Source organism: Panicum virgatum, chromosome 2K (genome assembly GCF_016808335.1).
Source record: "Panicum virgatum strain AP13 chromosome 2K, P.virgatum_v5, whole genome shotgun sequence".
Taxonomy (NCBI): Eukaryota; Viridiplantae; Streptophyta; class Magnoliopsida; order Poales; family Poaceae; genus Panicum; species Panicum virgatum.
The window spans coordinates 12,266,313-12,337,099 of NC_053137.1; the positions used below are offsets into that span (position 1 = coordinate 12,266,313).

General features: G+C 45.9%; 5 protein-coding genes and 1 long non-coding RNA gene across 9 annotated transcripts in view; 4 read left to right on the forward strand and 2 right to left on the reverse strand.

Moving 5' to 3' along the window:
* LOC120667020 overlaps positions 1-1,593 on the forward strand; it is a 4,388-nt gene extending 2,795 nt beyond the window's left edge. For 3 of the 4 annotated variants that reach the window (XR_005672049.1, XR_005672048.1, XR_005672050.1), the window contains 4 exons: positions 1-14; positions 103-216; positions 899-1,011; positions 1,085-1,593. The exon at positions 1-14 is cut by the window's left edge and continues 120 nt beyond it. This is a non-coding gene — a long non-coding RNA (uncharacterized LOC120667020). The remainder of the gene's footprint in view (positions 15-102; positions 217-898; positions 1,012-1,084) is intronic. The other variant, XR_005672047.1, reaches the window with a different exon arrangement.
* Positions 1,594-5,919: 4,326 nt separating this feature from the next.
* LOC120695103 lies at positions 5,920-6,888 on the reverse strand. The gene has a single exon (XM_039978416.1). It carries the CDS (start codon positions 6,886-6,888, stop codon positions 5,920-5,922), a length of 969 nt encoding a protein of 322 aa, XP_039834350.1.
* Positions 6,889-22,513: 15,625 nt separating this feature from the next.
* LOC120667054 (glycerol-3-phosphate dehydrogenase [NAD(+)], chloroplastic-like) lies at positions 22,514-26,600 on the forward strand. Its single transcript, XM_039947068.1, has 9 exons — positions 22,514-22,824; positions 22,906-23,042; positions 23,629-23,734; positions 23,813-24,014; positions 24,473-24,560; positions 25,131-25,278; positions 25,371-25,520; positions 25,605-25,754; positions 26,272-26,600. Exons 1-9 carry the CDS (start codon positions 22,540-22,542, stop codon positions 26,284-26,286), a joined length of 1,281 nt encoding a protein of 426 aa, XP_039803002.1. The 5' UTR covers positions 22,514-22,539; the 3' UTR covers positions 26,287-26,600.
* A 3,140-nt stretch (positions 26,601-29,740) lies between these two features.
* Positions 29,741-35,317, forward strand: LOC120667048 (uncharacterized aarF domain-containing protein kinase At5g05200, chloroplastic-like). The gene is made up of 11 exons (XM_039947060.1): positions 29,741-29,849; positions 30,025-30,169; positions 30,534-30,676; positions 31,170-31,283; positions 31,679-31,867; positions 31,942-32,097; positions 32,969-33,234; positions 33,362-33,459; positions 33,679-33,857; positions 34,259-34,369; positions 34,834-35,317. Exons 1-11 carry the CDS (start codon positions 29,778-29,780, stop codon positions 35,011-35,013), a joined length of 1,653 nt encoding a protein of 550 aa, XP_039802994.1. The 5' UTR covers positions 29,741-29,777; the 3' UTR covers positions 35,014-35,317.
* Positions 35,318-40,351: 5,034 nt separating this feature from the next.
* Positions 40,352-41,804, forward strand: LOC120667063 (formin-like protein 5). The gene has a single exon (XM_039947077.1). It carries the CDS (start codon positions 40,540-40,542, stop codon positions 41,530-41,532), a length of 993 nt encoding a protein of 330 aa, XP_039803011.1. The 5' UTR covers positions 40,352-40,539; the 3' UTR covers positions 41,533-41,804.
* Positions 41,805-46,734: 4,930 nt separating this feature from the next.
* On the reverse strand, positions 46,735-52,778 carry LOC120667070 (KH domain-containing protein SPIN1-like). Its single transcript, XM_039947089.1, has 7 exons — positions 52,585-52,778; positions 52,367-52,455; positions 50,338-50,489; positions 49,972-50,091; positions 49,768-49,884; positions 48,498-48,641; positions 46,735-47,303 (listed from the first exon to the last, which is right to left on the reverse strand). The coding sequence occupies exons 1-7, from the start codon at positions 52,662-52,664 to the stop codon at positions 47,160-47,162; spliced, it is 846 nt and encodes a 281-aa protein (XP_039803023.1). The 5' UTR covers positions 52,665-52,778; the 3' UTR covers positions 46,735-47,159.
* Positions 52,779-70,787: the final 18,009 nt, after the last annotated feature.

Below are 70,787 nucleotides of genomic sequence, written 5' to 3' on the forward strand. Positions count from 1 at the left end.
TTCAGCTTGACTTGGTATTCAACTTGGTGTCCAATTTAATTAATCTTTGTAATAGCCCTTTCCTATCTTCTTTTTTTCATTTCCTATCTTCTTTTTTATCAGGCAAACATCAAGGATACAAGGAGACAATGAAGGTATTAACAGATTAGGACATTGATGCGTTGGTGTGTTTTTGGCAAAGCAACAAAGAAAGTGATGGATACCTTCCACCTTTAAGTAAGATCCACCTCTGCTTTGCCTTTCCTCTCTCATGTGATTTAATTACCTGGTAATTATCATTGATTTGGTTCAAGTTTTGCGCATTTTGATGATCTGGAAACATAAGGAAATTAGGCTGATCTATTTAAATCGTAGTAAAAGAAATCTGAATCCGAGGCCTCTTGGTTTATGACATTAAATGGGATCCTAAGTTGATATATCATCTCATTTTTATGTCTGTGCAAATATAGGATGATATATATTTTTTTCCTGCAAGAAGGCATTAACTTTGGACTATTCCTGGATCATGACATATGGCACTGAATTACCAGTGCAAAATGACAAACTTTTTTTTTGCTTTAGTTCTCTGCTTGCTACTTTGGAAGAGAGAATGACGCCTCAGTTATTCTAATTACTCAAAAATTGGTAGGCTGGTAGCTCAATTGCAACCATGCATCACGCTGTTGGTTGAAATCTGTATGAGCAGCTATTTCCATGAAACCCATGATCACACGACTTAAAAATATCCTATCTCTTTGGTAATTGCTATGAAGCTGCATTATTCAACATCTAATAGAAAAGTATTTGATCCTTGTTCATGCGTGTGTTGCAGTTTATGTGCTATTTGAGTTTTGTGTGATGGGTTATTAAATTATTGTGATTTTCTATTTATGGGATATCTGAATAGAACTTCATAAAGTACATGTAGGTTGAACTCTGTGTTAAAGAAAACAGAGCTTAATAGTAAGAGGAGGAAAGCCTGCCATTAGAAAAATGCCAAGTGCAGTTCTAACAACAATATCAAACCACCAGGTACCTTGTCCTTCCAATAAATTCTCAAATATGTCAGATTATGAAGCTGCTGACTCAAATGTCTTTATTGTAGGTGTGACATCCTTGCTGAACCAAACAAATACAGAAAATGACGCCACAGGACAATGAGATTGTGAGCAATGGAAAACCAACGGATGATTTTGATGATAGTTGACTGCGTTGTAACAATCTTTTTGAAAGGGCACAAATAGTAGTTTGATATAATCTAATCACTTTTAAATAATTTGACTTCAAACACGTGCCTGTGTCACGTGCTAATATGGAGGTGGAGAGTCTACTCAGGGATTCAGGGATGGAAGGCAGTGGGAGAAAGGAGTGAGGGAGGGTCTGGTGCTCTCTGCCATAGTGCTATGCAGATGTTCATAAGAGCTATTCATTTATTTTTCGAGTCTTGGCAATTTTTTGGTGATATTGCAAAATACCAGTGAAATAATTGTATAGGCAGTTATCACTGTTTTAGTAACTGAAATTTGTTCTCCTGTAGATACATATATGTAAATATACATCGGCAATTAATTGTCAATTTCACAATTTATTTTGTGATCAAGATGTTTAATTTTATCCATGTATTCTATTTGTTTCTATGAAGGTTGCCTTTCCATGCCCCGTGTATATCTTTGCTATATAATCCGTATACACCTTTGCTACAAAAATAGAACTATCATTTATTTATAAAATTTTGTTTTCAAAATTTTCTTAGAACTTTTGCTGCGCGTTCACTCTACTATGATTATAAATAAAGATTGTTCTATTATATCAAAAATGTTGTTATTATTATTATCATAATCAAGATATAGCACGCGTGTGTCGTGCGGGCATCCATACTAGTTAGTGAAATAAGCTCAGAGAAACAATAGACCAGCAAGGACCATAATGGTGGCCCGCCTCATAGAGCCGCAATACGACAAAACATGTCCCCCACACCACCGTCTCCTCTCCTCGCCAAAACCTTAGCAGCAGCTCAGGCCTCCCTCCCCTCCCACCAGGTGGCGGCGCGCTCCTATCACTTCTTCCTCCCATTCCATCTATCTCGCTAATCACCACCAGGTGAACGCATGCTTTTGTGCTGCGTAGCAGGTTAAATTATGTTTGAACTTTGTTCCGGAGAATGGAGGTTGGAGACAGCAGGGGGAAACAATTAACGTTGTAAAAAGTTTGATCAGCTGCACAGCCAATTCAGGTGATCTGATGAAGTGGTTACAATCCGCCGGATCAAGGAAAGTTTGTGTAACAAAATTGGTACATGTCAAATGTTCCTTTCAGAATTTAAACCACTTGAACATGTATTTCTATCCACCGCTGACGCACAGCCAAGCAAAATCAAATCAGAATTACTGTAAACAGAGAACTAAATAAAAAATTCACCGAAACAAACGCGGCTTAATAAAGCTGAATACTAGCTCTAATTCGAAGCACAACCTTCCTAGCACCAGAGCATCTCCAAGAGCTCTTGTATATTTGATGAATTGGCTAAAAGAAAAAAAATCATCAAAACTCAGATCCGACAAATTTTGTATTTTATTTGGCTAGATCTTGTTTTCTATTTCCTATCGTCGGCAGGGGAAAAAAAAGACCAGTACCGCTAGCCATTTTCCGTAACCCGCTCCCCCGCGCAACTCCCGCGGCCTGCTCCCCCGTGCATACCCCGCGCCGCCCCCGCCGTCGAGCGCCGCCTCCGCCTTCTCGGGCCACCCCCAAGCGCCGCCCCGCCCCGCCGTCCCGGGCCGCCGGCGAGCGCCGCCCCGCCATCCCGGCCGCTGCTCCTCCCCTTCGGCGCGGCCTCCCCCATCTCGCGTATCCCCTGCCGGTGCGGCCCGCCGCCACGGCTCCTGTGCTCCGGCGCGACCTCCCTTCCGGTGAGGCATCCCTTCACCGGCGCCGCGTCCATCCACCACCGGGCCTCCACCGCCGGGGCCGCGTTCTGGAGAGCGGCGGGACACCTCGCCGGCAACGCGGCGTACGAGCTCCCCATGGAGACGGCCACCTTCACGGCCGCTGCCGTCGCCGTCTACGGTGGTGGCACCCAGGCCCCGCGCGAGGAGGAGGCCGCGGGGGACCCTGGCGCGGCTACGCCTGCTTCATCACCAGGACGAGACGAGGAGGCGGGGCAAGAAGCTGCTCAGGGATGACTCGCTCGCCATCTGTTGCGACGTCGGCGTCGAGCAGGTGCAGGCCATAGCCGTCACGCCCCAGCAGATAAGCGACGCCGTGGAGCCGAGGACGAGGGCCGGCGCAGCCAGCCGCCGCCTCCGGATGTCAATCCCAAAAAGAGAAACCACCAAAGATGCCGGCCGTGTTCTGGAGGGCGGGAGCAACAAGAACTCGATTGACTCGAAGATGCTTAGTGATGCTCGCCGGCGGTTTCGGGAATAGGTTCCTCTCACGGCGAAGATGCACACTGGTCTCTTCTCCCTCGCCGGTGGCGAGGAATCGGCGGGTCAAACTGCCGGCCGGCCGATTTTGACCTTGCCGCTGGGAGGCAGGGGAGGAAGATGAGTTGTGCTCGCAGTTGAATTTAGAGAACCTGTTGAATTTCATCACTGTTTTGCTAGCTATTTTATTTTACATAATAATTAAATTAGAATTTTAACTAATCATGAATACAAGAGCTTTTGGAGATGTTTTCATGAGGTAGAAAATACTCATATAATTTTGCAAATAAAAAGGACAAGAAAATGCTCATGTAATGTAATAAGGAAAGAGTAAATTTCACTGGCGGTCCCCAAACTTGTCCCGAGATTTCAAGTAGGTCCCGGTACTTTGAAAATGCACAAGCGCAACACTAAACTTGGTTTATTGTGTCAATCCAGTCCAAAGTTGATTCGTGAGCGCTAGAACGCCGATGTGGCATGTCCAGCTGGACTAGGCGTTACTGTAGCCACGTTCCCCCTCCTTAGGCGTTACTGTAGCCACGTTCCCCCCTCCTGGTCCCTTGGAAATATGCAGAAAACCCCCTCCTCTTCCCACTCTTGTTCACTCATTTTCTTACCGTCTCCTCTTGCTGGCTTTCTCTCAAATGTTACACAAAATTGACATGAAAATGTATTCACATAATTTCATAGATAATTTCATAGACAAAGATGTCATCTAGTAGACTAATATTACGACATAATGCAATCACAGTAGCTGAAACTGCATTTGAGACACTAGCAGCCATACAGTTTTTTGGGCTACACATATCTTACATCATTTAGTGAGGTGCTGAGCTGATTTCTAGTTCTGCCTACAGCTCAAAGCACAAAAGATGTATGCATCCATATTGTTTTTGGTGCAAATTACATCACAAAAGTTGCCTTTCTATCATTCACAAAAGAGGTCAGGCAGATCTTAAATTCACAAAAGTGGTCAGCCTACATCCAAAAGCTTCCTTTCACATCATCCATCAAGTCACTGTTTGTTCCCAGATGCCTTGGTCTTCTTTAATGTTTGTTCCTTGCTGTTCCTTGCAGCTGGTGTACGCTTGGCAGTAGCCTTGCCCTTCTTAGTTGCAGTTGTGAGAGGAGCAGGTCTTGGTACAGGTTGGTTGCTTGCAATGAAGGAGCAGTCAGGTAAAGGTCCATGATTGGTGTCACAAGGAGTACTAGCAATTGATGCCTACATGTTGGTGTTACAATTATTATTAAACACATAAACACATGTAAAAGAAATTGTTGATGCTATTAAATTGAGTTAAACATAAGTCACCTCATCAAGCATTTGTGACCACATAAGGTCCCCAAAATCTTCAGCCTGCATGCCTTCTGCTGCACCATGTTCCTGCATGACTATCCATTAGTAAATTGTAATACAAGACATAGTTTGCTTGTATTAGTGAAGATGGGATTCCACCTGGGTAATCACAGGTTCTTGTACTGGGCTATCATCGACATTGTAGACTTAAACAGGTGGAGCTGGATTGGTTCTGATACTTGGCCTCAAACCGAGCTTCCTAAATGGACAGCCTGCCCTATTGTGATTCTCACCCTTGCACCAACTGCAAGTGATTATGGTACCATGTCTGGAGAGTTTGGGCCCATGTTTCCCTTGCACTTCCTGAGGTTGCTTCCTCCTAGACTTAGGTGGCCTGCCAACCTTCTTCTCATAAATAGGTGGCAAAACAGTTGGCCCATTGGTCTTCTCCCACAAAGATTTGTCTTTGCAAGGCATAATATTGAAGCCATACACTTTGCTATATGTCTCAGCTGAATAGCATGATGGAAGCATTTCTTCAGCAGGTATTCTCTCATGCCTAAGACAAGCAACAGTATGGTTGCAAGGGATTCCAGTCAAGTCCCATTTCCTACAGTCACATGACTTAGTCAATATGTTGACTATATAATTCTTCTCACCAGATTGGACTTGGAAAACCCCCTTGCCAGCTGGAAGAACAAAGCACATATTGGAGAAATCTGAATTTTTCAATAGTTTTTTCCTGATTTTGGGGCACACATGACTTGTCCACTTCTCACTCAACTCCTTCTGCTTGCTGTAAAACCTAACCATCAACTGTCCCTTGATTTTGTCAACCATGCTCGGTATAGGTAGCTCTCTTGCTTCACGAATGTAATTGTTGAATACTTCACAGCTATTATTGAGTAGGATGTCACATTTTGGGAAACAACTAAAGTATGCTTTAACCCAAGTATTGGGTGGCATCTGCTCTAGCCATGCATGAGCTTTGGAGTCAAGTGTCTTCATCTTCTCCATGTTGGTGTTGAACTGAGTCACAGTAGTGGACCTAGCACAAGCCCATAACTGGTTCTTTAAATTTTCACCCTTGAAAATGCCACTGAAGTTCTGGTACAAGTGCCTAACACAAAACCTGTGTTCTGAGTCAAGGAACACTTCTTGTACAGCAGGTATCAAGCCCTTTTGCTTGTCAGTCATTATAGTCCAGGGATATGTGTTCTAGATGTTCAAGTCTTGTTTCAAAGTTTCTAAAAACCATTTCCAAGTAGCCTTGGACTCCACTTCAACAGCTGCATATGCTATTGGAAATATGCAATCATTTGGGTCAACACCTACAGCAGTTAGTAGTTGGCCTCCAAACTTGGTTTTTATGTGACATCCATCCAAGCATATCACATGTCTGCATCCAGTTAGGAACCCTCTCTTGCAAGCATCTAGAGAAATATAGAGATGGCTGAAATGTCCATCACCTAAACCAAGGTAGAATGTGCTGCCTGGATTTGATCTCCTTACCTCTTGTCCGTAGTCCCAGAGATGATTGTACTGGGCCACTTCATCACCATATATTTGTCGCAGTGCCACGCTTCTTGCCCTGCAAAGCTTGCTCCTAGATGGTATTAGATTCCACTCTTTCTGCACAATTCTACCAAAATTCCCTAATGTCATCTTTGGGTCAGCTCTGAAACTGTCCAAGTACTTCTGACCAAGCCAAGCTACAGTGCATCTCCTCAGAGCCCGCTCTCTCCTGCAATTATGTTCTGGAACATATCTCTTCACTACGAAATTCTTTGTTCTGCTGTCCTTTGAGACATAGAGATTCCAAGGGCATCCTTCTGCACAATGAGCACCAATCCTTCTCTGGTCATTCCTTGGCATTTTCAGATCCACCATATGTCTCAGGTTGCATTCTGTCACAGCATTCCTCACTATCTCAGCTGAAGGAAAAGTCATACCAAGCTTGAATATTGGATTGTTGAGATCTTCAGGCATAAAGCTCTTAAAATTTAGTCTAACTCCACCTTCTGCATCACTATCAGCAGGCAGTTCCAACTCTTCTTCTTCAACTGTATCAGCTTCTACTTCCTCAGGGGCATCATTCACCACTACCATGGAATTCTTTAACCTACTTCCTGCTGCCTTCTTGCTCTTCTTCACTATCCTAATAGCTGGCTCAACCACATTGTCCATGAACAGATCATCATCACCATCTTCTACCTCATTACCACTGTCCACAAAGTCTGGATCTTCTTCACTATCATCAGATCCACTGCCCCAGTAAAATTCTACTTCGGAGCCACCATCATCCAAATCCACTTCACATATTTTATCTGCCTTTGGAAGGTCGTTATAAATATCTGGGAGCCTCTCACCAGGAATCTTGTCCACATGCTGCACTTTCATTGGGCTTAAGACCTTCGGCAAATCAGACACTGGGTTCATAACTATGTCTTCAGGTGGCAGACCTTGATAGTGATGATCAATATACAAAACGAAGTTCTTCATCTTGCCAGCAAATTGCCTCATTACTTCTGTGTCCCCATCATTGGATATAATCTTTAAACCATCCCAAATATTCTTGCCAGGCAACAGCCAGTGCACTCTCAGGTTGGGAGAAGACACCTCATAGCCAAGTTTAGAAACAAAGTCCACAATCCAAAAGTAACACCATAAATCGACATCCATATGGTCAAACCAATCCACTTTCTCATTGACATATGTATGGTTGACTCCAATTCCACAAAAAAAACCCACCATGATGAATCTCTACTGAAATGTGACCACTGTCAGAACCTACAGATTGCCAAATCACCAACATCAAACCCTACCAACACATAAATTGCAGGTAAAACAGCAGAGCAACACTACTAATTCAATCTTGGAAGTAACCCTAAATACCAAATCACCTATATCAATATCTTGCAAAATAGTTGGGATCCCTAACCCTAACAGTATGTAGAGGGGAGGAACTCACCGTAATCGGGCAGGGGATCCCCTTCCTGTCGACGCCGTGGAGCCATTAGGGAGTAGGACGGGAAGAATCGCCACCCTGGTCCTCTTCTCCACCGTCGCCTCACTGGTCTGCCTCGCCGCCGTCGCCTCCCTGGTCTCTCGCCGCCGCCGTGGACTCGCGGACGGGAGTCGCGACGGGAGTACCCTGGTCCGCTTCGTCGTTGTCGCCTCACCGGTCCACCTCTCCGCCATCCCCTCGTTGGTCCGCCGCCCTCGCCTCGCGGCCTCGCGGACGGGAAGGAGGCGTGCGCGGACTCACGAATGCGAGTTCGCGACGGGAGTCTGTGCGAAGGGGCACAGAAGGGGGATATCAGGCGGGTCAGCTTCCTTGGGGTTTTTGTAGCAGCACCGTCCAAATTAAACCGGCTTAAATGCACTAACCATCATCTTAATACTTAATCAAGTTACTGTGCACTTAAAACGGTGTAACCTGACAGGCTGTCGGGTAAAATCTCGATTAAACTACTGTACTCCAGGATCACAATTGCACTTAGACCCGTACAAAGACGAGCACAGGTGATACCAGCACACAGAAGTCTTCAAATTAATTTACAACACCAGTTTTACATAAAAGTCTTAATACAAGCGACATAGTTTAAAACACAGCGGAAGTTTAAAACTGAGTTTGAAATACAATACGGTAACCACGACAATGATATAAGGTGAGCTCCACATCCTGCCCACCGATGTGATGCCAACCTGCCCAATCTTCACGGGGAAGACAGGGCCCACTCGACGGTCCAACCCGGAGGAAGCGGCTGTCCAATCCAGGACGCACAGACCTCCTCGAAGTCAGCGGGGACACAACCTGCTAAAAAGGGTACAACAACAACCCTGAGTATACTAATACTCAGCAAGGCTTACCCGACTTTGGGTATACTTAGCCCATTACCTAGACATGCAAAGCTTTTTGGCTCTGGAGTTCTTTTGCTGAAAGGCTACTAGAAGTGAATCCTTACTTTCAATATTTTAGCTCCATTTAGTACAGTGGTTATTAGCTAAATTCGCCTGATAAACTAGAACACACATGGTAAAGCAAATTATTCTTCACTAACTCACAAACCAACCTTTTCCAAACCGTTTTCATTCCACTTGCTTACTACGATGTGACAAAGTGACCAAGGCTCTCATATCCGCGAGTCACGGCGAATCGATCCGATTTAACCTTGCAAGGTGGACCTAACTCACACGACACATGTAAACCCCGTCGGGCCACGCGCGTCAACTGTTTCCATCATTACCACGGCATCTGAACTACGCCTGCTGAAACCCAGGTGATGGGCCCCTCGCGGTGAACTCCCGGAGAACCCGGAGACGGCATCCTATCCAACACCCGCCAACTCCCACGCCCAGCGTAGCATGACGGAATTCAAATCACCGTTGTAAAGTGGTACACAGCTTACCGGTTTCGACTACCTCCTACTTCCGGTATGTGGTTAGTACTGTTCAATCCTCGATCAACACTGCCAACAATGGAACGGTCCTCAATCGACACAGGCGGAGATTTCTTTTCATCCATTCTATACCATTAATCCAACTCATTTCCGCCCGGTCTCCATTTCTCTTTACTCAACAACTCATTTCAAAGCCAAAGCTAAGGGATTAAGATCCTAAACTCGCGAGTGACAGTAATCACTCGACTTCTACCAAAATCCTATTTAGCAGAGCATTTCTATCGGCACCTGCATACTAGTATAGGCCCACGGTACCTAGGGAAATCATGCATACTATGGTTCCATTCAACTCCTAGAACATAAATGCACAAATACTTAAATAAATATTAAATAATTTAAATTATGGTTATGCTCCGGGGCTTACCTTGCAGGTCAGCGGGGTTAACAAAAACCTCTGGAGTGGGCTCAACGGCATCCTTCTGCAGCTCTTCTGCTCGTGGCTCCTGGACCGGCTCAGCGATCAACTCGCAGGCGACTTCGTTCGCGGCGTCTACACGAATAAAAATATGCCATGCACAATTAGAACACAGTGCAATGCATGAGCACTTAATGCGATGATAAGACCAACTCAAATTAGCCTGAAGTGTTTCCTTCCAAAAACAACTACTAACTTACTTAGAGCAGCATGGATTAAAACCGAGACTTGCTTTGCTAAGGTTACACATGCATGAAACAATTAACTACCACATTAAATAAGGAAAAGAGCATAGCTAGGGCAATTTATAAGTAAAAACCCTAACTTGCATACAAGCTCTAGCACAAGAATTTACTAGCTAAACGTGATAACGATAAAGCATGCCACAGAATTTTTCCAACATTAATTGCTGCTAACAAAGCATTTAAATAACCCTAGCAATGTAAAAGGAACATAAATAGATCTACCCAAAAGTGCATAGCAACAGGTCATGAAACTTTTACAGTGGGCTACACATGAAAGGAGAAAGCCACTGCGAACTTTTCATAATTTTTAGAGCCATGGAACTACCGACAATAAATAAACTAGGTTTAACGCAAACCGAAATTTCAGCAGGGCAAAAGTGACAAAAAGCATGCTTAAGTATTTTTTCTCTGAAGATCATGATTTTAGAAACCTAACAAAATTTGTTTGGCATTTTTCGCATTTTTCTGTGAATTTCTATGCAATTATGAATTTACAGCCGAAATAGAATAAATAAACAATTTGAAAAACATAAAGAGAGGGGGGCTGACAGCCGGGCCCCACATGGCAGTGGGCGCCGGCCCAGCTGCTTTCCCCACCCCCCTCCCCTGCTTCGCGCGCATGGGCGGCGAGCAGTCGCGGCGGCGCGGCTCCGGCACGGCGGCGGCGCTTCCGCCGCCGGCAGCCGGCCAGCGGCGCGACGAGGCTAAGCCGCGGCCAATGCGGCTTGTAGAGCAGGGGCGCGGGCGGGGCGGCGCTGCAGCGTGCGCAGGGCGGGGCGTGCGGCAGCGCACTGCCGTTCCGGCCCGGCCACGGTCAACCGGCGGCGAAGGCGGGAGGCATCGCGGCCAGGGGGTCCCGGCGGCCCTAGGGCGCGCGGCGGCGGCCCGCGAGATGGCGCAGGGAGGGCGGGCGGCGTGCGCGCGCGCGGCGGGCGGCGTGTTCCACGGCGGCGCAGCGGCGATTCGACGGCGGCGGCCGCGGATTCGGGTGGAGAGAGGGTCGGGGAGGGCGAGTAGGGTGCGATTGAGCTCACCGTGGCTCGATTTTGAGCGGAGGAGGTCCGGAAGAGGGAGCTCGGCGTAGGGGGGCGGAGCTCGATAGAGATCGGCAATGGCGGCCGCGGTCTGGAGCTCAGTGCTAGGCCGATTCGGCCGGGAAACAACTCGAACTGGCTCGGGGAGGTGCGGAGGGGGTGCGAGGTGAGGTCGTGCGGCTCCGGGCGCAATGGATTGAGGCGGGGTGGTGAAGGTTGGCCGGCGGGATGACGAACGATGGCCGGTGCGACGAGCTAGGGTTCGCTCGGTCCGCTCGCGGTGCGAGGAAGGGGAACGAGGAACTGGAAGCTTCGAGGGCGCGCGCGACGATAAGAGCGGCGCTCGGACAACGAGGATCGCCGGGATGGACGACGCGTGGAGTCGCTCGCCGGCGTTCAGTCGCCGGTATGGGCGTGGGCGTGCACAGTACCGAGCAGGAGTTCCTCTGTTCACTCGTTTGACAATTTTTGACTCGATTTTTGGCCAGTTGAAACTCCAAATTTCATATGGAAACATGAAATTTGGCCAAAATAAAAGTTGTAGAGGAAGAAAAGATCTACAACTTTCGTTTTGAGCGAAATTTGATTTGAAGCTCGGATCGGTGACAAAAACGAGATCGAAAACGACTAAGACAAAGGTTAGAACGCGGACTCGGTTATCGCTAAAGACGCGCTTAAGCCAGGATTAGCGATTAAACATATGGTTAACGAGTACAATTACCACAGATGTGTTACAGCCTTCCCCCCTTAAAAAAATCTCGTCTCGAGATTCACGCACGAGAGAATTCAAACAGGCGGAAAGGGGTTCGAAGATGTAGTACCTGGATGAGCATTTAAAAAGTCTGGATACTTGGACCTTAGAAATTCCTCTTTCTCCCAAGTGGCTTCTTCTTCGGAGTGATTACTCCATTGAACTTTGTAGAATCGGTTGGTTGTGCGACGAGTAACTCGATCCTTTCGATCAATAATCTTGATAGGGTGCTCAGGATAAGTGAGATCGGACTCTAATTGAATCGAGTCACTTTCCACAACTTCAGTTGGAACTCTAAGGCACTTTTTGAGTTGTGATACATGGAAGATGTTATGAACTGCAGAAAGATTTGCTGGAAGATTCAAACGGTAAGCCACCGGACCGCATCGTTCCACAATTGGATATGGACCGATGTAGCGGGAAGCTAACTTCCCTTTTATTCCGAATCTTTGCACGCCTTTCCAAGGTGATACTTTTAAATAGACATGGTCACCGACCTTAAGACGAGTGGATCTTTTTTTTTTATCCGCATAGCTCTTCTGTCGAGACTGTGCAATCTTTAAGTTGTCTTGAATAAGGCGGACTTGTTCTTCGGCCTCTTGAACCATGTCGGGCCCAAAGATTGTCCTTTCTCCGGTTTCAGACCAATTGAGAGGTGTACGGCATCGACGACCGTATAAGGCTTCAAATGGTGCCATTTTGATGCTTTCTTGATAACTATTGTTATAAGAAAATTCAGCTAATGGCAAACATTGATCACATTTCTGTGGATAGGTTAAGACGCAGGCACGGAGCATATCCTCCAAAATTTGATTTATCCTCTCGGTTTGGCCGTCTGTCTGAGGGTGATATGCAGAGCTACGAATAAGATGTGTTCCCAAGCAAGCATGTAACTGCTCCCAAAAACGAGCAATGAATTGAGTTCCACGATCAGAAATGAGGGTCTTTGGCACACCATGCAAACATAGTATGCGATCCATGTACAATTCCGCATACTGCTTGGTTAAGTACATCGTCTTAACAGGGAGGAAATGTGCCGACTTGGTCAGTCGATCCATTACAACCCAAATAGAGTCGTAGCCCTTTTGAGTTCGAGGTAAGCCGACGATGAAATCCATACTTATATCTTCCCATTTCCATTCTGGAATATTCAAGGGTTGGAGAGTTCCAGCTGGTCTGAGATGACTAGCCTTAACTCTTCTACAGATATCACACTCTGACACATACTTGGCAATTTCTCTTTTCATCCGAGTCCACCAAAATCGTTGCTTCAGGTCTTGGTACATCTTGTTGCTACCCGGATGAATTGATAGTCGTGACGTATGGGCTTCATCAAGGATCTATTTTCTGAGTTCAAAATTCTTAGGCACCACTAATCGGTTCTTGAACCATAATACATTCTCAGTATCCTGGTGGAAGCAATTCACTTTAGGGTCTCCTTCTGATAGTCTTCTCTGAATTTCCTTCACACCTTTATCTTGCTTTTGTGCCGCTATGATGAGATCACGAAGAGTAGGAGTAAGCTCTAGATGAGCCAATGTGCCAGGTGGTACGATACTTAAGTTCAGCTTTTCCATTTCAAAGCAAAGGGATTCGCTTAATGGTATAGCTGAAATGCAATGACAGTGAACTTTGCGACTCAGCGCATCGGCAACCACATTTGCCTTGCCTGGATGATAATGCAATTCGAGCTCATAATCTTTAATCAACTCAAGCCATTTCTTTTGACGCATGTTCAAATCAGCTTGAGTGAAAAGGTATTTGAGACTCTTGTGATCAGTATAGATGTTGCACAATGAACCTAAAAGATAGTGTCGCCAGATCTTCGGAGCATGGACCACAGCTGCCAATTCAAGATCATGTGTGGGATAGTTTTCTTCATGCCTTTTGAGTGATCGAGAAGCATAAGCAATCACTCGGTTCTCCTGCATCAAGACACAACCGAGTCCTGTGCCTGAGGCATCACAATAAACATAGAAAGGTTTTGTAGTATCAGGCTGGGCCAAGATTGGAGCTGAAGTGAGAAGTGTTTTCAATTTCTGGAAAGCTTATTCACAATGACTACTCCAATAGAATTTGACACCCTTCTTAAGAAGTTCAGTCATCGGCTTCGCAATTCTGGAGAATTCTGGGATGAATCGACGAAAATACCCAGATAAGCCCAAGAAACTGCGGATTTCAGGAACTGAAGTTGGAGCTTCCCAATTGAGTACATCCTGTACTTTACTGGGATCCACAGAGATGCCCTCAGCAGATATGACATGACCGAGGAATGGCACTTCCTTCAGCCAGAAGTCACACTTGCTGAATTTGGCATAAAGCTGGTGCTCTCTCAGACGCTGAAGTACTATGTGAAGATGATGAGCATGTTCTTCCTCATTCTTGGAGTAGATCAAGATATCATCAATGAAGACCACGACGAACTTGTCTAACTCCGGCATGAATACCGAATTCATGAGGTACATGAAATAAGCGGGAGCATTAGTTAATCCGAAGGACATCACCAAATACTCGTATAAACCATAACGAGTAGAGAAAGCTATTTTTGGTATATCCACCGGTCTGATTTTGATTTGATGATAGCCAGATCGAAGATCTATTTTTGAGAATACCTTAGCTCCGGCTAGTTGATCAAAAAGAATATCAATACGAGGAAGTGGATATTTATTTTTGATCGTGACCGCATTCAGAGGTCGATAATCCACACATAGCCTCAACCCGTGATCCTTCTTCCTTACGAACAGAGCCGGGCAACCCCAAGGTGAGGTACTCGGTCGAATAAAGCCTTTATCCAGCAACTCTTGTAACTGGATTTTTAATTCCGCTAACTCACTCGGAGTCATTCTATATGACCTTCGAGATATGGGCGCTGTGCCAGGCTGTAACTCAATGACAAACTCAATATCCCGATCAGGAGGCATACCTGGCAAGTCCTCCGGAAACACATCGGGGTATTCACAAACCACCGGAATTACTTCTAGAATTTTCCCCTCAAGATGGTATATGACAGTGGCTGGAATTTCATGCTGGGAAAGATGAATATCCATAGAACCATACATGGAAGAGTTGAACTGAAGGATACGAGAAGAGGTATTGATGATAACGCCATGCTTCTTCATCCAATTCATTCCAAGTATGATATCTATCCCTTGACTTGGAAGAACAATGGGAGTGAGTGGAAAATTTTTCCCACCCAAGCTAAGGGGAACATTTCGAGCTACTTGGCCAGCATTTAACCGGGTGCCAGGTGTCTGAATGATGTAGGGTCTCTCTAGGCATGTTACTTGTAAGTGAAGTCGTGCCACACATGCTTCACTGATAAGGTTATGAGATGCTCCCGAATCAAATAGCACAGTAACAGGGCAGTGATTAACGGAGAACGTACCCGCCATCACTTGGGTGCCCTCCGGAACTTCTTCTAGAGCGGTGTAGTTCACGCGACCAGTCTTGGCAGGTACAATCTTCTTTTTCTGATCCTTCTGGCTGGAACCTTGACTCAGTGCTGGAGTCTTGTAGTTATTCTGCCAAGGTGGCAGACGACAGTCACGTGCAAAGTGCCCCAGGTTACCACAATTGTAACATGGGTAGTTGTTGGGCGTGGAGCTTGTAGCATTAGGGGCCTCTGCTGCTGTATCGGGAAACGGGGTGCCCACTGCTGCTGTTGCTGTGGTGGTCTAGCGACCCATCGGCCCTGCTGTGGAGGACGGTTTGAAGCCTGCTGATTCCCTGTCTGAACCAGCTTGTACCTCTGGGGTGCATTGCTGGAGGATCCAGCAGGTGCCTTTCTCTTCTTATCAGCTTTGTGCGCCAATGTGGCGTCTTCCTGCGTGATGGCCTTATTAACCAACTCAGTAAAGTTGTTGCATGTGGTGAGAGTTAGCTTGTCCTGAAGCTTTGTGCTAAGTCCCCTCCTGAAGCAATCCTGTTTCTTCTCATCAGTATCCACATGAAAACCGCCATACTGGGATAACTGATTGAAAGTCTGAGCATACTGGAGAACAGTGTTGTTCCCTTGCTTCAGGGCTAGGAACTCTGCCATCTTTCTCCTCATCAAACTTGTAGGGATGTGGTGTGCTTTAAAAGCTGCCACGAACTCATCCCAGGTGAGACGCGTATTGGCGGGAAGTAAAGCCTTGTGATTGACCCACCATATTTTTGCAGGTCCTCTCAGCTGTTGTGCTGCAAAGGCGGCTTTGTCCAATTCGGCACAATTGAGGATGCTGAACTTATCCTCAATGGTGCGAATCCAAGCATCAGCCTCAAGGGGATCATCGGCCTTATGGAACAGAGGTGGCTGGGTGGCCAGAAAACCGACATAGTCAGTTTCTGCTGGGGCTAGTGGGGGAGCGTGTCGACCTCTGCCGGCATTGACTTGGGATTGCACCAGTTGCCTTATTAACTCAGTCTGCTCGTTGCGGCCCGCGATAAGAGCCGCAACAGCTTGAGCCAAACATGGAGGTTGTTGGGGCAGTGCTTCATGATTCTCATTGTCATGATTATCACCCATCTGCAAAATAATCATTCCCCTGGTTAGCCATTTCGCTATCAGGACTAATTCATGCAATTTAAAGAATGTGCATATATAATATGAACACACAGCATGAATCCTTCTCCTCGCGATATGGTTCACCCAGGGAAGATAAACTAACTTGCTTTGGTTGAAACCGCCTCAACTCAACAAGTTTCGTCCAAAGTAGCTCTAACGTATGCAATACTAAACATCGCTCAACAAAATTTCAGATTTGAAGACGGTCAAAGCGCAACTCATAGCTGAAATTTCACACACTGACAGAAAAGGTCATCACGGGAGTAAAAATTACATTAAGCAGCCACGCTGCTTAAGCTGGAACAAGGGCTATTACATTACCAAAGCCCTGCTGCAAACCAACTAACATTAGAGAAGGGTTCACAAACGACCCGAGAACACACCACTACTAAAAGAAGGGTCTTGCACGACCCGGCTACACACCACACTAGCAAGGGGTTATCCTACATGACTCGAACTACCGAGCCACAAAAGAATTCTCAACCCAAGGTTAGCCTAGAGCACTATATTGGTCATCCTACCCAACTATCCTACAGTTAGGCTACACTGCAAGGGAAGAATCAACACTATCCATCCACGTCCTCACGGAGTCCCAGGTCCCGACTCGACTCCAGACACTCCCTCGATCTCCTCAGGGTCCTCTTCTTCTTATTCCTCTTCTTCTGGCTCCTCCTCGGCTGCCTCGGCCTCCATCTCTGCTGCTGCCTACACCTGAGCCTGGGCGTCCTCAATCCACTCCTGGGCCTGCTGAAGCTGCCCCTCAAGGTGCTGCACCATCTGAGTCCTGTTCTCCAGCTCCTCCTGCAACTCCTGAATCCTGATCTTCCTCGCTCTGGACTTGGCCTTCAGGGTCTTGATCTTGTCCTGGGTACCAATCATGTGCTGCTCATGGAGGTGAGCCTCTCGAGCCTTGCTCCTGCATACCATATTTTCCTCGCGAAGCTGCTCATACATGTTGACCAAAGCTGAAGAGTAGCTGAACGAGAGGGCTGTCCTAACATTGTAGTCGGGCATCATGTAGTTCATGTTGCGGTTCACCCGATCTACATAGGCCTGAGTGGTCTCATCCTTCAGAGGAAACACACTGTAAGGAGTATCTATGATCTCAGCACTATGCTTCTCTGAGAACTCCTCAATAGCCATCCTAGCTGCAATCTCCCAGGAGTCTGCCAGCTTCCTACCATAGACAGTGAGCTGCCACGAGTCCCATTCCAAGCGAGCGGGGCAAGCAGGAATCTTCACTATCATCTGACAGCGCTCAGTGCCCAGCAAGCTAGACTCGTGTCCTGAGTACTGTGGGGGCTCAGTGTAGTCAAACGCCCTGAGCATCTGCCACAGCAGACGAGGAAAGTGGCCGGTGTGGAGGGCATTGGAGTGCGCCCAACCCTCAGCGTCCACGATCACGTGCGTGAAGCTAGCCATCTGTAAGGACACATAGCGCTAACGTAAGCCATAGATTTTTAAAAGAACAGATTTAAACTTGGCAACACAACACAAATAAATTTTTAAGAACGCATAGTAAAAACATAGCGATCCAAATAAATTTTTGTGAAGCGCAACCATAAGCAACAAACAACAACAACTCAGGAATGCAAGATGCAAGATGCATGCCACGTCCTAGCGTTTCTCACCCAAACAAGTACCAAATATGGTATACGAGGACAATCGGTGGCACGTTTACGTACTCTCCCTATGTATATACTAGTCGTTCCTACGATCAAGGATTTTATAACGCGCTTAACGTGGTTAGCTTCCTGCAGAAGAACACAGAGACATATATAAATATCCACTTCTGGACCCTTCGTGCCAGCACTCACGAACGGCCCCCATGTGTCCTACGCCACACGGGTAACGCATATGCAGTTTCCCACATATTCACACATACATTACCATCCACTATAGAGATGGCACCCAGACGTTCGACGCTGAATGGGCAGCGCTGCATACGTCATAACAACGTATTCACTTCCCGTACACTCGCCTTACGGGACATCCAAGGGTAGATGTGTCCCAAGGGTCACGGTCATGGCCAACCGCATGACAGGTTTACATCTCGTAACATTGCCTTACGAAATGGCCGTGATCACAATCACACGGCATGAAATCCGCACTCCATATCAGGCGGCAGATAGCGACAGGCTCGTTTGAATTGAGCCTTATCACCTCCTCGTATGCTCAACATACGGGTCCCGCGCACGTATGAAACACGTGGGCTATTCTAAAGGACTACCAAGAATGCTTACCTTGCTTACCTCAGCGTAGGTGCGTCGTTACCGAAATAAGGTTTAACAAAAAGTAAAAGCTGGAAGTGCTGGAATAAATAGATACTCAGATGCCACCTAACTTATATAACATAATTAGGGCATACGAACTATCTATCCTATTCCTTAGCGCATCTAGCGTCAACTTTTCGAAAAACCCAAAATCGTTGCAAGGTAAGAGTTACTTAACGTAATTAAGCACGCCAGTACTCACCCCAGTGCAATTTAGAGCTCTGATGCCAGCTGTAGCAGCACTGTCCAAATTAAACCGGCTTAAATGTACTAACCATCATCTTAATACTTAATCAAGTTACTGTGCACTTAAAACGGTGTAACCTGACAGGCTGTCGGGTAAAATCCCGATTAAACTACTGTACTCCAGGATCACAATTGCACTTAGACCCGTACGAAGGCGAGCACAGGTGATACCAGCACACAGAAGTCTTCAAATTAATTTACAACACCAGTTTTACATAAAAGTCTTAATACAAGCGACATAGTTTAAAACACAGCGGAAGTTTAAAACTGAGTTCGAAATACAATACGGTAACCATGACAATGATATAAGGTGAGCTCCACATCCTGCCCACCGATGTGATGCCAACTTGCCCAATCTTCACGGGGAAGACAGGGCCCACTCGACGGTCCAACCCGGAGGAAGCGGCTGTCCAATCCAGGACGCACAGACCTCCTCGAAGTCAGCGGGGACACAACCTGCTAAAAAGGGTACAACAACAACCCTGAGTATACTAATACTCAGCAAGGCTTACCCGACTTTGGGTATACTTAGCCCATTACCTAGACATGCAAAGCTTTTTGGCTCTGGAGTTCTTTTGCTGAAAGGCTACTAGAAGTGAATCCTTACTTTCAATATTTTAGCTCCATTTAGTACAGCGGTTATTAGCTAAATTCGCCTGATAAACTAGAACACACATGGTAAAGCAAATTATTCTTCACTAACTCACAAACCAACCTTTTCCAAACCGTTTTCATTCCACTTGCTTACTACGATGTGACAAAGTGACCAAGGCTCTCATATCCGCGAGTCACGGCGAATCGATCCGATTTAACCTTGCAAGGTGGACCTAACTCACACGACACATGTAAACCCCGTCGGGCCACGCGCGTCAACTGTTTCCATCATTACCACGGCATCTGAACTACGCCTGCTGAAACCCAGGTGATGGGCCCCTCGCGGTGAACTCCCGGAGAACTCGGAGACGGCATCCTATCCAACACCCGCCAACTCCCACGCCCAGCGTAGCATGACGGAATTCAAATCACCGTTGTAAAGTGGTACACAGCTTACGGTTTCGACTACCTCCTACTTCCGGTATGTGGTTAGTACTGTTCAATCCTCGATCAACACTGCCAACAATGGAACGGTCCTCAATCGACACAGGCGGAGATTTCTTTTCATCCATTCTATACCATTAATCCAACTCATTTCCGCCCGGTCTCCATTTCTCTTTACTCAACAACTCATTTCAAAGCCAAAGCTAAGGGATTAAGATCCTAAACTCGCGAGTGACAGTAATCACTCGACTTCTACCGAAATCCTATTTAGCAGAGCATTTCTATCGGCACCTGCATACTAGTATAGGCCCACGGTACCTAGGGAAATCATGCATACTATGGTTCCATTCAACTCCTAGAACATAAATGCACAAATACTTAAATAAATATTAAATAATTTAAATTATGGTTATGCTCCGGGGCTTACCTTGCAGGTCAGCGGGGTTAACAAAAACCTCTGGAGTGGGCTCAACGGCGTCCTTCTGCGGCTCTTCTGCTCGTGGCTCCTGGACCGGCTCAGCGATCAACTCGCAGGCGACTTCGTTCGCGGCGTCTACACGAATAAAAATATGCCATGCACAATTAGAACACAGTGCAATGCATGAGCACTTAATGCGATGATAAGACCAACTCAAATTAGCCTGAAGTGTTTCCTTCCAAAAACAACTACTAACTTACTTAGAGCAGCATGGATTAAAACCGAGACTTGCTTTGCTAAGGTTACACATGCATGAAACAATTAACTACCACATTAAATAAGGAAAAGAGCATAGCTAGGGCAATTTATAAGTAAAAACCCTAACTTGCATACAAGCTCTAGCACAAGAATTTACTAGCTGAATGTGATAACGATAAAGCATGCCACAGAATTTTTCCAACATTAATTGCTGCTAACAAAGCATTTAAATAACCCTAGCAATGTAAAAGGAACATAAATAGATCTACCCAAAAGTGCATAGCAACAGGTCATGAAACTTTTACAGTGGGCTACACATGAAAGGAGAAAGCCACTGCGAACTTTTCATAATTTTTAGAGCCATGGAACTACCGACAATAAATAAACTAGGTTTAACGCAAACCGAAATTTCAGCAGGGCAAAAGTGACAAAAAGCATGCTTAAGTATTTTTCCTCTGAAGATCATGATTTTAGAAACCTAACAAAATTTGTTTGGCATTTTTCGCATTTTTCTGTGAATTTCTATGCAATTATGAATTTACAACCGAAATAGAATAAATAAACAATTTGAAAAACATAAAGAGAGGGGGGCTGACAGCCGGGCCCCACATGGCAGTGGGCGCCGGCCCAGCTGCTTTTCCCCCCTCCCCTGCTTTGCGCGCACGGGCGGCGAGCAGTCCAGGCGGCCTGCGTCGGCGCGGCTCCGGCATGGCGGCGGCGCTTCCGCCGGCGGCAGCCGGCCAGCGGCGCGGCGAGTCTAAGCCGTGGCCAGGGCAGCTTGCAGAGCAGCGGCGCGCGCGAGACGACCAGGGGCGCGGGCGGGGTGGCGATGCAGCGTGCGCAGGGCGGGGCGCGCGGCCGTTCCGGCCCGGCCACGGTCAACCGGCGGCGAAGGCGGGCGGCATCGCGGCCAGGGGGTCCCGGCGGCCCTAGGGCGCGCGGCGGCGGCCCGCGAGCTGGCGCAGGGAGGGCTGGCGGCGTGCCCGGGCGGCGGGCGGCGTGTTCTGCGGCGGCGCGGCGGCCGCGGATTCGGGTGGGGAGAGGGTCGGGGAGGGCGAGTAGGGTGCGATTGAGCTCACCGTGGCTCGATTTTGAGCGGAGGAGGTCCGGAAGAGGGAGCTTGGCGTAGGGGGCGGAGCTCGACGGAGATCGGCAATGGCGGCCGCGGTCTGGAGCTCGGTGCTAGGCCGATTCGGCCGGGAAACAACTCGAACTGGCTCGGGGAGGGGCGGAGGGGGTGCGTGGTGAGGTCGCGCGGCTCCGGGCGCAATGGATCGAGGCGGGGTGGTGAAGGTTGGCCGGCGGGATGACGAACGACGGCCGGCGCGATGAGCTAGGGTTCGCTCGGTCCGCTCGCGGTGCGAGGAAGGGGAACGGGGAACTGGAAGCTTCGAGGGCGCGCGCGACGATAAGAGCGGCGCTCGGACAATGAGGATCGCCGTGATGGACGACGCGTGGAGTCGCTCGCCGGCGTTCAGTCGCCGATATGGGCGCGGGCGTGCACAGTGCCGAGCAGGAGTTCCTCTGTTCACTCGTTTGATAATTTTTTACTCGATTTTTGGCCAGTTGAAACTCCAAATTTCATATGGAAACATGAAATTTGGCCAAAATAAAAGTTGTAGAGGAAGAAAAGATCTACAACTTTCGTTTTGGGCAAAATTTGATTTGAAGCTCGGATCGGTGACAAAAACGAGATCGAAAACGGCTAAGACAAAGATTAAAACGCGGACTCGGTTATCGCTAATGACGCGCTTAAGCCAGGATTAGCGATTAAACACGTTGTTAACGAGTACAATTACCACAGGGTTGTTACATTTTTTTCGCATATTTGCAACTGAGCTGGGATGGACACTGCCACATCCGAGTCCACATAGACATGCCACATTGGCCTCATGGCGCTTCCTAAGCTAATTGGGACCGGATTAACACATCGAACCAAATTTAGTGCTGCGCTTATGTATTTTCAAAGTACCGGGACCTATTTGAAATCTCGGGACAAGTTTGGGGACCGCCAGTGAAATTTACTAAAGAAAAAAGGTGAAGCTTTTTAATAAAAATTAAAAGGAGAAAAAAAAGAGAAGCGAAGTTGCAAAAGGCGGGAACGGATAAGATAGCAAAACGAGGCCCCGCAAAATCGCCCTTCGTTCTCCAATGGCCGCCGCCGCCCCCTTCCTCCCTCCAGTCCCGACTCCACGCCCCCGCCTCGCCGCTGCCGTCCGCCGCCCTCCTCCCATCTTCACGGGCGCCGCCAATGCCGTGCCCCCGCCGGAGGACGAGGACTCCAGCGACGACGACGACGGCGACGCCACCGCGCCGCGCAGGAGCGCCCGCAAGGACCGTCGCCGCGCGGTGCGCGTCGCGTGGGAGAAGCTGGTCCGCTGGTCCCGCTCCTGGCGCCGCCGCAACCGCAGCGACGTCCTGGAGACCACGCGCAAGGTAGGCCGGGACGCGTCGCTAGCTTCCTTGCGGTTGCGGGATCTCATCTGATGGGGGCGGCTGCGCGGGTGGGCTTCGCAGGTGGTGGTTCTCGGGGGAGGGTCGTTCGGGACGGCCATGGCGGCGCACGTGGCGGCTAAGAAGGCCGACCTCGAGGTGTCCATGCTGCTCAGGGATGACCTCGTCTGCCGGTCCATCAACAACAGCCATATCAATTGGTTCGTAACTATTGTTGCTTCCTTTAAACCTTTCTTGATCAGCGCAGGGAAGCAGTTTGCTACATTCTTGTTTTATTCTCGGAGCATCTGTTAGGAAGATCATATTTTTGTCCATCAAAATTTAGATTCTTGGTCAGCGCCCATGGCACAACAAGCATTTAGGATCAATTTCGACTGTGCATTCCCATCAATATTGCTCCTGAAAGTGCAATAGGCCTAGGTAAAATATCTGATGGAAATTGTTGCCGAGGGAGGAGAATGTGCAAAGGCACCACATGTGATCTAAACTGATTTGAATTCACGAGTACATATAACTGCGTGTCAACTCATTTGTAATTTTGTTCTAAGTGTCCATTTTTCTTGCAGCATCGTCAATCTGGATGTGAATTTTGCTTTATCAAGAATATGCTACATTGCAATGTCATGTAGATATACTGTTTGGCATCACACAGAAGAGAATAGGAAAAAAAAATTTGTTCATGTCTATAGATACCTGTTTTTGTTTCAATGGGGATTTTTTTTTTATGCAACATTCAATGGGGAAAATTATGAGTCATCTGCATTACAGCGTGTCATTTTACTGCAGCAAATACTTACCAGAACACAGATTGCCAGAAAATATTGTTGCAACAACAAGTGCTGCTGATGCTTTAGCAGGAGCTGATTTCTGCTTCCATGCTGTTCCGGTTCAGGTATTCACATTTCCTGTTCAAGCATTGCGTGTTCTGCAGGGATTTCATCCTTTTTGACTCTGCTATTTTTTGTGGCAGTTCAGTTCATCCTTTCTTGAAGGTATTTCAACACATGTTGATCCAAAGTTGCCATTCATATCACTTAGCAAAGGGCTGGAACTCAATACCCTTCGGACAATGTCTAAAATCATCCCACGAGCATTGGGAAATCGACGCCAACCATTTATTGTTCTATCAGGACCTTCTTTTGCAGTAGAACTAATGAACAAACTGCCTACAGGTTTGCTGATACTATTTTTCATATTGTTAATATCTTCTTCAGGCACTATTTTGATTGATGCTAAACTATTTCTACATGAATTCTTTTTAAATTTTCTTTTCACATATCTGTATGTAAAAATAAATTCAGTGGAATCCAAGGCACCATAATAATGCTAAGAATGATAAATTCTGGGGTGCTACTTACTATGTCGCATCAGATTGTACTGTAGATATAGTAAATGCAACTGCACCTCTACTACAGTGTTTTTAACAAATAACAAAGAGCTAGTACATCATAGCTGTCATAGTTGTATATCACCACTTTATTTTGAAATCTAGCCACACAATTAAACAAGCTATCCTGCTAGTATTTAATAATATATGGGTGACTAACCTTTTGGATTTCTTCCTTTCATAAGCACTTTGAATCTGCTAATTTGGATTGAAGATCACGGTTATTTAACTTTAAAATTGCAGCAATGGTGGTGGCATCTAAAGACAAAAAGTTGGCAAGTTCTGTTCAGCAGCTATTAGCTTCCCCAAATTTGAGGATAAGCACGTCAAGGTAAAAATGCCTATACCAAGGCTTCATCACCAATGATATGATAATCAACTTTGTACCATGGGAAATTGCATGCCGTAAAAAGGCTGATGAAGTAAAAAAAAAAGGATTTGCTTGAAAGCAGTTGAAGTTCCAGAGGTTTTCCATATAATGTTGAGTTCTCCAATTAGTTCCCCCATTTACATGGCTGTCTCTTTTCTTTTACAAAAAATTGGATTGTTTTTACAAAAAAAATGGTAGAGAAGATGAGATGGCTGTCCCTCTGTTTATAGTACTCTTTGATTTTTTATGTTCAGATAAACATAGAAAATGACCCATATGCTAAATCAGAGAAAAATAAACAATATATACATCTGTTCAAAAATGTTTTCCCTAAGAGGTACTTGCTGAGTTCCAGAACATCATTCAATAGTAAAAAGGAAAAGCTCAAGGATTTTTCCTCAGTTTTCATCTGAAAGTAAACTAGTAGTCTAAAATTTAGTATATGCCATGCATAAGAGGTATATTAGTAGAGATATTGTATTGTAACATTAGGTGAAGAAGAATATTTGAATGTGACCTATGATACTTCAGTGATGTTACAGGAGTGGAAATTGCAGGTGCGCTGAAGAATGTTCTTGCAATAGCAGCAGGTATTGTAGAAGGCATGAATCTTGGGAATAATTGTATGGCTGCCCTTGTTGCTCAAGGTTGTTCCGAAATACGATGGTTGGCAACAAAGGTCTGCAATATCTGTCATCTGCATTTCCATTGTTTATGAAGTCTGAAAACTTGCTGCATTCACTGACATGACATCAACTTCTTAAATTGAAGATGGGAGCGAAGCCAACAACTCTTTCTGGTTTGTCTGGGTCGGGTGACATCATGCTTACATGTTTTGTCAATCTTTCAAGGAATAGAAGTGTGGGACTGCGTCTTGGTTCAGGAGAAAAACTTGATGAAATTATGAGTTCTATGAATCAGGTGTGCAGCATTCTTTGTATGACATCAATTTATGCACAATATATGACCTGTATGATACAATTCAATAAATTCTTCTGTTTTTAGGTTGCTGAAGGTGTATCAACTGCTGGGGCTGTGATTGCATTAGCTCAGAAGTACAATGTCAAAATGCCAGTCCTGACTGCAGTGGCGCGGATAATTGATAATGAGTTGACTCCGAAGAAGGCGGTTATGGAGTTGATGAATCTTCCTCAGGTAAATCATTTGATGTAGTATACCTGATGTACTTTATTCCACAGACAACCTTCGAATTGTTGCCGTATTTCAAATTGTTCTGCAAACTTGTCCTCCTAAGGACTTCACAATTTTTAATTTAGTACATTGCAAATAGGCAAACATTAGTTTCTCCATTTGGCGAAGTGGTGGTTTGTGCTTGGCTAACAAACCTGAAACAATGGTTTACTAATTTGTCTAACCAACTAAGTTGTCTCAAAAACAAACAAACAAACCAAGTTCCTCTTGTAGTCTTCATTTGTTGGTCAGTGTCTTTTGTAATGTTCCGTCGACCTAGTTTGATCATGAGAATAGGTGGTTCCTTTGACTAAACAAACCTGTTGTGCATGTCAATTTGGTGTTGTAAGGATAATTTACCTGAAACACTGATGAATTTTTTTAGATTTATGCTGGCAGAAAGGTTCCTGACATGCTATCTGTGTATTTTAGCAGCTCTGCCTCTTGCCTCGTTCGCTTAAATAAAACATCTGTTTTACAGGTTGAGGAAGTCTGACAAGGATGGTAATGGAGTATGCTTCGTTTGTCTGGATTGGAAGTGTAGTTTGGGGACCGACCATACGAAAATCTGGTGAAGGCCACTATAGTTTTATATTTGATCTCTGTTGGGCAGGTTTAGTTTATTTCACTTCATAGGCTGTACTGACAAGTTATTTGATTATTAGTTCGGAAGTGATACCCAGCTTCCGGGGAACAATGGTGGCTTTTTGCAAGTTCCAAGTTTTTTTTTGTAGTTTTTCTATTTTTTAATTATTCTTCACACGGGTAAAATCTTAGTGTCGGTGTCCTGACCCGGCAGTCCGGACCCAACCAGTGATGATGCTCAATGTTTTCAAATCGGCTGGTCGGTCCTGGTCGCCTAGGGATCGACCAGGCGATTAATCGCGATTAGTGGACGACCAGGTCGACCTGGTCGAGCCTGGTCGAGCCTGGTCATTCCCTAATCGTACATATGTCTACATGTTCAGTATATACTATATAGTGTATATATAATTATATATATACAATATAGCATACAGCAAGCAATTCTGCAGGTTTTGGTGACTTACTTTTGATATTTGCTCTCCAGAACTCCAGCTTCTTGTCCAAAACTCCATATTCTTCTTGCTGAGTCCCTGCTGCTGAAACAAAAAAATGAAGTTGTTAGGAGAAAGTGAGAAACCTTCATGCTGCCCTGGTCGAGAAATGCCCTGGTCGACCGAGTAATCGCGATTAGTGGACGACTAATCGGACGACCAGGTTTCTGGTCGCTCTGGTCGGGTCGATGGTGCTGGTCGGACTTGGAGAACCGACCTGGGCGATTAATCGCGATTAATTGGACGACTTGAAAACATGGATGATGCTGCGTGTTCCTCGTCTCAGATGTTGATGCAAGAGGCAACATAGTAACGCACGGGTTTATCCTGGTTCCGGCCGTAGGGCCGTACGTCCAGCAAAGGGGTGTGCGAGAGCACTGTACTGTCCTGCACCGGGGGTGACTGTAGTAGGGGGTACAAGCGAGGCGAGAGAGGGAGGGAAGCTCCCAAGTCTCTACTAGAGGGGGAGTTGATTGAGGCGAGTGCTAATATCGGGGTTCAAGGAGTGTATGTGCTCTACTAGTAGTGTTGAGCGTTGTGTTCTACCGAAAGGTGGGCCGACCCCCTTTTATAGACACAAGGAGGGACGTTGTACATGCGCAAGGGATCGTAGAAGTCGTCGTCTTCTCCTCGAATCGCGGGGGTGCAGTGTTCGAGCACTGTGGGAAGTACACTGTGGGGTATGGCGCCGGTCGTGGCAGTCGTCCTGGGCATCGTCCTTGACTCCATCTCACCGAACCAACGGTCCCGGACCCGCTTCCCGCTCGGGGACGGGTCCGGTGTCACCACGTGTCCCAGAGGTGGAAATGCTCAGCACCTGTGGCCGCGGACCCGGACCCCCGCAGGTGGGTCCGAAACCTCCACGTGCTATCCGGACTCCCGCGGATGGGCCTGGAACCTCCACGTGCCTATTCGGACTCCCGCGAGCTCTCGGCTCAGCTAGCTGCTCGGGAGGGGTCCGGAGCCGCCACGTGTCACGCAGACGTGGGTGCGGGCGGAGATCGCGCCGGTGTCCTGGCGGCTCCAGCGGGGGGCGTGGTCGTTACTGTGGGAGGTACCGTCCTCCAGGCGTGGCGTGGCGGCGTCCTGAAGGTCCTATAGGCCAAGGTCTTGTCCAGGTCAAGGCCGGAGCCGCTTCCGAGGGTCGTGCCCATGCCGTTGGAGGGCTCCGCGGAAGGGAAAGTACGAAGGAGGTATGGGGAGTTGGCAGTATAGTAGCTGGAGCAGTGTCGAGCACGTCTTGCACTGCGTCGCAGGTTCCCACAGCGTCGCCACAGCGTCCGGAATGGCGGAGCAATGACCGGAGTTGGCGGACGAGACTCCGGTCACCGCCACTGTGGGGAATGGCGTCCTGACGCCGTCTGACCCGGGCGCTGTGGAGGAGTGGTTGGCATTAATGCCTCCGTACGGCGGACGGGTGAGCGGAATGGCCGTTTGTCCTTTCCGTCGAGGGGTGGCCTCGGCCGAGGCGGAGGCGTTCTGCTCGCTCGAGGGTAGGCTCGCTACCCTCGAGCGAGGCGGAGGCGCGGGGTGCGGTCGAGGGCTTCGGCGGGGAGCCCTCGAGCGAGGCGGAGATCACCCCGCCGGTCCGAGGGGGTGCGGATGGGCCGCACTGCGTACGTGGCCGCGTGATGGGTTTCTTTGACTCCTTTCCTTTCTTCCAGATTGGAAGGAGGCTGCAGGCCTTCGTGGGCCCGGTTGCCCAGCATGCGTTTGCGTTTTTAGGGCGATTTTAGTCCCCTGATTAGGGTGCCCCTAATCATGGTATCCGACACTTAGCCATGAAATTTTTCAAAGGAAAAAAACCGATTGGAAATGGCTTAGCTGAAGATGGGCACTATCCTGGCACTCACTGGAGATGAACCCATTGAGTTGCATTTTACTTGTAATGATGCTGCAACTGACCATTGATGCGATCAGGATTTTTTTTGAGAGAGAAGTCCTTTTCAACCCCCTCAACTATCAATAGAATCTGATTTACCCTCCTCAACTGAAAAACCGGATATTCAACACCCCTAACTATTGAAACCGGCCAATTTAACCCCCTTTGTGGTCGTAGTGTCACGTCAGCCAAAAGGGTAATTTCGACCATGTTAATAGTTTAAGGTAGTCAACTGGACTTTATCAAAAAATAGTTACAAAAATATTTTTTCCTTAGAAAACATATGCAATTAAAAACCCTAAAATCTGGGTTAGTTTCCAAAAATTTGACCACCTTAAACTATCAACACGATCCAATTTACCCCTATCTGATGTGGTGCTACGTAGGATCGCTAATATGATGCCACGTCGGCAAAACTGCCTTTCGAAATCATCAAGGGGGATAAATTGGATGGTTTTAATAGTTTGGGGTGTTGAATATCCGATTTTTCAATTGAGGGGGTAAATCAGATTGAGTTGATAGTTGAGGGGGTTGAATGAACTTTCTTTTTTTTTCTCTCGTTCACCAAGCCTTACCGTCCGTTAAAGAGCACTGTTTTTTTTTTGTGCGAGGGCACTGAACACGGTAAAAATCCGTGGCCGGTTTCGTGCCACAGAATGGTTACTGTTATTCGTGACTTCTTGCTCTCCAATTCCAGCGGAGATAATTTTGATTACGGGCAAATCATGGATCCATGGGACACGAGTGGCAGGAGCATTTCTGAATTTCTGACCAAAAAATCTCTCGCGGGCCGAACGGGCGAAGAATATCACACGCGACGCCGTTGGCCGGCGCGGAACGGGACGGAGGCGAGGCCGCCATCCGGCACACGTGTCGCCTCCTCCGCCGTTACAGCCCCCCGTGAACTGAACACCCGCGGGCGGGGCCACCAAAACCCCAAGCCCACCCCACACCCTTCACACTTCCCACGCGCACCCACGCCGCTGCCGCAGCCCCGTCGCCGGCGAGCCCCCACCGACCCTCTCACCGATGGCGGCGGCCGCGAGGGCCGCTTCCGCTGCGCGCTCCCCTCTCCTCGTCCACCACCACCGCCGCCGCCAGGTACGCCCTCCGCCTCTCCCGACCACCCCCTTCTCGCATCTCGCCATTTTCCGCGAGAAGCTAGTTCTCCGTGGCGTTCAGCTGCTCCGGGTTCCCTCGGCGCTGGAACGAGGTTGCCCTCGATTGGATTGCGCGGCGGGGGCGGCGGATTTGACCGGGGTGGGGGTCGTTGCAGGTGCCGTCCGGCGGGGGAGGCTCGCTCCGGGTGGGCGGGGCCGGGCGCGGGCGGGAGGAGGGGCGGAGGCGGGCCCGGGTCGGGGTCAGGGTCAGGGTCTTCGCGCGCTACTCCCAGGCCCAGGACTTCTCCACGGGCTTCCAAGGTAATCCACTCATTTCGATTTGATCTCCGTGGCTGTAGTTATTATCAACTGGCAAGCATATGTCGTCCACAGCTAAACCGATTCTGCAATTTCTGTATCCATGATGGCATCTGCTACAGTAGCTGGCTGGGAGGGAGAATGTCAGGATGATGTGACATGAAGATGTTTAGTACCGTATTTATGTGGCAGTTTCGGAATTTGTGGCGCTGTTGATAGATTAAATGGTGATCTGTTGGGTGGACGAATGGTTTTACCGCTATTTGACAGTGGAGTGGAGTGACCAAGATGAATGTGTGATCTCTAGTTTGTTTCTTCATTCTGAACTGATCATCTCGTTCTTCACTTTTTTTTAATTTATATGCAGATAGAGTTGGGGAGTTGCCTAAATTGGTGGAGGACCTTCTCCAGACGTCGATTAGCACAGGGCCCCGAGGTGCTTTCAGGATGGCACAAGGGATCCAAGCTGTGCTTGGGGTTGGTGGGGAGTGGCTGAATGACCTCTCAAAGGTTCGGCTTCTCCTGTTTTAAACTTTAATTTTGTCTTTGTGTATCTGGTGTGTTGAAAATTCTAGTGTTCTTGTAGTTGTAGCCCTCCAGAAAGAGAGATCATGCTTAAATGAAAGGTCTCTTGTAAAATAGTGAGAGTGCTGACTCAAGAAAATCACAATGCATTCATCCGTGGTGCACATTTGTGCAATCGCACCCATGCCCCACACTCCCATTGGATGCATGCTTGTATGCTGAAGGCTCAAAGAGTCATAGCTTATTGTGGAAGGATCAGCATAAAACTATTGACATACTGATTGCTTGAGTTGGGTAAGCTTTTAAGGGACATTAGTCTGGTCAAGATGGAAGGGAGGTTCCATTGTTGCAACTTGCAAGTTAGCCTGAGGCTGAGTTTTGAATAATTGCTATGCTTGACTGAGATAATTTTTATCAGTGATTTGAACTTTTATTTCAGCAGGAACATAATTTCATTTCATGCTCTTATCAATTGCAGACTGCTAACGCATCAGCAGGTATTCCAGCTCAGATGCAGCTTGGTTTGCTTTCTCCTCTTTACCTTAGGAGGCTTTTTGAGCGCATGGGTGCAACTTATATCAAGCTAGGCCAGGTAAGAGCATCTTCAAACTTTGTACTATGATTGATGGTAATCCGCAATCTATCAATACCAATAGAAATCTTTTAAATTTCTTAATTTTTAGTGATCAATGTGGTTGAGTTGAAGTCATGACATTCTTAGTTGTAGTACTTATTTGTACATGGTAAATTGAAAGAGGCTCCTAATGAACAAACCGATTATGCAAATAGCATCCTAAGATGATTCGCTATACCTGGGTTGAGCCAAGATGTTGCCTTTTCTTGGATGGTCTTTTGAGGTAGGTGTGGGGGTTATCTGAATAACTTTCTGATTCCATGATTATGTACCATTTCTGCTCCATTGAAAAAACCATGTACTATTTCTGATTATCTGGGTATTGATAGTCAACTGACTGTGTGATGGTGCGGTTCATAGCATCTGCACCAACTTTGTTTCCTGCAGAATACGTCGAGGAATTCCAGAACTGCTTTGACCGAGCACCAGCTGTACCTTATGATGTGATTCAGTCAATATTGCGTGAGGAGTTGCAGCGACCATTGTATAGTATATATGAATACATTGATCCGGTGCCAATAGCTTCTGCCTCAATAGCACAGGTTTCTCATGGGAGCTTTTGAATTACATTATGCAGTCTGATCTTGAAGCATTGAGATAATTCATTGTTATTCAGGTTCATGGGGCTAGACTGAAGAGTTCTCAGAAGGATGTGGTGATTAAAGTTCTAAAGCCCGGTATTGAAGACACTTTGGTTGCTGATCTGAATTTTATCTTTGTTGTTGCGCGAGTTTTGGAGTTCTTGAACCCTGAGCTACAGAGGACATCATTGGTAAATGCTCTCCTAATGATGAAGTTTATGTTTGGCGAGATACTTGACTGTTTCATGACATGATAATTTTTCTTTAAATCACATAGTCTTCCTTTGGTTTTCTTTCTTTAATTAAAGCAGAAAAAAATCATTATCAGCACTGAACCATACCTTATCGTACCAACCAATTTCTGGACGAAATGGTTCTTGGAGCATGTGGGGATTTGTATTCTCAAAAACAGTGTAGCTGAGTTATCTTCAAATCGGTCATCGTGCTAGAATTGGTGCATTTAAGTGCATTGCAATACACGGGAAGTTAACAGATCTTGAGTATAAACATTGAGTAGAATCGTTTAATTAGAGATGTTACATGAGGATAGTAATAGATATTGAGGCTTTATCAAGACAAGGCTAAATGGATTCTGAAGAAAGTTGCGGAATGGGAACAACTTCAGGCCTTGGCCTCTGATGTGGACGTGGTGGAAATTTAGTCTGGCGTGCAATAGGATAGTTTGCTCGGTTCATCCTTTTGTGTGGCTTCATAGTGTAACTGGTGTCCCCAGCAGTTTGTGGACTTTTGTAGACCTGTTATCGCTTTCAGTAAAAAGCAAAGTGAGTTCCTTACCAAAGAAGTTAGATATTGAGGCTGTGTCAGACAGAAATCTATCATGTGATAACTTGCACAAAATGTGCAACATAATCAGAAATCCAAGAGCAATTAGTTCTTGCATATTGAAGTGGGGACATCAAGCATTATGAAATTTTCTTTTATATTTTGCTAAGGTTTTTAAGAAAAAAAAATCAGCCTTTGTATTGTCATTCAATGAGTTAGACAAACTGCAAAGCATATAATTAATAAATGTAATCTTGACTAAGATGTTTTTAATTTTAGGTAGGCATTATCAAGGATATAAAGGAATCAATGCTTGAAGAAGTTGATTTTAGAAAAGAGGCTGCAAATATTCAGGCTTTTCAGGGATACATAGATGCTATGGGATTTGACAGGCAGGCAAAAGCCCCATTTGTGTATCAGCACTGTAGCACAAAACGTGTGTTGACTATGGAAAGATTGTATGGAGTTCCACTTACTGACCTTGATTCTATAAGATCTCTTGTTCCGGATCCTGAGTTGACTTTAGTCACTGCCCTTAATGTCTGGTAAGATATACAGCTGCTTCACTTTTCTTGTGATAGCATACACCATCAATTTTGAGATTTTTGTTTTCCTTTCTTGAACTTTGTAGTGCCTTGGTCTAGGCTTCTGAAATATGCAAAAATATTGCAGGTTTGGAAGCTTGATTTCATGTGAATCCTTCCATGCTGATGTGCATGCTGGGAACTTATGGTTGCTCCGTGATGGGCGAATCGGTTTCATTGATTTCGGTATGCTTTTGCATTTTCTCCCAGTAGTCCTTTTTTTATAGTGGCTCATAATCTACATTGTAAATGTAATGGAGCATGAACCATATTGCACAGTTGAGGGTGGACTTTTACCTTGCAATACGCTAAAACTCCTAGTACTCTAGGTTGATTGTTGTATCATTCTACTTTAGGATTGCAACTTTCTTCATTAGTTGTATAATTATATTAATGACTTTTCAGGTATTGTTGGTCGCATATCTCCAAGGACTTGGGCTGCTATGGAGGTCTTTTTGGCTTCTTTTGCAACTGAGGACTATGATGCTATGGCCTCTGCCCTTTCTGAAATGGGTGCTACAGGGAATGATATAAATATTGATGAATTTGCAAAGGACCTGCGAAAGATATTCTCATCCATACAGGTAATATTTCCGAATGATAGTAGGCTATTTGATATCCTGAAAACTTGATCAACCTTTTTGAGATGATAAGGGCTTGATGAAATGATGAACCATCTTTTGAGTGACCTAAATCAACTGTTACTCTGTTAGTGCCTTAGTGATGTGCTGTTTTGGAGAAACATCTTGCTAAAACTGTATTAACTTAATTCCTTAGCAAACATGATCTTATGGTTGTAACAGTTACAGCCCAGATTCTCAATTAAGATCCAAATCATGGGCAACTAATGCACATCAATTTATGTGACTAGTTTTATATTTATGAGGGGTACTTGCCTTCTTTAATTTCTGCTGTGCTTGATATCCCATTCTTAAGCTTATTTTGGCACAGAAAAATGCACTAATGTTCTTCATTTGTTAAGCAGGACTTGGATACTGAAATCATAGTCGCAACAGCAAGAGGTCCTGATGCTACAGAAGTATCTGCTAATGTTGTCCTTGACGAGAGACAGATGAATGCTCTATTTCTTGATCTGGTGAGTTACTTTCTTTTGTGATTCGGTCTAAAGCAGAAGAATGGTACTGCTACAAGCAAAAGATTACATGGGATAATAAGCTGTAAAAATGTTGTTCCTCCTACAGTTAGTATCTTTTTTTTTTACTACAGAAGTCCTTTTTTTGTTTTACCTTCCCTAGTTGGGCAATTATGTGGATACACTGAAATTTCTAAAGTTGATTTCACAAGTAGAGAGTTTATTGGCCTGGTGACAACTGTCACTTGGCTGTCATGATGGAGTGGATGATTAGCTTATATGCTGTTTATGTATTATTTTTCATGTTTGCAATAGTTGTCTTTATGTGCTGCATGAATTGAAAGGCACTGTTTTGATTTTAATTTATTCACCATGATTTCATGAATTTTCCCGAGCTATGCATAATGTTTTTCAGAAATGAAGGAATAGAAAATGAAAGCTGACATTTTTGTTACTGCATCTCCCAGGTGAGGGTCGGTGAGTCTTATGGGCTGAAATTTCCTCGGGAATTTGCTCTTCTCATGAAGCAGCTACTGTATTTTGATCGCTACACAAGGTTGTTGGCTCCCAGCATGAACATGCTTCGAGATGAGAGAATCAACATCTCGACCAATCGACAACCCAGAAGAACAGATCTGTTTCAATGAGGCCACTTCATTAATAATTAGCAATATAGTAGAGGGGTGATAATAGCAAGCTTATGTGACCAAAACACTGTATATAGTTTTGCCAGAGCAGCATAGAAATGAACCACACCCAAGAAATCTTGTACACTTGTTCTTGTATCCGGGGTTATGCCATAGTGACTAGGCAACATGTAAAATATGTTTGTTACGATCCACTAGACTGAACTCCCTTGTTCCTGGTCGAGGGGAGTCAGGTTAAGATGTGGCTGTACTGTACTGCTACTGTCAACAGAGTAAGTGATGATGTATCTTTGTAAAAGCCCAACGGTGCAGGTGTATCATGTGCTAAAGGGCACCGTGTTTTGTTGCATTTTCTCAGGGTCACAACGTTCTTTGGGGATTCAACTAGGATTGTACGGCGTAAAGTGACTTTCTGGTCCCTTCACTGCTGTGGCATGCGTAACAGGGTTCCGTGACATTGACTCGGAAAATATCAGCTCAGGTTCGAGCTTCGAATAAATACCAGAATTCACATTTTACATTCGTGTGGTTGCGTTTCTCAGTTTTAGATTTCAAGAACCAACCTGTCATTTTCGATTTTTCGTTGTGTCCCCAGCAGAACTCGTATGATGGCTTGTTTTACAGTGACTGTAGGATATCTGAATGCAGGTGACGACATGAAAATTATTTGACATCTTCATAAGAAAATAGTATAACCCTAATCCTAGAGGCAGAGCCAAGGTTGGAAGAGACTCCGGGCTTTGTTAGGTCCTACCGTCCTAGACAAATAAAATGGTGGTTGAAGCCTAGGCTTTGTAGGCAGATTGGTCACCGTGACTCCGTGAGTTCTTTTTTTCCCAATAATATTTTAATACTCGAGGTGTAGTGATCATCAAACTACTAACAATTAGAATCCATACTTCCTTGAGAAACAAGGTTGTTTTATTTGTCTTTAAGGAAGGTAATAAGGACGTGGTCACCCGTTTAATTTGAGAACCGGTGCGTATGCTACTTTTTTTTTTAAAAAAAAAGGACATGCTGATCACTAACATTTCAAGTATGAGCATGTGTTAGTTTTCACCCAATGCTTTTTCACATGTAAGAATGTAAATTCCGATTTTGCCCTCAGGAATTATATCCCACTCACAAACCCCTTTCAAGTTGAGGGGTCCATGTCCACAAATCATTTAAACGCCTAAATTTCCTTATTTATTTGAAGGGCATTTCGGCCATCTCAAATACTAGCATGTTATTAATTGCAACGGGTAACCCTACTTGTAACAGCCCAGATTTCAAATATAAATAAAATTAAGACAAATAAAAAAAATCAATGCTTGATTTGGTTTTTATTGGGCTCTTCTCATGTTTTATGCATTAATAACCCTCCTTGAGCATGTTTAAAAAAAATGTTGCTAAAAGTGCTAGGTTAACCTTGCCAAGCTTCTCAATGTTTTGAACAAAATTTTGTTTGAGTTTAAACTCTAGTTTGAATCCCTGAAATTCAAATCAATTCAAAAACAAATACAAAAGAGCTCCCTCTTTCTGGGCCGAAACCCAATCCAGCCGGCCCATCTTTTACCCTCTCCCCCTTCCTGTGCCGCGGTGGAACCCGCCCGGAGCCAGAGCACGCGCTGGACATGAGCATTCAAGCCCCAGCGGTGCGCGCCGACCGCCGCACTGCTTCCCGTCGCCCAGCTCGTCACCGCCGCCTTAATTTCCTGTCTCGGCTCCAGACCAAGCAACGTAGTACGCGCGCGCACACACGTGTGAGTAACAGCGACAATCACAGCCGCAGCTAGCATATTCTTCTCTCTCTGTCGGTCACTCTCTCTCTCGGTGGACAGAGCAGAGCAAGCACACAACAATCAGCACGCATTAATGCATGCACTGATGCATGCACAATCACACCCACTGCACACTCACAGCACAACCAGCACGCAAGCCAGCAGCAAGCCTTATCCTTGCATGCACACTCACGCACACGCACAGCACAGGCCCAGCAAGCGTGGCACCCTGCCGCTGCCATCCGTTCGGCCATAGTACGCTTAGCTGTCGAAAAGGAGTGATGGTAAAGACGACCGAGCCAAGCTGAGACCGTGGCCCGGTCTGTTCATCGCGTCCAGCTCACCTTCTCTCTCCCTCGTAACGCATACTTTCCATATTACTGCGGCTCAGCACAAGAACCAGGCGACCAGCTCTTCTTTAATCATGTAGCACCTTCGCTCTTTGTTGCAAGCAGCAGCATGCATCGTCTCTCTCCCAGTGCATATCCTTGCACATGCCCGAGCTAGCTGGTTGCATGGCATGGCAACATTTATGTACCACCATTGCCGAGCTTGTTGCTCCAGCTCAGTTCGCCGCATGTGGAGAGCCACGGTGCGCGCTCGAGTTTGCCGGCCTTGCTCACTGCTGCGATGTCAAGATGACGACGCCGAGCTGAAGCCGCTGCCGGGAGCGACGACGACGTCGACGGTCACAAGCACGAGGAAGCCGAGCTGGAGATCGACGCCGACGCCGCGAGCCGGGAACAACGCCGAAGCCCGTGACGGCGACGAGGACGTCCGACCGGAACCGCGAGCCCACACACCACCCCGACCACGCCTACACCGCCGACCCACGGTACGCACCGCCGCCGCGCCATAGCCCTGCCACGGTGTGGAGGGCTGGAGGCCACGTACTCGAACCACCCTGCCCAGCCGAGCACACCAGCACTCCAGAGCACAGCCGCCGGCCTCCGCGGACCGGGATGCCGGAGCCCGCGTGTATGCGAAGCCACCAGCTCGCTCACGCGAGCACCCTGACGTGCGCATGCGCGCTGCCGGAGGACGTCGCGCTTGCCGCTGTCCTCGCACGCCCCGGGCACAATCTAAGTCGCCGCGAACCAGCTGACGTTGGACACCGTGAGGCGTGAGCGCAAGGCTGCACACGCCCATACACCCTGACTCCCTGAGCAAAGAGCTCTAATTAAGGATGCAAGTGGCCGTTTTCCTTTAGAAAAATAAAAGAGAGAATACGGTGAGACCTCACGGCAACACGTGTCTTGCTTTCTTGCCGTTTTCCCTCATAAAAATAAAATGAGAAATACACACTTAATCTGTTTTAAGTTTCAAACCTCCCTAACTTGCCTAAAAGAACTCCAAATTAAATACTTCTATATAGGAATTTTTTTTATAAAATCATGCTATCATCTCATGGTGTTTATTTGGTTGTTCATTGCTGTTTATTTGGTTCTTTTGCATGTATTGTCGTTCGTCCGATTCGCGTAGACGACGAGACGTTCATAACTGCGCCAGACGTCGAGCAAGATGCTGAGCTAATATTCGAGAATATGAACGATCAGCAACAAGGCAAGCACACCCTTGATCATTCTTGCTCCTATTTAAATTCCTAAGCCTACAATTATTTGCATGCGATGATGATTTTATGAGTCCAAATGTCATTTTATGTCTGATTTTATGAGTCCAAATGTCATTTTATGTCGGATAGACATGCCCTACTTTAATGCATTTACTTTTCTTGTTATTCTATACCCCTTTTATACCTTGTAGCCCTAAGGTTATGGGTTATTCGCGTAATTCAGAGTCACATGCTTAGTTGGCTTAGTATTTACGCAATAGTTAAGTAGCATCACATAGGTTGGATTCTTTTAAAGAAAATATACATTTATATGATTGTTTTTAATGGATAAAAACTCTATGGTAGACGCGGGTGAATATATGGTCTAGCGGATATGATGGTATGAGGATGAAGGAAAGGAATATGGATGATAAAATGGATGGAAAATGGATGATGGATATGGATTGGTTCTGTATGCGTTTCCGGCGCATTTTAAGAACTTATCACCCGTGTCAAATTAAGCACCGGTAATTGGCAAGATTCAAGTCAAGTATTACAGTGCAACCATACGGCTAAATGGGCACTGACCTTAGCTTATTAAGTCAGTCGGCCCGAGAGAATGCTACCGCCCGAGTGCTCGAGGAGTTCGTCGGTGTCGGGGTAGCTAACCCGGTCAGATGTACGGAGCCGCGATACTCCTATAGTCTGTCGTGTAGCATTTATTGGGTCCGGCTGATGTAACGGCTCTGTCATGTTAGCTTGCCGACACATCTAAGGAATTGTGTAATTGCGCGCTAGCTACGCGCTGGCATCAAAGCGAAACATGTCGTATGAGGAAAGTGTGCAACCTCTGCAGGGTGTAAAACTATTCGAATAGCCGTGCTCACGGTCAAGAGCACTTGAACTAGACAGCCGATTTTAGAGCTTATGATTTGATAAACTTGGTATGTGAATTGTTTGATAACACTTGCACCGGTTCAAAGGTGGTGGACCGATATAGATGGTCAAAGGACCGCGAAATGGGGAATGGGGAGTCATGATTGGTGATGTCGGTCTATTTTGTATAAAACAAAATATTTTCAAAATTATGCGTATGATGATACACCCAAACAAAATGCAGCCTAGTGCTAGTAAACCTGTCAGCCTTCTTGATTAACTATGCATATATTATAGGATTTTTGATATACATCCGAAGTCTTGCGAGTACAAAATTGTACTCACCCTTGTTGCTAAAATTTTAAAATCCAGAGTTCGAAGAAGAGACGTCTCAGTTCAGCTCCTTGCTGAAGGATGCAGGTTTTCAATGTTGGTTCTTTCTAGGACTAACTCCCAGTCAGTTGCTTGTGGAAATGGTGATGCACACTACTGTAGGATGGAAGTCCTATATTTCTATTTGTTTCTGCTACAAATTATATATGCTCTGATTAAATTTTAATGTTACTAACAAATTTTGAGTGCAGTTGTGATACCGGTGCTGTTGTGCTGTGCGTATTTGCGGACTGATCATGGACAAGTACAGTAAAACACAACAGAAACCTGGGTATTTGCTAGCCCGGGAGCCCACACTACTCCTACATCCTTAATTAATTAAACTACCGAATCACATATAATCATGTCGCGGGGCTTCACATTATTATTATTTTTTTCTGTTCTTGAACGTTGCCAGTTCTTCTTGATGCGCAAGTTGAAACTGCCGGGGAGCCCGTCCGAGCCCAGCTCTATTTTAGCAGCTTCTAGAAACGGCTCCCCGTCCGAACTCTCTCTCTATCTCTCTCCCACACGCACCCCACCCGGTTTAACCCTCGTTTGAATTTCCGAATATTCGAGATCCGGCCCGAGGGGCACCCCCGTCATTCCGCCTTCCCCCGCCTCCCCTCCCCGAATATGCCCCGCACGGCGGCCGCCCCGCCACGTGGGCTCCCCCCTGCCCTGAGGCGGAGATTCCTTGCAAGGCACCGCCACCGCGGAATTACCGAAACGCCCCTGACCCCCTTTGCCCCTGCCCCTGCTCGGCTAAAAACGACTCTTCCCCTTCGCTTCTCGCCTCCTCGAGCCCGTCCGTCCCCAATTTCCCCTTCGCTTTCTCGCTTCCCGCTCGGCCCCCCCACCGGAACCCGCTGATTCGCCGCTCGCCGGAACCCTAGCCCTAGCTGAGGAGCCGCCCATGGCCGCCGCGATCGTGGGCTGAGGCGGTGCTGCTCCTCTTATGGGATGAGGAGACCGTGCGGAGGCGTGGGGATGGACCCTACTGGCCTGAAGGAGGAGGTGAGGGCGGCGGAGGAGGGGGAGGTGAGCGAGGTGGCGAGGGCGGCTGCGGCGGCGGCGATGGCGATGGCGGCGCCGAGGTGCCGGGTGGTGCGGATCATCGTGCACGACGAGGACGCCACCGACTCGTCCTCCAGCGAGGACGAGGATGAGGAGGAGGGGGAGGAGGAGGAGGCGGGGAGGAGCGTGAAGCGCAGCCGCGTGCTGCTCCAGATCGGCGGCGGCGGCGGGCAGGAGGAGGCGGAGGACGACGCCGCGGAGGGGGTGCGGTTCCGGGGCGTGCGGCGGCGGCCGTGGGGCCGGTTCGCGGCGGAGATCCGCGACCCGCAGCGCGGCCGCCGCCTGTGGCTCGGCACCTTCGACACCGCCGAGGAGGCCGCCGCGGCGTACGACGCCGCCCGCCTCCGCATCCGCGGGCCGGGCGCCCCCACCAACCCGCCGCCCGCCGCCGACAGCGACCCGCTCCCTCCGCCCGCCGCGCGCATCCGCATCCGCGGGCCGGGCGCCTCCACCAACCCGCTGCCCGCCGCCGACAGCGACCCGCTCCCTCCTCCGCCCGCGGCGGCTCCCCTGCCCCCGCGCCCTCCGCCGCCCGCGGCGCCCCTGCCCCCTCGCCCGCCGCCTCCGCCACGCCTACCTCAGCGGGAGGAGCAGCCGAAGCTACCGCCGCCACCTCTGCTCCCGCCGAAGAAGCAGTACCTGCCGCCGCCGCCGCCGCCTCTGCTCCCGCCGAAGAAGCGGCTGCCCTCCCCGCCTCCGCTTCCGGAGATCGGGAAGCAGGTCGGCGCGGCCTCCTCAGCCTCCCCGCCTGCGCCGCCGCCGTTCACGCCGCTGCCACTGTGGGCGCTTCTGTCCGGGAAGCGCAAGAAGCGGTCGGGCTGCGGCGGGCGCGTCCCCGCCCTCCGCACCCCACCTGCCGAGGAGGCCAGCCGCGCCTGAGCCGCCCACCTCTCCGGCCATCCCCCGCCGCTCTCTTCCTCCTCGGTACCAATCTGAATCTCTTACTAGTACCAGCTCCTCCTCGCGTCGTGATTGCAATCGATGCTAATGTCGACAATCTCTGTAACTCCTCTGATTCATGAACTGATGATGATGATGTACATATGCTGCTGCTGCTACTGCTGCTGAAGTTGCAGCTGATCTGATCTGTAAAATTTGCTGAACCCTTTGATGTGTTATAAATAATATGCGTTGACATTTTTTTCCTGATCCGGGCAAGGTTCTCTGGCCGTGGAGATTGCAAGATTGCTGCTGCTGATGTTGCAGCCGTTGTGGCCATTTCGTTGGATCCTCCTGCAGTTTTTGTGGCAGTGAAAGTCGTATGAGAGTTTTTTTTGTTTTCAGGGTGTGTTTAGATCTGCCAAAATCTGGTAGAAAATGTCACATATGACACTGAAGTATTTTGTAGCACTTTTTGTTTGTGGTAAATATTGTTTTATTATAGGCTAACTAGGCTCAAAGATTCGTCTCGCAACTACATTAAAACTATGCAATTAGTTTTATTATTTACCTACATTTAATACTTCATGCATGGATCATTTGCTATATTTAATATTTCGATGTGATGGAAAATTTAGAAAGTTTGGAGGAGTTTGGGGCCTTAAAAGAAGACTTGGTTCTGTACATGTATGTGATCCTTCATTGGACCCTGACGTGTGGTCAAGCGGTTAACCTGCGCACGTGCAGGCTTGCGCTTTCTGTCAGCGCACGCTCCTGACACCAGGATCTAACGTCCGTTGCCTCACTGCGTGGCAGCGCTCGGAGCGGGAAGAACTAGAGAGAGAGAGAGGAGAGAACAAAACAGTTACCAGTTGATGATGTAACTACTTCATCCGTTCTGAAATGTAGGTCGTTTTAACTTTTCTAGATTCATATATTTTGTTATGTATTTAGACATGTATTATATTTAAATACATAGTAAATACTATGGATCTAGAAAAGTCAAAACGAACTATATTTTGGAACGGAGGGAGTAACAGTTTTGACAAAAAATTGCTTGCAAATAAAAAATGCTCACTTTCTCACGAGTTTGTCCATGCTCTTCCCGCCCAGCGAGGCCATGCCACCATGACCAAACCCATCTTCTTGGCCTTTTTGGTGCGTGGGATGGCTTATTTGGTTTGAAGAAAATTAAGGGCATGGAAGGGGTTGGGAGGGATTAAATCCCCAACAAAAGTTCCATCAATCTCCTCCTATCACTCCCCCGCCCCCTCTTTGGAGACGATTAATCGATCAAGCCCTAAGAGTCTTCTGTTTCGACTAGTTCTCGATTCGAAATAAATTCTGGTATCTTGTTGTACCTATCATCCCTAATTCAGAATAAATTCCACCTAGCTGAATAAGACCTAAAGTGGAATAAATCCCATGAATTAAAATTTGAAAAAGTCCGTACAAGGATGAGCAAACATAAAAGGGATGAGTCTCCTCTGCAGTACTGTAGAGGGACTCGTCACACTGACGTGTGGAACCAGTGCGGTCGGACCCGCGTGTTAGTGGGAGCGAGTTCCTCTGCAGTATCGTAGAGGAACATTTCCATGTAAAAGTTTGTTTTCTAAACAAATTGATATGAGGCTGCGAAAGAAAAGTTTCAATTTGTTATAGGATAAATATAAAAATGGAAGAAATTTACAATAGAGTCTCTTGTTTTATCTTTATTTTTTCAATGACTAACAATGTTGTGAAACTCTTGAGTTCGTTTTTTTTCAAACTTTTCTATTGATAGCATCACGAGTGATCATTAGGAACGTGATAAAAGATGGGTTGGAGGGGATTTTTTTGGTTTCTCTCTCCTAAAACCAGAATAGGAGGTGGGAAGAGGGGTGGGTTGGAGATGCTCTAATCTTTGCTCGTGCATGCTTTGCGTCCATGTACCATTTGTGGGTAGGGGGCTTAGCCCCTCGTTTCTGTACTGATCGCGTTAGTTATACTAGGCGTCAATTATTGTGGTTTTTGTCATTAGCTGGTCTAGCCAATCTGGCAGGCTGCTTCAAAGTTCAAACTCTCTCATGTATCAACATGTCACTTAGATGATGATTGATCTATACGCAGCACTGCTGTTGCCCAGCCGAGATCTTGGATTCACAATTTCATATGCGAGCGATCACGAGAGTCTTGTCATGTAAAGCCAACCCCCCCCCCCCCCCCCCCCCCGTAAGCTATGAATATAAAATTTCACGGCGAAAATTGAAGAAAAATAAATCTGAATTTAACCCCTCTGATTATAGCAATTCGCTACACTTTACCCTCTTGCTCTCGCGTGGATTTTCTGACTTTCGCCCTTGATGGACCACAACATCTGGATGATAGACTTTTTGTATGCGGTCGATTGATTTGTAGTTATGTTCCACGCTTGTCCACGAGGTACGTTCTCGGTCGCATTCGCACCCGGCCAGCAAGAAAATAACAGTGTATAGCTAGCTCTGGCGGAGGACCAGCATGGCAAGGTACGTGGCCGTTGCGATACCTTGTCTTTTGATAAATACACTACATGCTAGTTTATCTATCCACCTTATTTTCTTATACTCTAATAGATAATATGAGCTCAAATTTGTTACCCGCCATATCTCAGATTTAATTCATCCTCCACTACTGTTTAACATGTTTTCTACTGATGATCTGGATCATGTCCCAGTGGTCACCAGGGTTTCATTTACCGACCGGACCGGCCAAACCGCCGGCGTCCGGTACCGGTATACCGGTCCGGTTTGGCCGGAAACCGGTCGGTACCGGTCGAATTCAAATTTGAATTCAGAAAACTCAGTTCAATCGGTTCGTAGCGGTATACCGGCCGGTTAGACCGATTTACCGGCCGGTTTGACCGGTTTACCGGCCGGTTTGACCGGTTCGAATTCAAATCCAAATTTAAAATCGCATGTGTAACCGGTTTGGAATGGTATACCGGCCGGTTTGAACGGTTTACCAAGTGGGCCTTAATGGGCCGTCTCATTTTTTTCCTTTTCTTTTTTGATTTAACTTTAAATGCCCGAAAAGTATGTTAAACGAATTAATTTTGAAGAAAATTTGACACCATTAGATTCGTCGCACCTTGAAGTATTTTTAGGAATTTTTTTTTGGGAATTTTTCATTTTTTTGAATTCAAATTTGAATTTTGAATTTGGGCAGGTTTGGTACCGGCCTAAACCGGAACCGACCGGACCGGTTTGACCGGTTCCCACCGGTTTTGTAAACCCTGGTGGTCACTCGTTTGCTGCGTACATGGTGGCATCATATTATATTCTCCCCGGCTACACTTGATTGCTCACCAAAAAGTCTCAAACATGGCTCGCACACATCTCTTTCCCTCTACAGCTCTACGTCCTTTCACCCTCACAAATAGATATACATTCTGTTCGGCTGGTACTAGTATATTACTGGTTGATTGCTAGTTGGCTGATAGCTGATGCTGATTTAGTATGAGAGAAAAATACTGCTGCTCGTTGCTAGCAGATCAGAGTGATATACTCACTCGAGGTACTAGTATATATCCTGGGACACGGCCGTATCGCAGCTAGCTAGGCGAGTGGCTCTTCTCCATCTCCGCAGCCTGCAGGTTGCAGCATCACCCGTCGGCCATCCCGTGGGCGGTGGGGCCATGCCTGAGCCTGGCACGAAATATCAAGGCAAATATCAAAGAGAGAGGCCGACTGGGATGGAAACCCACGGGCAGGTTGCCACAGCTTTCCGCGCAGACCGCGGTAAAGCCCCGACACGCCGACGGCCGCCGCGGCTGCCGCCGCCGTCGCTGGACGCGGGCATGGTAGTAGGAGTAGCTAGGTAGTAGGGCCTACCGCCGATAACCTTTTCCGGTGGGCGCTGCTGCCATCACGCATTCCGAGGACACGGCACTGCGGTGGGGTTGGGAGTCTTGGGACTCTTCCTTTTCTGTCCTGAGGTTACCTCGTCAGGCGACGACGTCACCATGGTCATCTGTACTACCCATGGCAGGATAATATATAGGCCATGTTTTGTTCTGTAAACGCAAAAAAGTCGTAAACACATTAAAGTGAAAAGAAATTTTGTTAATTTAAAGTACTAAATGAAGTCTATTTACAAAAATTTTTGCATGGATGAGCTGTAAATCGCGAGACGATTCTAATGAGTCTACTTAATCCATGATTTGCAATAGTGATGCTACAGTAACTATCCGCTAATTATTAATTAATCATGGATTAATTAGCATCATTAGATTTGTCTCGCGATTTACAACCCATCTATGCAAAAAGTTTTGCAAATAGACTTCATTTATTACTTCAAATGACCAAGATTCCTTTGCAAAATTATTTTGCAAAATGAACTAAACAGGCCCATAGTCACGGCAATCGAACTTTCCTTATTACCGGCATTCCAATTTACAAATCATTAGTCGTTTTAATTTTTGTAGATGTATATTTTTTACTATACATCTAGATATATGTTATGTATAGATTCATAGCAAGATCTTTATATATAAAAAAGATAAAATAACTAATAATTTGGAACGGAGAAAGCACTCGTCACTTTAAAGGAGCCGGAACTCACCATTAACTTGGTCATCAATGTTTTCTCGAAGTAATTGGTCATCAATGTTTGTTGAGCGAATTAGCGGGTGCCATCTTACCATCATTCAGAACGACCCAATCAGTTTTTACATTTTTTTACCGTGACTCATGACCCACGTCTAAAATACTTGTTCTGGATAAAAAAATTTATTTCAATATAAAAGTTAGATTTTCCTTGATTTAATATAATTTTTTCTATATTTTATAAACATACTACAACAAGAGAACATGTTAATCAAAGTGTGTTTTGCAAACCATATCAATGACCCAATCATCATTTATTTATTTCTCAAATACATCAAATCAATAAAAAGAAAAAGGTCAAATAAAAAGAGGTCATTTATTTATTTGTTCCCGAAGGGGGCACCAAATGGGCAAGTAAAGATGCACGCTAACCTTTTCTGGTCAAAAGATGTATGTCAACTCTAACAACTCAATTTGTAGAATGATACCTAGCCATTTGTTTGTTTTAAAAATCCACATTAATTGAATTCCCATGGATCCCCTTTGTACTGTAAGGGAAATATGGGAACCCCATACGAGTATATTGCACTTTGATCTCACATTTTTCATTCAAAGCTGCCACCATCAAACAATCACAGAGTGGAGTGGACCATGATCTTCTGTTTTTTTTTTCAACTCCATAATGTAACAGGGGACTAATACAACCTAATTAAACACCTAAACGAATAGATCACATTATCAGACTTACCTAGTCTTTCCCCTGAAACCACCTATCCTCAGCATCACAAGCTACTTAGGGTTAAACAGTCAATAACGAATAAAATGAATGTCCATGACCTTACAACAACACGCCTGGATCCACACAAGATCCAGACGGTTCAACAGCCATTGATTTCTCCTTATCCGAAGGAGAAAATGCGCTTGATACCAGACTAACCATCCAGCAAACGCATACCTTTTCTTACACAAGCACCCACGATATAAGCAGCGCAGGCTTAAGACTCAAGAGCCCCTGGTTGATGCTGCACCTTGTAGGACTGAAGGGTGGAGAAGCAGCATCCCTAGCTACTGACTTGGTTTCGCCCTTTTCATGCCCCCATTACTGAATGGAGAGACACTTCCAGGATGAGGACTATCTTCTCTCAGAGTTGAGTTTAGCATGGCCAGTTCCCTCAGTTGTTGCCTTTTGTAGAAATCCTGTGACTCGTCCTACATAAAAGGAAAACAAGTATTTATTTCGAAGATGTTTTGGATTTTCAAAAGAACTTAAGAGGAAAATATAAGGAAAATACAATATATGCAGATTAGGTTCATGGTAGGTGAAAACCAATTTACAGGAACATTGAGCGAAAGGGCAATAATTGCTATTAAAGAACAAACAGCATGTAGCTCACAATTAGCCAAACCTAGCTTATAAAATGATAAAAGTCAACAAAATCAGATTTTAGCATGCCATTTCTTCTTTGGCTCTCTCAAGTGAATAGCCATGTGTTCTCTACTGAACCTATTAATACCCCACAAGCCACAAACAGTGGCCTCTGCACCTTTGACACCATAATAACATAGTATCCTTTGAGGGAGATTTACACATATCAAATCTAAATAAACAAATATTAAATCTACCATAGGACGGGCACGGCAGGTGCACGGACGTCCACGCAACAGGCAGGGATGGGGGCAGCAGGTGCGGGACGGCTGCACGACAGGCAGGGACGGGGGCAGCAGGTGCGCACGGCCGCATGACGGGCGACGGCGATGCGCTGTGAAGGGGAAAAGGGATCTTGGGTGGCTAAAAAATTTGATTAGCTCTAACACTAATCCATGACTTTGATACCATGTTACCTTAAGATAATCTATGTCACACACAGGGATGGATATCATCAGTCTAGGTGTGTATATATGTAGACAGGGACAGCAGTATATGGACCAACATGGGCCTAGATAGTATATTGGCCTTAACAACCCCATCATGCCACTCATTTTTATTTTAGGGAATATTGTTATTTACAGGAAGGTTGAAACTTTTTCTGGCAAAAACAGAATTTTTTGTATTTTGAGAAACTTTCCACTAAATTTATGCACTATAACACCTTCAAGTTTTGGGACATACATTTCTTTTCATTGTAAAACAGAACTTCATTTTAGCTGCAACTAGTCACTTACTCACTTGATACAAAGTGATGCAGAGTTTGACACCACTAGCCTTTAACAGCAATTTACCAACTAAAGGAAGTTTGACAAGTATTTGAAGTGAAAAATATCCAAACTTCAAATTTCAAAATAAAGAAATGCACGGATCATCTATTCTTGCACGATTTCAAATAAGAGTACCCCTACAAAGTCCTATCTATCACAGAAGAGGACCCTGCACGCAGAATTTTATTATATACTAAAAGAACTTACCACTGGCTTTAGCAGTTCTTCCATGACTTCTTGTGCCTGTCTCAGTCTTGTATCAATGATATTCGCTGGTAACTCAGCCTCAATCAATATATGCAGTGGCTCATTTAAATGTTCATACCCAGGTTTTCCTTTAAGCTTCTCCTCCTAAAGCAATCAAAACAAAAATGCCTAACTGTATATTCTTGGGGAATAAAGAAGAAGAGAGAAAATGGAGCAGTAGGACCACATGAGTTGTAAATATGAAGAAATAAAGATTAATGTTGACTTCTTGATTATCATAATAATGGTTTAATGACAATAATAAGTTAAGGAGGTAAGACTGCCTTCCCAAAGGTAACCACGAGCCACTGCAAGCAGAAAACACGGAAATCCAAACAGGCTAATATATGATATCCAAATATATGTGATAACATTCATCAGTGAATATTATGAGTTCCTAAACCAAATATAACATTGCACTAATCCAACACATTTGACCATAATACATAACTAAATGCTAAGGCACCGAATTTCTAAGACATGGGAAAGTGACTAGTGAGGGAAAATAAAAGAAAATGGATCCGACTCTCAAGGCTTCTTCAAAAGTGGGCTCTAGTAAGGTTAATGGATATTCATAATACAGGTGGATCTAGGATTGAACATCGAAGATGTACAGTTTGGGAAAGGATATATTCACCCAAAACTAATGATGCTTCAATGGTACGAAGGAAAAACAAAGACTGCAAAATTGTGATGGCAGATGCAGAATAGGGTATTCTTTAGTGAAAAAAAACTCCCAGATACACCCTTAGTCACGTAGTGATGATCTTTCTCAGAACGCCATGGGAGGATTGGATCTTGAACAGGATATTCTGTCACTCAGTCTCAAGCCAACACCGAGGTCTATAAGCAAGGCAGCATGCATATGTGATCTGCCTTGAACAGTACCTAAGTGTTAACCCAAAACAAAGTTGTGCCTGTCTTTATATGTTTTAGTTTTGCTGGTCAAGTCAGGCAAGAATTTGAAGATCATGAATACCGGAGTTTAACCCATTGCAGTGATGGCAAAGGTCAGAGGCAAGCAAGACTAGTTGAACACCATTAGGGTTACAAGTCAGGAAAAAAAACTGAAGTGGCATGTAGTTTGTAGGGTTCTGTGACTACATTACACTAAATATGTTAGAGAAGCTCCTTGATCCAACAGGCAATAAAACCTTTCTAAACTTAAGATACCATAAATTACACAAGCACATAGGTGGGATATGATTACAAAATATAACATTTTGGTTACCTTTTCTGTATCTTTTATGGAACCCTTCCCTCTAATAAAAACACGGCAACCAGTTGATGCTTCCACCCGCTTTAGAGAATTACCTCTTGGACCTAGAATGCGCCCCACAAAATTGAACTGGAGAAATTTCAAAGTGGAACATATTAGAACTGAAACATTATTCAGTGCTGAAGGATAAATTGCACAAGTTGTGGGAGGCAATACATTTGGGTAGGAGTCGACAGGAACTTCCAAGCGTATAATCTTCTTCACAATATAAGAGCCAGGACTTGGTGGTGCTCCTTGCCAGTCCATACTTGTTCCAGGAGGAGGAAAGCCCAACCTCTGTTATATTAAAACCAATTATTATTTGTGAAATAGACAAATCCTGGGCTGAACTATGTTCACTACAGAACATGATAACATGTGATAGGTAATCATAGCCAACATGATTGTAAAGCTGTCACCAGAACGTAACAAGAGTTGAAAATCCAAAAAAATTAAAGAAGAAACACATTAAAAAGATGGTTATTGAAGAGGTCAAAACATGTTAAAATAGGAATTTAATTACATCGATTAACATATGCTTACCTCTTGGGGTATCCCATTCCAAGGACCAAATCCATTGCTATGTAGATTAGGCCGAACAATTGGTGAAGACATAGGACTAGGACTTCTAAACCGACGCCTGTCAAAATCGCTGAACCCATGGTCGTGAACCATGCTTGATACGCGCATGATTTCTATGTAACACAAATGATGAAACAAAAAGAATCAGCCATTACTAGTCAGAATCACGAAGGCTTCAATAATTTTCTACAAAATTTTACTGTTGATTATAATCAAAATCATAGTGCAGTATGGAACACATATACAGGAAAGAGTGGAAGCGAAAAAACATCTCCAATGTTACATAATGCAAAACCAGTTACTTGTGATCAGTAGATCGAGTTTCATATATACTTCTATGGTCAACTATAAATTTTATACTTCAATCTGGTCTATGCCTTCAACTTTCCTTTTTGATGGATAGTCTGATGGGTTTTGCCAAAAATCCATATATACAACACGAAGAGGAAAATACCAATCTAAAATAAGATATGATATTCATTTGTTAAGACCAAAAGACAAAAGGAGAAAACCCATTTTTCAGAAGTAGCACTCCATGAATTTAGCAGCTTTTATGCAGGCTGTTTTCAAGGGAACCTACTGGTTGCACCTGTGGGCGCACTTGCAGCATGAAGATATGACAAACATGCTCTTCCGAAGGGCGAGTCTCGCATTGCAGGCTGTCGCCTTGGAGATAGCCAGTCATGGGTGGAAACATAAGCTCAGGATTGGTTTAGATCATTTTTCCTTTTTTCACCCCCCACTTAGCCAATGGCCGGTATGTTTTGTGGTAATCAATGGCCGTATACACTTGGTAGAGGCCGGAACTCATTTCCATTATCTAAAAAAAATGAATTTAGCAGCTCTTTGAGGGGAGGCCAAGGGTTCAGTTTCTGTAAGAGGTGTCTATTCCTGCCGCCTAAATTCAGAAATCTTACAGTAAACTACAGTTCCCTTTGCATCTTTTAATCAGCATCCTTCAAAAGCCAGTTTGGCCTCGTATAAAGGCCTTTTAAAGGAAAAAAGTCACTTCCTGTTTTGAATATTGAAAAAGGTCAAAGTATCTACATGGTTAATCAGAACAGGACTTTCTACACATACGACTAGGATGTATGACCCACACGTGTGACCAACGGACCAAGTCATAGCCCACAGCTCAGTGCACAAACAGTAACAGCACCGGTGTTGGTTGTACACAGGGGCTGTGTGATCCAGCCATATGCACAGCATTTCCCAACAGAAAATTAGAAGTTATTCAGTCCATTTACTTAGGTAAAACTGTAGGCCAGGCTTGAAAAATAGGAAAGGAGATAAAGCCTCGTGCATGATAAAAAATGGATGTTTTAAACATTTATGGATAAGTATGAAAGCTCCAGCCTACATAAATAGAGAAAAGATGCATTAGGTGCTGTGAACAGCACCACAAAAAGGAAAAAGTGATTTCCACAAATGAAAATAGTGAATTATATTTTCTAAACAAGATGATCGAAACCCAATACAGTGCAATACATACAACCAACCTAATAACTCTGCACAATGCAAGTGATGAAGAAGCAACCAACAATGGATGTCCATCCCCTAAAAGAACCTTCCACATTCAATGGGTCATTGCTATTTACATCTACAGATGCTCTATGAACTAGTATCAAGTATCAACCAAGAAAAAATTACAGAAGTTACTAGCAAGTCAAAACAATTCGCTACATCACTTAAAGGCCAATCCATTGGCAATCCCAGCCGGGTTTCCATCAGCTCAATAAGACTAACAAGACTGTTTTGTGCTAGTTTCGAAAAACAAAGATGGTAGATTGCCACCTATCCAATCACCGCACAAACCATCCCCCCAAAACATAAGCTGCAGAAAAGATCAGCAGCCATCGGAGCATTGTGATCAGGCGATTCCCCAATCCCGGTACCAGAGAAACCCTCTCCGATAGTCTAGTACTCATCCGCAAAAGGATTTCTCACCAATCCGCAAGCAACAGTAAGCGAGGGATAAAAAAGATCTCACCTTGGTTGAGCAGCCGGCTGCATATCGGCAGCACCTGCATGAAGGGCCCCAGCTTCTGATGCTCGGCAAGAAGCTCGGCCAAGTACTGGCTGCAAAGAAGCCAAGCAAGAACCGCACCACCAATCAATCACAAGGGTAAGGGGGGAAAGAAGCAGCTGGAGGCGCAATCTTTGGATCAAGAATCAGTAAGGAGCAATCGGATAAGAAATCAGCAGTACCTGTCAGCATCGGGGTTGCTCCTAATCTGGGGGGAGAGGGTTCTTGCAGGGGAGAAGCCCTGGCTGTAGAGGCCTGACATGGTGGCGGCCGGGTCGGAGAGAGAGAGAGAGAGCGAGAGCTGGGGAAGAGGTTTTTTTCCTTCCAGAGGAAGGAGGGTGATGATAGAGAGAGGAGGGAGACTGGGAGAGGGACCCAGCCCAAAAGAGGAAAACAAATAAGAAAGGGATGTTGGTGTGAGGTGGTAGAAATGTCTTGCTGCTTTTGGTTGTAGCCTGCAGGTGTTGCTGCATAAAGTGAAGCTGCTCCGATGTAAAAGAGGAGAGGTGTTACTTGATCTAAAAATTAAAAATGATAAAGGCTGATCTAACAAAGTTTCCATCCATACATTTGAATTTTTTTAGAAGGTTACCTTTAAATTTTTTTTATCACATACAATTACTATAAAACTAGAGATACTTAGCACCTCTTTTTTAAAACCAATTAACATAGTTTGAGGCCTCTTTTTCTTATATAAAAAAAGAAAAGCTTGAGGGCTCTTAGCCTAGAAAATATTTGAAAGGCCAGAACCTTACTTTTGGGCTTTTGGCCCATCTAGCCTACATGTTCCCGTACAGCCCATACGAGCTCAAGGACACAACTGTCAGCACTTCGGGGCCCACGTTTATATTCACTCTTCCCAAAATAAAAACACAAAAAGGGAAAAAAATCAGATCTGAGAATGAATTCTGGTCTCGAAGGAATTGAACTCGATACTCTTTGCCAAAGGAGAATGATCAGAAAAAAAATTTGTTCTGAAGAAAATCTAGTTGCCCGATGCGAGTTGAGCAAGTTGGCGGGCTCATCATTAGAAATCAATTTGAAACCAATTTGAAACCGACGAAGCTTGAACAAATATCATGGGTACCCTAGATTTTGAAGCTGAATCAACCTCTTAAATCTGATATAGCCCAAACGTCTAGAGTAAGCCACATGTTGGGCATGATCCTCCGCTCTCTGCGATCGCTGTAGATCAGAAGCAGAATTTTGGTAGTAGCTCTATAGGCAGACCACGATGTAGTAGAGTGGCATAGCTTCCACAGTAGTGCGTAGGCACCACTCAATAGCAAGAGCCGGCACCGGCGCCACCCCTCTGGCGAAACTCATGGAGGATGCTGCTCGAGCAAAAGTTTCCCGAGCCGGATACTGGGCGAAGGCTTGGGCATGAGCTCCTGATGCCTCTTTTTCCTACTCGCAAGCTGATAAACCTTATAGAAATAAAAAACGAGATCTTTTGCACGCTATTTGTTTGAATAGAGGCAAAACAAGTTCTGTGTGAAATAACTAGCTAAGAAATGAACTTGGTGGTTGGGCTACATATACACGTACAAAGTGCTCCTGAGTTGTGAAAACAAGCATGGCTAGCGACCTTGTTGGTGTCTAATATATAGCATGCAGACCGTAGTAATGAGTATGTTTAAAAGGTTGGAATAAAGTGTTTGCCTAACTCATGTGCTTCGGAGGACAACATGCTTTTTTAGTTGCTCGAAAAAAATGTGCTTTATTTTGCTACGGAAAAATTGCTTGTCATAAGCATCTTAAAGGCTCGGTAGTAAAAAAGACAAATTATTAAACCATGGAGAATCACGCAACGAAATCACCAATATGCATTCAACATGCTTCAAGCCACATGTCGGCCATGTGATTGGGCAAAGTATTTTTGCTTGCTCAAAGATGAGAGAGACCAAAATGAATTGGGCCTTTTGGGCTTATTTTGCTCGACATATTGGGCTTGGGTGGTGTCTAGCTTCCTTCGTTAGTAGATAAAATACTATCCGTTCAAAATAAAATCACATATTAAACAAATAAAAATATTCAATTTAGAGACCTGATCATAATTAACGTCGAAACTCACATGCATCACCAACTCTATTTGCATTGTTGTATCATCACCTCTTTGACCGTCCTTAACTTTTCCACCATCCCCTTAACTTTTCCACCATCCCTCCTTTGGTTCCACAGTTGTTACATTATTGTCCATTCATGGAGAGGAGTTGTGAACTCTAATCTGTCTTTGAATAATGTGAGTCCTTTACCAAGGAATTGTATATCCACCATTGCAGTGCTTCTCAGCACCTCTACTTCACTAGTATGTTAGAAGTTCACGTTCTAATTATTAAAAATGACAAAGGATGACCTAATAAAGTTTTCATCCATACATTTGAATTTTTTAGAAGGTTACCTTTGAATTTTTTTATCACAAACAATTACTATAAAACTAGAGATACTTTTTTAGGGAAAAACTAGAGATACTTAGCACCCAAGAGCAAACTAATTAACTAAGCTTGAGGCCTCTCCTTATTATATATATAAAAATGAAAAGTTTGAGGCCTCTTCTTATATATATAAAAAAGAAAATCTTGAGGCCTCTTAACTTAGAAAATGTACGAAGGGCCAGAACCTTACTTTTGGGCTTTTGACCCATCTAGCCTATATGTGCTCATATCAGCCCATACGAGCATCACACGGACACAGCAGATGCTATAGCTGTGCCCAAATGAGAGGCATCAAAAAAAATATCAACACTAAGGGTTCACATTTATATTCACTCTTCCCAAATAAAAACACAAAAAGGGAAGGAAAGGGGAAAAAAATCAGATCTGAGAATGAATATTGGTCTCAAAAGAATTGAACTCGATACTCTTTGCCATAGGCAAGTTCACCAGGAGGTATTGGACAGTTGGAGAATGATCAGAAAAAAAAAATCTTAAGTAAATCGTGTTGCTCGATGCACGTTCATCATTACAAATAAAAAAGGTGGAGTCCAGGGAGCAATTTAAAAACGAGGAAGCTAGAGCAAGTATCCTGGTGGGTGCCTTAAATTTTGAAGCTGAATCGTGCTCTTCAATCTGATGAAGCCCAAATGGGAATGAGGAACTGAAACACATGAATGGTGTGTCACGTGCATACGTGTATTTGTCTCTGCCAAATCCGACGAAGTCCCACAAAAACAATAAGGAAGAAACACAGAAGCTGCAATTCACGAGACAGGCGGTATCTTCCGCTCTCTGGTTTGCTGTAGATCAGAAGAAGAAATCAGGCAGTTGCTCTATAGGCGGACCACGATATAGCAGAGTGCCATAGCTTAGCAAGAGCCGGCACCGGCGCCAGCGCACTGGCGAAGTTCTCGGAGGATGCTGCTGGACCAAAAGATACCCGCGCCGGGTCATAGGAAATGGCTTGGGCATGAGCTCCTGATGCCTCCTTTTCCTACTAGCAAGCTGATAAACCTTATAGAATAAAAAAAAATTGGATCTTGCATACTCTAGGTTTGAATAGAAGCAACAGCTTTGTGTTAAACTAGCTAAGAGAAATCAACTTGGTGGTTGGGCTACATATAGATGCAAGTAGAACGCACACAGGTGCTCCTGAAAACAACCATGGCCAGGGACCTTGTTGGTGTCTAATATATAGCATGTGTAGACTGTAGTTACGAGTATGTTTAAAAGGTTGAAATAAAGTGCTTGCCTAACTGATGTACTTGTGAGGACAACATGCTTTCTTTTATTTGCTATGGAAATATTGCTTGTCATAAACATCTTAATGGCTCGGCAGTAGACAAGACAGATTATTAAACCATGGAGAATCACATAACAAATTAAACTCACCAATATGCATTAAACATGCATGCTTCAAGCCACATGCTGTCGATGATGTGATTGGGCAAGCATTTGCTATATATGGTCTGCTTCCCTGTCTCCTTGATACTCTAGTTGTACAAAGTATATTTTTGCTTGCTCAAATTAATATGAGAGTAACCAAAATGAATTGGGCCTTTTGGACTTATTTTGCCTGACATATTGGGCTTCGATCGTGTCTAGCTAGCTTCCTCCCCTTGTTTAGTTTCACTGGTTAAAGTTTTTGAAATGGAATATTTTCACATTTGAAGTATTAAACATAGACTAATTACAAAACTAATTATAAAACTTGTCTGTAAATTATGAAATAAATTTATTAAGACTAATTAATCTATCATTAGCACATGTTTACTGTAATAATTTATTGTCTAATCACGGACAAATTAGGCTCAGAAGATTCGTCTCCCAATTTACAGGTAATCTGTGAAAACCGATTTCTTTTTTGTCTACATTTAATACGCCATGCATGCGTCCAAACACTGATCTCATTGATGTGTAAAGTTTTTTACAGGGAACTAAATAAGGCCTTAGTCTCTCCACCGTGCTCGTTTAAATGAACAATGTACCAGTATGCATATACATTTCTATTACGCCGGTGCAGTGCTGCAATGCAATTTAAATGAACAATTACTTTGGGGTAACATCTGCTATAATAATGTTGTTAGTAGATAAAATACTATCTGTTCAAAATAAAAGAATATATATTGAACAAACAAAAACATTTAATTTAGAGACCTGATCATATTGAGCTGGTCTAGATCGAATACAACTCCATTTTTCTAGTGAAAGGTTAGCCATTGAGAACCTAGAAGAAGACTTCCGAGGGCGGAGGGCCTAACCAACCTACGCGATGCGGTTGAATACAAAAACGACACAGTACAGAAGACTTTTCCCGGTCAAGATATCTCTAACATTTCTAGACGGAGGTCATCAATGAACATTCAGCCGGGCTTTAATCTCATGCTGCTGATAGCCACATGTCAAAGGATGTGACTGGTCTGCTCCCATGCATTTGATGAAGGCATATTTGGATGATTTAATTGGAGAATCAATAATCTACAAGTTTAGATGCACCTAGCTTTACAACACCACCCAAATGAAAAATAGTTCTTACAGAGAAACATGAAGCAATTGTTGTTGTTGACTATATGCTAGGTCAAAATATGAAAAAGTGTATAATAAAAATGATTTGAAGTTCCGTGTGCTTGTTTTGCTTCATGCCTTGAGTTTTTGTGCTACTACACTTTTCTATTTCGGTTTTCCTGTTGGATGCACAATTCAAGCTCAAGTACTTCTAACATAAGGTCGACGCATGGATCAAGAAGAAGAATCAAACTTAATCTTCTAATTTTTTTTATTTATCTTGGAATTTTCCTTCTTGTGTATCTGAGCTCCTGCGGAAGGGTCCTAGCCTGATTGGTTAGGTGGCCTCAGTAGCACTCCTCAGGTTCTGGGTTCGACTCCCAGTGGGAGCGAATTTCAGGCTTAGGTTAAAAAAAATTCTCTCGCCTGCCTACAAGCCAAAACACATGAAAATAGGTCCCGGCTCACCCCAGCCCGCTCTCACACAGGTTACGGTATGTTTTACGAGGTGGGGCAGGGGTTCGGGGATTTTCTCAACCTGCGTGAGAGGTCTTCTTTTTACATTATTAATGCTCGGGGGGCGGCTTGCCCCTCGCAGGCCGAGTTTTTTTCCTAAGCTCCTCATTGTTGAGGATTAGAGTTTAAGAACTCTTTGTAACATTTGGCTATATATGTCCACAATTGGGACATATAAGGCTGGATTTTGTCCTTAATCTAAAAAGAGCACTTCTATCATTGTTTAGTCCTAAGTTTCTGATGCCTCCTTTTCCAACCTAATTCTACAACAACCAAAATAGATCGTGGCATTTGTTGTTCAAATTCCCTATTTTGTTTTTCTCTTTCTCTCTAGCACTATATGGAAACAAATCAACTTGGTGGATGAGACCGCCACTGGATACAACATATACACAAACCCCGGCTAGTGATGCATCATATATAGTATCTATTTATAGAAATGCAATATGCTTGCAGGGTCTGATGCATCATATACAGGGACAGCGATATGAAGCGACTGACATATATTGGTTGGCATTCTGATTGCTGATCGCTCACTGATGCAACATGATGCCATGGCCCGGCTGGGCTCTGACCATCCCAGCGACCTTCAGCGCGATGGCAATGCTAGCGTAATATTAATACAAAGATACACAGTTCTCCGGCATTTTTGAGAAAAAAAATGACAATGCTGCTATCAAAGTAGATGTCCTGCACCACGACAGCATCACCCAAACAGGTTTTCGATGAACTAGATCTTGTCCATGACCTCACTCCCACAGTTTGTGATATGCTTGTTCAGTTGTTCGGTTCATGGGTACTGTGTCGTCTCAGTTGGGATATATATGAAACATAAATCCAAAACTTATCTACTGGTCTAGTATATATCGAGTTCTTCAATTGAATCTTGTTGACTGAATTTCATCTCATGTATCACGAGAACACATTCCAAGGTTTATAAGCGTGTGTACGTAGAAATAGAATAAAGTCAGAGCAATTGTCCTTGAGGGGGCTCGAAAGAATTGAACTCGATATTCTTTGCCAAAGGTAATTAAGTTCACCGGGAGATATTGGAGAATGATCGAAAAGAAGTTTTTCTGAAGAAAATCAAGTTTCCAAATGTGAGATCACCAGGATGGCGGGCTCTTATCATCAGAATTAGTGAAGAAGTCCAGGGAGAAAATTTTAAACGGGGAAGCTAGAACAAATGCCGTGGGTATCCTGAACCTTGAAGTTGATGCATGCAGGCTCTTCAGTTTGAACTGGGAATTGGAGCCAGCCGGTGTGGAGCCACCGGTGTCAGCTCCACAGGACACCAGTGTCAACTCCTTTGGTGAATAATGTAGAATAGTAATTCACTACTGTTTTTGTAACCAGCTGTCGATGTCAGCTGACACCGACGACTACACATAGCTCCGCCCCCCTGTGCACAAGACTCTTCCATCAGTCGGGTTTTCACCCACAGGGAAATCATGGTTCTGGATGCTCTTGTCTTGCTCGTGAGTTGAGCCCATTGGTACTACTTCTTCTTTTTCTGTGGTACTTAGTCATGCATTGTAGTTTCAGGAGGCAAAGCCACGTGCTTACAGGTGCCCACCATACATGTTTTTCAGTTCAATTATTAGGGTTTAGGATTAGGGATCAGGAGGAAACCTGTGACACAGTAGCTCTAGACATGCAGTCTATGATGTAGCACATACTGCCAAAGCTGCCTCAGTATCAGGTAAGCGCAGCTCAATAGCAAGAGCTGGCGGCAGCACTGGCGCCGGCAAGCACAAGTAGATTCTGCTCGGCCAAACGAAGTCAGGCGTTGTATCTGTAACATCCCGGATTTTTCCGGAATATTATAAAGTCAAAAAAATGTGAATTTCAAAAAAAATTCGTGGCAATACTGTAATTATCAACTTAAGTAGAATTTCTGCCTTCCAAAATTCCTAGTAAATTAAAACTTTGTTCCTAATTAAGGATGTTAATTGCTAGTGTGGGAGAAATTGGAGTTATTGGATTTATTTGGCTCTACCTTATTTAATTCGAAATCGATTTGGATTTATTGGATTTGCTGTGAGTTGGATCTCTTTTTAGCCCGCGTCGAAGGAGACTTGGATGACTTATATATATACTGCTTGCATTGGAAACCATAGCCTATCCTTGGCATTATCTTTATACTGTTTGCATCCACCAAAAGCTTGCATACGGATGGTGACGTGAACCTATCCCATCCTTGGGGATATGCTGATAGATGCAGGATCCGAGTGAAGGAGTCGACAGGACGATGAAGAAAGAAGATGTGAAGGACGGCCCGAGCTACACTCCAAGCTGCCTGTGGAGAGGATTCATGAAGATGAAGTTTGCCCAGAAAACTAGATATCGTTTCCGCTTTCTGTTTGTTTTCTTTTAGCCCAAGGGGCTTGTACTCTGAGATTCGTAATCCAATCCTTTGTATTATGTAATAAATAAATCCATGTGATGTTGTAAACGTGAGTTATGTCTGTGATATCCGATTGAAATGAGTTTTGTATGTGATAGCTACTGATCTAGGGACTATTACGATGATACAGAGAGTCGGGTTCACTTTTCGGGAATCCAGTTTGTTTCAGTTGGTATCAGAGCATACTCGGCCCATAGCTCGAGCCCTTAGCAATGGTCGCTAGAAATAGGACTCTCTAGACGCTTCTCTCTACTCGATATACTATCTTGAACTATATACTCTTAACTTTCTGCTTCGCTACCTCTTGCTTAACTTTTTCTCTTACCTACGCTAACGCCACTCTTACGTATGCGCAGATGGATGCTGCTGTGAAGACTGCGATGGAAAGCGTGACCCATGATCCGGAGGTGTACGCTCGTCACCATGGACTCGTGCGCTGGATGGAACACGTTCTTCGAGCAGCCGGCATCAGCCAAGCTTACGTCAAGCTGTCGGTCCAGGAGGCTCATGTCCCTCCATACTACCTCAGCTCGACCGCGATTCTCGTGGTCATGCCTGACCCCGCCGTGCCTGAGTTCCCGGGAGAGAAGGTGTCCAGCACCAGCTTCAATCTTGCTGCTGCCATCTAGTCTGTGGCCAGGAAGATGACCAAGAGGATAGTCGCCCGCTTTTGGAATGCCAAGTTCAAGGATAGAATCTTTAGGTTGATCCCGCGGGCCATCTTCGAGAAGGAAGACCGCTGGGATGCCCTTGCAGCAATGGCAGCTGCACCCGTCCAGGAGAGAAGAGGAGACCCGCACCTACTGCACAGCACTAGCTCCTACCTGTTCGACGTGGACAACCTTATGGTGGACCTGGAGATCGAGAACTCTCGTCTTCACCTGGGGCAGGACGCGAACGCCCGATGCATCCTCGACCTCGAGGCAGAAGTCAAGGGTTGGGCAACCACTTACGCCCAGGCAAATGAAGCTGCCCTCCGCGCCAACCAGGAGATCTACTCGACCCGGATGATGCTACAGGAGGAAGTAGCCCGAAGAGCTCGAAACTGAAGAGAAGCACACCGACGCCCAGGGGGACTTGGAAATGGCCGATTACCAGATCGCCCTCCTACAAGATGGGGGAAAAGGAGCACCTCGACAACATCAACAAGCTGCAGAAGAAGAACAAGGACCTCCAGACCCAGCTGGAAGACCAGCAGGACCAGAAGATTCTTCTAGGCCACCTCGAGAGCACCAACAAGCACATGATGCTAAGCCTGAAGGACCACCTGGAAGACAACATACAGAACCTCGCCAACTTGACACTAGTTGCTGAGTGCTACCGTGACCTGGCCAACCGCACCCTGAAGACTCGGTTGGAGTCCGATTCCCTTCGAGTCGACGAACTCCAAGAGTTGCTTGACCGCCTGCCAGAGAAGCACCAGTGCACTATTAGGAAGGAGGACTTCACGCTGATCCCCTCCGAGCTTCGCCCCGAGAAGTGTACCTTAGGGGACCTGCTACCCCCAGACGAGACAGAAGAAGTGATGGAAGCTCACGTCGCTATCAGCAGTCTGTACCCACCGTTCTACCCGGAGGAGTCTAAGGGAGTTCTCCAGTACAAGAGGCCCTGTAGTTCCGAGTAGTTGAGTTCCGAGTCGTCAGAATAAAGTAGAGTTGTATGATAATTAGGTGCCAATGTCCCATTCCGACAAGAGTCAGAGTTGCACCGAGCCTCCGATGACCCATTCCGGTGTAAGCCTCCGTGAGTCCAAGTCAAGAGCCGATGTCCCATGCCGGCTAAGTTCGTCTGAGCAGTCCTTAGTAGCATCAGTCAGAGTTGTCAAGCTGTTACGCTAAGAGTCACCCCCTTTTGTAAGATTTCACGATGTAATCTTAGTTCGGTAGATGTGTTGTCTGTAAGGTTTGATGTAACCTCGAGATGACAAGTGTGTAAGGATTGTAATAATGATTGAATGCTTGGATCTTTTGATGATTTAATGGTTCTCTATTTGCATCTTCTTATTGAGTGAACTTGTAATGATTGTCTTGTTAAATAGTCTCCTTGTGGTGAGAGACATTCTAAATTAGTTAAACTACCCCTATACGGTGCAGAACACCATGGAAAACCAAGATCTCACTCCGCACTCCAAGGAGTCTCAAGGAAGCTGCTCCAACAAGAAGGTCAAGCTAGGATCCGACCCTACTCAAGCACCAAGCATGGGAGGACAAGCCGATGAAGATAAAAGCACCACAAAGAAAAGCGAGATCAAGTGCTACAAGTGCAAGGAGTATGGACACAAGTGCTCCACTTGCCCGAACCGGAAGTTCAGAAAGCAACCGCCTACACCAGAGCCTTATCTTCCTTTCCTTCCAATCATCTGTCACGCCTATGGCAGATTGGGACACAAAGCGTCCTTGTGCCCTCAGAATAAGAAGAACAAGATGCGCTATCAAGCCCCAAGATCCGCAAGCAAGGCAATGCAAGGCCCGCCAGCAGCTTTCTACAACTACCCTGCCAGCTTACTCAGTGGGAACTACCACAACGTCCACCCCTACCGTACCGGTAAGTACCTCAAACCCTTCTACAGTAGAGATGCTTCTCCATCTGTATCTGTTCGTCTATCCTTTGCTTAGAATGACAAGTATAGATCCAAATCCCTGATAGCAGACCTAGTAGGAATGTCAGCCAGAAGGAGAATTGTTGTGCTCCGAGGTCATACCCACCAACGAAGCAAGGCAGAGGCGCAGCCCTGACTGCCGGAGCTCCATAAAGTCCTACCGGACAGGTGGACGAAGGAGAAGATGATGTAGAGAGGAGACAAAAAGAGAAGCAGCATATCAAGTTTCGAAGCAAGATGGAAAAGTACAGGGAACACTTCGACAAGGAAGCAGTCGACCGTAGGAGTCAAAGAGACTTCGCTAGACGAGGAAAGAGTCCTTGAAAGTACCTTAAGAGCTTTTTCCGAACCAAAGAAGAATCAAGATCGATGGTGACATGTTAGAAAGCCCTGATTGGAGGATCCCAACCAGGTAGCGAAAACAATCCCGAGGAGAAGCCAATAAGAAGCATACCGGCAAGAAGCCGATGAGGAATCAACGTTGATCTTTTGCCATCACCTAGTGATGCCACGAGGAAGCTATCAGAGATCATGGACGACCTCTAAGAGTTTCCAGCGGAAGTTTCGGTTGGAATTATGACGGAATCACAATTTCAAATGGTTGACTCCACTATTTAAGTTGGTATCTAAAAATAATCAAGGAGAGTCCAAGTAATACCCGGTGGATAGCCAACGACTTCGGAAAAGTGTAGAGGACAATAGTTGGAATACTTTCCAGGCCGAGAAACTAGGATAACCCTAGATATAGTGCAGACGGCGCTATCAACAGTTTCCCAAGGATGATTCCATACACCAAGGATGTACTCGCAGTGCAAAAACCCCGTGGGAAGTACCCCAAGGAAATACAACTACCTCAACGAAAGATTTCGAGCAAAGGGAATAAGGTTTTCAACAGAACTCAAGCCTTCAGTTACTTTGAGTTGTTTTCAGTTGGTATCTCAAGATATAATCAGAAATTCAGAAAGGTTATGCAAGAACCATGGCACTATCAACCAAGTTTCAGTTGGAAATTCAAGAAACCAAACCAACCCTGGCAATGAAAGATGCTACCAGATGATGTCAAATAGTGAGAATGATACACTCACGAAAGAATGGATGAGAGAATGTGAACACTCAGAAAAGTAGCTGACCAACCATGACCAAGCCAGAAGTCAGATTTCAGATATAAGAAATTCAACTGCTACGATGGATGAGAGCCTAACCTCAAAATCAACAAGGGAACCTTCGAGAAAGGCTACTCTGCAAAGTACTGGAGCGTATCGTGTACGCTCCCGAAGTTTCGTGGGAGAATGAAGTGCTTGACCCCAGAAAATCCTGAGGAGGTACAATACACAAAGATGGACGGAAGGAGGAAATCCATAATCAACACGCATGATCTGCGGAACCGACAGTGTCGGTGATCCTTACCCTACGAAACCCTAGGAAGCCTTTAATCTCGGGGACGAGATTCTTGTGAAAGGGGGGGGGGGGGGGGGGAGACTGTAACATCCCGGATTTTTCGGAATGTTATAAAGCAAAAAAATGTGAATTTTAAAAAATTTTCGTGGCAATGCTGTAATTATCAACTTAAGTAGAATTTCTGGTTTCCAAAATTCCTAGTAAATTAAAACTTTGTTCCTAATTAAGGATGTTAATTGCTAGTGTGGAAGAATTTGGAGTTATTGGATTTATTTGGCTCTACCTTATTTAATTCAAAATCGATTTGGATTTACTTTACTGTGTGAAATTGAGTGGAAATTAAATCGAAGTGTGCCCCTCAATTTAATTTCATCTTCTATCATCTGTGTGGGATTTAATTTGAATCGAGCCATTCAAATTAAATCCAAACTCTAACAACCCACTAACCATTTCCAACCCTAACCGCTAACCTATCCTAGCTCTAACCCTGACCCGCTACCCAGTCCAACCTGATCTAAACCCGTGACCAAACCCGAGCTCTACCCTAATCCCGGTCCAGCCCAAACCCAGCAGGTTCCAACCAAGCTGGCCCAGCTGCCCTCTTCCCTTTCGGCCTGACCCAAAGACCATCACCGGCCTGCTCCCTCAGCTCACCAGCAGCAGCCCAGACCACCGTCAGCCTGCACGCACAGCCCACGAAGCCACCCCGCAGGCCACAACCACCAGTCCGCGCAGCGCCTCAACTCCCGGCCCGATAATGTGCGCGCAGCCCAGCTCGCCGCAACCGCCCCGGCCTGTCTTCGCGCGACCGGCCCAAACCGCCCGCGTGGATGCGCTGGCGCCGCGTCGCCCGCCTGACTCCCTGCCATCCTGGGCTTGCCTGCCAGGGGACGCCGCCTGCCGCTGCCCCTCTGCTCTGCTCCGCGCGCCTCCGCTCTGCGACAGCGAGACGAAACGGCCGTGCCAGCTCGCCGCCTGCCCCTGCCCGCGCCAGCCCTGCCGTCCGCTCTGCTTTTTTGCTTTTGACCATCCCTACGCCTCTCTCAGCCTCTCACGCCGGCATCGCAGCCGCTCACGTCACCCGCGCCTGCGCCGCATCGCGACAACGTGCGGAGGAGGCCGCCGCGCCACCTTTACCTCGCCTCGCCTCGCTTTTGACCGCCGCGCGCACAAGCCCTAGTGCCGTGCCCCGCGGATGCCGCCATGTGTCCCTGCCGCCGCGCTCGCATCCCATCCGAGCCCTCGGCGTCTTGGCCTCTACGCGCCCTCCAAACCCTAGCCGGCCGCCTATAAAACTCCCACCGGCCGTCGTGAAACCCTAGCCACGTGTTCTTTTCCAATCCGCCGCCGCAATCCAAGAAGCAGATGAGGGAACAGGGGAAGAGAACACTAATCTCGACATAGCCGCTCTGCCTGCACTGCTCCGCCTTCTCACGGCTATGCCTCGACCTTGCCTCGCCACGTTCTTCCTCGAACCCGCCGATGAGCCCGCCTTCCACCGCCATCCTTGCTTCCCTATTCCTGTTGTCTGTGCTGCCGGCGTGCCGCCGTTGAACCATCCGATAGCTCGCCCTAGGAGACCGTTCCCCTTTGGGGCAGGAAGCCCGACGCGCTACCTTGAGCCCGCGTGCACGCGCCGATGCCACAGCAGGCCAAAGACTGAGCCTTTTTGGCCTCGCCATGGCTGTTGCACCACGAACGCACACGCACGCACGCCCGTGCACACACAAGCACGGTACTTGGCCCTCACGGCGCCCTAGACGCACCCACTCACGCGAAGCTCTGCCGCCATGCGCCCTTGCCCTGCTTCACCGTGACCTCGCCGCCACGCGCTCCTACGGGCCGAGCCTTTGCTCGTACATCACCCCGACCTCGCCGCTGCGACACAGCATGCCATGCCATGCTACGCCATGCCGCACCCATGACGTCGCGCACGCGCATGAACCTACAAGCCTGGCCCCTGGGCCCTGCCCGTGTCCTCACCGTTGCGCCTTTGCCACAACTGCTTCGCCTTGGCCACGCCATGGTCTTCGCCATGGCCAAGCCTCGCGAACGCCGGCTGAAAGGCCATGCCTTTGGCCGCCCTCATCGGACCGCCGCCGCGGGCCGAGGATGCTCAGACCCCACGCGCACAAGCTGCCTCGCCACCGACGTTTCACCTCTCGGCCTCGCCCTACCAATCGCCGCCGCGGACCTAGAATCCCAGGCCCCCCGCGCGCACGGCCAAGCCACCTCGCCACCGCGCATTCTCACCACGAAGACTCATCGCCGCCGGACTGCCATAGCCGCGCCACCGGGAAGCCATGCCGCCGTTGGAGCTTCGCCGAGCCCCAACCTCGGGATGACTGACAGCGCCGCCACCGCCGCGCCAGGAACCAAGGAAGGAAGCAAGGTGAGGAGGAAGGAAGAAGTGAAGATGAAGGGAGGGACGGGGGCTAACGCCGCCACCTGGAGGGGAAGGCCTCGTCGCAGCAAACCCCGCCATCGTCGCTGCCAGTTGCGCTGCCGTCGCCCCGGTCTACCCTGATCTGCTTCACACGGCCGCCCGCACCATCACAGCCGCACAGGATCTACGCCGAGCTGCACCTGATCCGGCCCTCTCACTGACGCGTGGGCTCCACTTGGCAGTGAGGGTGGAAGCCACTGCCACGGACCCCGGTTGCCAACGAGAGAGGGAGGAAGGAGTGAGCGCCGCCTAACGGGCCGCTTTTGGCCCAGAGACCCCGAGCCGACCCTTTTGAACCCCGCGCGAGCCGGCCTGCTTCCAGAGCCGTAGGCCGAGCCGGCCTACTAGCCAAAACCCGAGCCAACCCGTTTACGTGAGCCAAGCCGAGTGGGCCATGAGCCAGCTCAGCTCACCTTTGGAGCCCAGTAAGCCAGCCGCTCTCCCTTTTCTTTTTTCTTTTTCTGATTTAACCCTTACATGCAGGCCCCACCTATAAGTCTCTAATTAGAGGCTGACCAGTGGGACCCACTGACTTGCGGACCCACTGACCCGGTTGACCGGTCAATGGTCAATGTTGACTTAGTCAACGCTGACGTCATCAGGGCCCACTGCTGACATAAGCATAGCTGACCCCCAGGTGGCGTCATGATGATGTCTTGCTGACATCATCATGCCACGTGGCACGCTCTGGTGCTGCCACGTGTCACCTCTGTGTTTTTCCTTTTACGATAATCGTTTATTGATAATGCTTTAATCTTAGAAAATTCATAATAATTCACCCGGAGTTCCGAAAAATATGAAACCAGTTTCATAATTCTTCTAAAATCTTGATCTATGCATTAGAATTGGATTTGCTGTGAACTGGATCTCTTTTGATCTTGTTTTGTGCATTCTTGCATTTTGGCCCCTGTATTTACATGTAATTATGACTAGGTCCTGACGAGAAGGAGTTGACCAACGTCCCGGATGACCAGAAGATCCAGAAGGACTATCCCGACACCCGGAGGACCCAGAAGGACGTACCAGACGACCAGAAGACGTCAGAGACCAGGAAGACTACGAAGACCTATCAGGTTCACGCCTGTCCGCGATTGAATACCTATTAGGCATTGCTTGCTAGATACGCTACGCTCCCAAATTGAGTGTGATGAGATGAGCTTGCATGGCCATTTATTTATAGTATACCTTGATTCCCATACTTAGACGTGATTTGATGCTATTGCTACTTTGAGTGAGATTTGGGGTATGGGAATATATGATGTGATAGTCCTTACTTGCTGGAAGATGCCTCCACATATATGGGAGTTGGTGATTAGGTTACAGTGGGGGCGAGCAGACCCTTTTCTTTGATCTTCGGATTGAGAGCCGGGGATTGTGTGTTGGGCACGATCCTGTGAGCACCTGTGATGGGTGACGAGCACCTGTGGCGGGTGCCAGACTGTTCCGGTGGGAACTTTAGTAGAGGAGTAGCTGAGAAGCCGATACTTGTGATGGGTTTCGAGTGCAGACCGTGTTGACGGAATGCTACGTGGACGAAGATGCTCGCCTCAGCTGGATGAAGGACTTGACTTTGTGGCCCTAGTGACGGAACTATGTCAAACGTGCACACCAATTATCCTTTATGAGGGTGGACCCAGCCCGAGCTAGCTATGCGCGGCACCATTACTGCAAGAGGATAGTGTTTCAGTGTTAGGGGGAGAGGGCAGGACCCTATCGCCCCCGATCGTAGGATCCATGGAGATTCCATTCTAGATAGCTTCACAGCCCCGGGCGACCTTCTGCGAGAGGACGCGTCTCAGACCGGGAGTAGGATGGTGCCGTAGCCGTTAGTTTCGTTGACTGGTGCCTCGGAGAAGGTCGGGTCGCTCCTGGCTGGATTCGTGGCGAGTGGGTACAAGTATACAACCCCTGCAGGGTGAAAACTATATGTATAGCCGCGTACTCGGTCATGTACAACTCTAGATCTGGCACCACACTGTAGTTAGAACCACATATACTTTTCTACCTCCCTCTAGTACCACTTTTCCTGCTCGGATAGTAGCTGAGGTGCGGGGAGAGGGAGTTTCCGCACCGAAACAAGGTTGAGATAGTTGTAGTGGTAGATAGAAGACCGGGGGTCCGGGATGCCGGAGCTGCCCGCGTCGAAGGAGACTTGGATGACTTATATATATATATACTGCTTGTATAGGAAACCATAGCCTATCCTTGGCATTATCTTTATACTGTTTGCATTCACCAAAAACTTGCATACGGATGGTGACGTGAACCTATCCCTTCCTTGGGGATAGCCTGATAGATGCAGTATCCGAGTGAAGGAGTCGATAGGACGACGAAGAAAGAAGATGTGAAGGATGGCCCGAGCTACACTCCGAGCTACCAGTGGAGAGGATTCATGAAGATGAAGTTTGCCCAGAAGACTAGATATCGTTTCCGCTTTCTGTTTGTTTTCTTTTAGCCCAAGGGGCTTGTATTCTGAGATTCGTAATACAATCCTTTGGATTATGTAATAAATAAATCCTTGTGATGTTGTAAATGTGAGTTATGTCTGTGATATTCGATTGAAATGAGTTCTGTTTGTGATAGCTACTAATCCAGGGACTATCACGACGATACAGGGAGTCGGGTTCACTTTTCGGGAACCCGGTTTGTTTCAGTATCCCTGTGGGTAGCTTGGACACGAGCTCCTGATGCCTCTTTTTCCTACTAGCAAGATAAACCTTATAAAAAGTGGATCTTGCTGCTCTATTATTATTGAATAGAAGCAAGCTCCTTTATGTGAAGCTAACAAATCAACTTAGTGGTTGAGCTAAAACAAGTACAATACATGTGCTCCTGAAAACGATCATGGCCACAGACCTTGTTGGTATATAATATATAGCATGTAGACTGTAGTAATGAGTATGTTTAAAAGTGTCCTAAAATATTTAATTTTGGGATGTAAGTAAGAAATGATAATTAATGCAAGAATTTTTTTCCCATAGTTTTAATTTTTTCCCAACATTTATATTAATTTTCACAGTATTTAGTACTGGAAAATAATTATTTTCTGACTAAACTTGTATGCTTTAGGCTGGTGTATTAACAAGTGTGTTGCATTGATAAATTGCATCGGGCATTCCATGAGGAAGAATCATAAGACCCATTCATGAAGAACAGTGGTGGACCTAGGATTGAAACTTAGGGTATGCCATGTCAAAATTTCAACATAAAATTCGGTGTTCGGTATGTCGAATTTTCAACATACAATTCGGTATTTGGTACAATCTAAAAAAATGGTACACAACAAAAAAATTCCACGAGTAATTCAGTATATAAGCAACTAGGTTCAGTACTTGCATACACTTGATTACAATATAAATAGTAGATGCACATTAAATCTTAGAAATGCATAAAATAAGCAGCAAGCAAGCTGGAACCAGTGAACGAGATGATGAAGCAGCAAGCTTCTTTGCTATATGCTTATGAAAAAGTGATGTGATGTTCCCATCCCTCTTCATTATTGTTCATAGAATCTACAGAAAAATGAAATACATCAATAATCGACCCACGTATGATTCTCGTTCCTCAATTCTTGACTCATTAATTAATCTACATGTGACATCAGTTATCATTTATTCATTTACTGATCTACTTATCTACAGCAACATGAAGTTACAATGAGAGTACTGCATGAAGCTTAATATACGTAGGCAGGATGGCACTTCTACTAGCCAACAGGATCTAACTAATAACCCCTACCACTGAATCCTTTGTCCATGATCACTGGTGTTCAGTTACCCTATCTTATGATTTTGTTGGATTGGATCCAGATTCTAAGCTCGCTCAACCAATCCCTTGAGAACGTGGGGCATAAGTTTCTGATGCCTCATTTTCCTATGTGATTCTACAACTCAAATAGATCGTAGCATTTGGGCTGCTCATGTTCTTCTCTATTTTTCTGTCTATTAGTCTAGACGACAAATCAATTCAGTGGTCGAGATTTGGATGCAACACAAAAGACAACGGCTTAGGATTTGATCCTATCTAATGTCTATATAAATGGTAGAAGCATGATGTATGAGATTGCAAATTCGCTATGA

Bases quoted from the DNA above. Each gene is read 5' to 3' on its own strand.
- LOC120695103 (XM_039978416.1), bottom strand. From the start codon at position 6,888: ATGGACAATGTGGTTGAGCCAGCTATTAGGATAGTGAAGAAGAGCAAG.
- LOC120667054 (XM_039947068.1), top strand. From the start codon at position 22,540: ATGGCCGCCGCCGCCCCCTTCCTCCCTCCAGTCCCGACTCCACGCCCC. The intron at 22,825-22,905 runs GTAGGCCGGGAC...TGGGCTTCGCAG, and splicing joins TCCTGGAGACCACGCGCAAG to GTGGTGGTTCTCGGGGGAGG. The intron at 25,521-25,604 runs GTGTGCAGCATT...TTCTGTTTTTAG, and splicing joins TTATGAGTTCTATGAATCAG to GTTGCTGAAGGTGTATCAAC.
- LOC120667048 (XM_039947060.1), top strand. From the start codon at position 29,778: ATGGCGGCGGCCGCGAGGGCCGCTTCCGCTGCGCGCTCCCCTCTCCTC. The intron at 29,850-30,024 runs GTACGCCCTCCG...GGGTCGTTGCAG, and splicing joins ACCACCACCGCCGCCGCCAG to GTGCCGTCCGGCGGGGGAGG. The intron at 31,284-31,678 runs GTAAGAGCATCT...GTGATGGTGCGG, and splicing joins CTTATATCAAGCTAGGCCAG to TTCATAGCATCTGCACCAAC.
- LOC120667063 (XM_039947077.1), top strand. From the start codon at position 40,540: ATGAGGAGACCGTGCGGAGGCGTGGGGATGGACCCTACTGGCCTGAAG.
- LOC120667070 (XM_039947089.1), bottom strand. From the start codon at position 52,664: ATGTCAGGCCTCTACAGCCAGGGCTTCTCCCCTGCAAGAACCCTCTCC. The intron at 52,456-52,584 runs GTACTGCTGATT...GCTTCTTTGCAG, and splicing joins AGCAACCCCGATGCTGACAG to CCAGTACTTGGCCGAGCTTC. The intron at 49,885-49,971 runs GTATTGCCTCCC...AAATTTCTCCAG, and splicing joins CTGTCGACTCCTACCCAAAT to TTCAATTTTGTGGGGCGCAT.